At 34.8% G+C, this 72,089-nt stretch overlaps 1 long non-coding RNA gene across 1 annotated transcript; it reads right to left on the bottom strand.

Annotated features, from left to right (window-relative positions):
* Positions 1-14,388: 14,388 nt before the first annotated feature.
* Positions 14,389-48,125, bottom strand: LOC122154975. The gene is made up of 4 exons (XR_006167067.1): positions 47,989-48,125; positions 46,367-46,459; positions 31,639-31,729; positions 14,389-14,550 (listed from the first exon to the last, which is right to left on the bottom strand). It is a non-coding gene; the product is annotated as an uncharacterized LOC122154975 (long non-coding RNA).
* Between the last annotated feature and the right edge of the window lie 23,964 nt (positions 48,126-72,089).

Genomic DNA, 72,089 nt, shown 5'->3' with positions numbered 1-72,089 from the left:
CGTAAAATACTCAGCAGTTTGTTGTATTAGGATCTAGCACTTTCTCTACCAATATCAACAGAGTGATTGTAATAGTTGTTCTTTAGCGTCCACCCAAACGTAACTGTTTGTAATATAAATTTTCCACTGAAATGAAGAGAGGGAGCTTGAAGAAATGATATTACTGACTCACACGTTGATCTCCTAGAAATCAAGAAGGTCAAAGATAGATTAGTATTCGATATTCGAATTAAATGTCATGAGTATAAATATGTAAACACTCAATGTAAGTTTTGCATTTAATTTCTGGTAGTGTAAGTAGTGATAAGTATTCATGTAGTGTAGTGTAAGTATTGATGTAGGTTTAACACAGTTTATAATTATTTTCTAAAATACCACTGAAAATAACACTTCTACTATATGATGGAGAGGGAGGGGAAACAAAACAGATTGGATTTCTCCATCCTTTAATCATACTAGCAATTTTAAAAATCTCAGGCGAGATAAACAAATGGGTACTTTAGACAATGCTGGACTTCTTAAAAAGACCTACTTTTCCACCTTGGAAAAAAAATTGTTTTTTTAAAAAAATTTTAAAAAAAAAAAAAAAAAAAAGATAAATAGACCAGTAGGTGTATATATATTGTACATAATAGTTAAATGAATATCAAGAAGAGATCTTCTTGGCCTAATACCAGTACCAAAGATACAAATTTGCTTAAACAGACATAAAACACAGCTCCACTGATTGAAAATTGTTGGTGAATATTTAAAGGCCTGATTTCATCTATATATTACTTTGTTGCATTGGGAAGACAGACCATTTTTATGATCAGAATAACATATTCACTGTACATACGATCATTTCTGCATGAGTATGTATGGTCAAATTGATCACAATGGGCAGATAAGGTAGGTAAAACCTTTAATCTGTAGGAACAAGCAGAACTGAGAAAAGCTAATGTAACTTATCCAAATGCAGTACACCTAACAAAGTTTTTTACTCTGGATGTAAAACCAATTAAATTTAAGTGATAGTTAAGTGCTAGAATATTTAACGAAAGTCTACTTATGTCTGTGGAAACAAAGAGAAAGAAAAAATACGATTTTCTTCAGCTCAAAACTACTTTGTTATTTTCCTTTTTATGAAAATACTGCCTTAGCATACACAAATATCACAAAATTGTAAAGAGTAACAACATTACAACTGCAAAAAAATACACATTTTCAGTTAGCAATCAGATTAGTAATCAGAACAGTTTGTATGAGTATCCTTAGCTCTGCTAGTCTCAGTAATGTAAACTACTGTTATTTCAGATAAGTAATTCTTCTCTGATACACAGTGAACTGGAGATGGAGGACAGATCCAAAATGCTGTTCTCAGATATGGGGGAAAATATGTTCAGTCATGCTATGCTTGTGTCAAAATCATTATTAGAAATTAAATCTTAACTCCATATCACTTGAACAGGCTGCCATAAATCCTGTGAAACCTTGGTTCATTCAAAATTGCTTTAACTTTCAGAGGTGTTCCAGCATTTACATTACAGACAAAATTATAACATTCTCTGGTAGAATTGGTTTAAGCAGTCAGGAAACACCAGCTGGCAAATGAGAGATTTCAACATCACTTTCATTAAAATTTGTGACTTGTTTATCTGTTTAATATAGCTTTATTCCTTTCCTCCAGAAATATCTCCTGGTAGTGTGGAACAGACAAGCAACAGATACTAAGGCTTGTGTTATACTGACATTTTCAAGTTAGAACAGCAGGCAGTCAAAATCCATCATAACTACCTAGACTTTCCTAGTCATGAAAAAAAAAAAAAAAAAGAAAAAGAAAACAACAACAAAAAATGAAGTGCACAGTGAAGGACACCTGAATTTCTATAGCAATATAACAAGTTGAAATCAATTTTCAAGCCCTCCAGCCTATTGTGTCGTTTTAAATTTTAAAAGGTTTACTCTGTAATTTTACTATGCAATAACTAGCTCAGTTATCTTAATGTTGAACTACTAGGAGAATGATTAAAAGTAAAACGTTATTAGAGCAAAGTTGAGTGACGTAGGTCAATAAAAATATCTTAGCTAGATTTTAGAGATAAATGTTCGTGAAATGACATTTTCTGTATGTTTGAAAGAGGAAAATTCCTTCCGGGGTGTGTTCTGGGGAAATAGGAAATTCTACTTGGTAGTAACTGGTTCCACCCTTCCAATTGATGAGTAATGATACAAAGTGCAATAGAAATAATACTGTAAGCAGAAGGCTTGTTGCTAAAAACTAAGGGGGGCTGATACAAAACCACAGAAAGAAGCAGTTTAGAGGGACACGAGAGGGAAATCTCACTGAGAAACATCCTTATGCAGTAATCAGGGCCCTGGGCTCCAGCAGTAGTCCACCTGAGACAAGAGTATCATGCTAAACCGGAAAAGCACTGAAGCAAGAAAATGCATATAGCATTTATCAGTATGAATTTTGCATGTACCACCTTCCTATATTGTAAGGGAAGCAAGGTAGGAATAATCGAATGGCAACAAACTATTAAGGCTATAAGACCGTTAGTTTTCTTAAAAGGCAGTAGAGATATATTCTATTTGCCTAATATTTCTTTGGTTACAGAGACCAGAGAATCCTGAGGCAAATGCTGACACCTCCCACAAGTCTGATTCAGGAGAATCTGTCTAGTGAATATGCACAGAGGGATCTTCGTCTTAACAAGCGGGCCATTGAAAACACTGTTGTGAATATGCATGGTCTGACATGAATCTTTGGAGATACATGTGATGGCAATTGTATAATCCATGAATATTAAGATGTTATAATTACAAAATAAACAAGAGCATTTGGCAAAGCAGATTATGACAACAAAAAGAGAATAGGTAGAAAACTTACCCCTACCCTGGGCTCACTTACAAAACTCCAGCAGAGCAGATCTCCAAAAGAGATCCTTCCCACTGGTAGCCAGCTCTTAAATAGGTCTAGGAGGCAGCACAGGTGAATTGCCATTGCTTGCCTCAGGTGATCAACCAGAGGTTCAGGCCGTGACTCAGCAATTCCCATACAGCAATCAACTAGAAGTAGCAAATTCCCATTATATTTATATTTCACTGAAAGACTAATATATATACATTTGATATTCAAAACTGAAAACTGCTAAAAACTCTGCTAAAAACAGAGAAAGTTTGAGGAGAAACCGAAAAATGATTCAGAGGCAGGGAAAAGGACGCTACCAGGAGAAGCTGGAGAATGTAATTTCTCATAGTTCTTCAAAAAAGAAGTCAAATGCTAGATTGCATTCTACATGTATCTGGTTTCTGAAGAAACACATCTGCTTGTAATGGCCTTAATTTATATATAGAGAGAAAGTATGCTTTCCTAGGCTACCTAGGAAAGAGTATGAGCATCAGGTATGAAATCAGAATACTTACAAAACCTTAATTGCTAGCGTTTTAGAATGTTTCTATCAGGAAGAAATTTTGGTTGTGGCAACACCAGGAACAAATAAGTGAATGCAACATTAAAAGATGACATTGCAGTTTTATAATTTTTTTTTGAGCCAAGTTTTCTGTATCTGAGAGATCAACCAATTACTGTGAAATGACAAAGTGTTATCATTGGCACAGAAAATTTTCTACCTTTTTATTGGAAGATGGTACAGAAAATTGGATTCAATTTAAATTGAAAAAAAAATATAGCAATTCAATCATTTTACAAATTGATCAACTGCAAGAGAGGCTGTATGTCGTGGCATGTGACAAGAGGGATGCACATGTCAGACTGCATGAATGATATGGAGGCTCCTTCAGGCCAGGGATGGAAGGAAATGTGAATCAGGACACAAAATTAACTTATGTTTTCTCTAGAAACTACATTCTCTCCCAGATGCTACACACTTTTCTCCCTCCATATACCGGCTTTAATTTTTCCATAGATCAATCCGTAATGTCTATAGTGGAAAAGAAACTATAAGTTAACTGGCAAGGTAATAGATGCAAACCCAGAAGCTAGGCTAGTATGAGGGAGACACAGATGTGTGCATTCTGCACAATGCTGACATCTTGACATATCTGAAAAACAGATTTCTCTTTTCTCTTTGTGATGTAATAACAGAACTTCTAAAGGCATCATGAAAAAAGGAAATCTTGTCCTATCTTCTGTTTTCCATATATGTATTAACAAACAGAACTGGTAGTCACACTGTGAATCAGCCAGGTTTGGTGCAGAGAACTACTCCCTTATTTTATTTATGTCATTAGAGAACTAAACTTATATTAGTTTAAGTTAAATTAGCTTTTTCCATCAGGCTTCCTGTGCTGTGGAAGTTCTGTGTGCTTTCACTCACCAAGACTTTAACTTTGTTTGGAGTATTGCATCAGAGAGACCTTGGCCATCCTGCTGGATTTTCCATTTCTATACAAGTGACCAAATGTTATCCTGAGGAATAGCTGGATCATCAAGAAATTTAAACAGAGACCTGGAGAATCAGGCCTTTATTTAAATTTAAAACTAAAGGATAATTGTCAGCACTTTGAGTACAGATTAAAATATATTGTTAGCCTTTACATATACCCAGAACTTTATAGTTCATATCTCCTGGATTTTTGTGACCTTTCTAAAAGCAAAGAGATCTTTTCTTTAATAGTAAGCTTGGAGTTTAAATGAAAAATGCTCATAATAAATTCTTAACAATTCCCACTATCTGTTGGGAAAAAGAAAAGGTATCACATTTCATCAGCAAATGAAACAGAAGATAAAATAGTTTTACATTAGGTTTTTTTCTCCACTTGGAAAAAGTGATTAGTAAAGAAAGTGAATACTGCAGAACTTTTCTTCTGTTTTTATTAAAATGTCTGAATTTTGTCTAGGGGATTTCAAGAAAAAAAAAAATCACACCCAAATCAATTGAAAGATTTTGTAGATATAGCTCAAAAAACTCTCATAATTATGGAAAAAGAGAGATGACTATTGATTATTAGATACTTAAGTTGATGATTCTATCTTCAAAAACACTGAAAAAAATTGATTGAAGGAGCGAGTGGCATTTTGTTTTCAGTTCTATCCATCTAAATTTAAATTTGTTTGTTTGTAGATGCCTATGTTGAGGTAAAAACAATGCAGTTGATGAAATCTAGAAAACAAGACAGCTGAACAAATGTAGAGGACTACTTTAAGATGAGCTGAATATCTTCTCTGGTGCTACTGAGTAACTCTTCAATGACTATCAGGGGTGCTTGATTTCTTACATCTAAATGTGTTACTGCTGGACTAAATTCCCCCTGATGAGTGTACTCATTGTATGTGTCCAGGGACAAATGCAGGCTGATGAAACTTTCTCCAAGTTCCTGCCTGCCACCTGTTTGCAGGCACCATGCCCAGATAAGGGGCAGAAAACACTCAGCCAAACACAATGTCACTGACTTGTGTCCAGTTGCTTTTGAATATGGATGGAAACACGTGTCTGCACCTTACAGAAACATACTTACAGAAAATCAGCAGCTCTAGCCATGCTATCTAGTAATTCAGCATACATACGAGATTTTAGTGCTGGAGATTACATTACAGATTCAATGTTTTTATCTTCCCAAGACCTTTGTCTTTCCAAGAAACCACTATGAGCAATGAGCCCTGCTTTGAGCAATGAGCCTGGAAATGGCTGAGCATCTGCCTACCAGTGGGAAGTAGTGAATTCCTTATTTTCCTTTCCTTCTGTGCACAGCTTTTTTTTCTTACCTGTTAGACAGTCTTTATCCAAATCCATAAGTGTTCTCACTTCAATCTTTCTGATTTTCTGCTCCACCTTTCTGGAATCAATGACAGAGTGGCTGCATGATGTTTAGATGCTAACCAAGGTTAGATCACAACAGAAATTATAAAACATTGTTTTTTACTCATTTCTCACTTAAATTGGGTAATAAAACATACACATACATACACAAAACTGACCAGGTACTTAGTGTTATTGATCACTGTATGAGAAGACAACCTCTGTGCAAACAAATCTGTGATGACAAATGTACAGAAGTTTATAAATATAGTCTTAGAAACTGAATCCATCCATGAAGCATATTGTGGCAAGATACATGGAGTTTAAGTTTTAATGGTGGTGTAAGGAAAATATACTTACAGTTCTGGTGTGGCTGGATATCAAGGCTACAGCTATATACACACATGGCCAGAAAGCTGCTAAAAAAACATCGGAGTTTTAAGGGACTCTCCAGGAGTCTGACAAAATGGTGCCTGATATAGAAGTGCATATAAAGCAGAAAAACTTGCACTCATTAACATTCAGTGTTGCTTGCTGAACATTTATGGAGACCATTTATTTATGGATGTGAGTACAGTAAGGAGTTGGGTGGCTTTCAGCAGTGGCAACAGCAACACCTCCACTGGTGCAGATATTGAAGAACCTGGCACATAGGCTTTTGTTCACTGCTAGTGAAAATGCATTAATTATGGTGGTAATTATGTTGAAAATAATGTTTTGTAGCTGAGAATTTTGACTATCAAATAGTGTTACCATGCTCTTTGTATCTGTTATAAAAAAATAAATAGGAAGCATTGCTTTCAGAGTGACCTATGTACATCAAATACAATACAATCTGTATAACCAAAACCAGAGATTCGCCTGTATAGACATGGTTTTGTGGAAGGCTGACCGTCTTCTTCTCTCATGGAGAATTTGAATCATCCACATGCGTTATGCTGGCTTATTGTGGAAGCCTTAATTTCCTCCTTAAGTAAGTGTCTGCTTTAGAATTTATTTTGACTGAAGTTAACAAAGTCCATTTGTAAACTTACACGTCTTGAAGTGTTTGCGTTGTATCTTCTTAAGTACCTTCCTCAGTGAAATAATTAGGAAGAACAGAGAAAAAATGTGACAGTTCTAGTTCCATTTATAGTTAAAAGGTTCCATTTCTCACTCTGAGATTTGCCATTTGTACATTTTAAAAGTCAATATTTATGTGGAAAAAGAGTAACTTCCGTGTCAATTTTTACTTGAATGAATGAAGATACATGTTCATGAATGTGTCTTTTTATGTGCTACAGTATGTGTCTTGGAAATTTCACAAAAATTATGCCATCTGGTTATCCATTCGCTCATTATCAGCAATACAGCAAGGGGAAAAAATGTAGTTTGTTCGGCCTCACTAGATTCCAACTAAATCAAAAGTGCAATTTGTTTGATCTAGTATGGTACGATAAGTCTGCTGGGATTCATTATAGTAAGAATACCAAGTACCACATTCCTAAAATATATTTCACCATCAAATATGTCTCAGTTAGTTCTTTGAATATAATATGAAGATAACAGATAAAGCCATTGTCACACAAAATCCTTCTGAACAATACATATAAAAACTGAAAGCAGTGAAACAAATGAAAATGCCTGCAAAATAATTGAAATACATAATAAATCCTATACACTGGACTGAATAGCATGCTCGAACAGACTCAGAAATTTTTATTTTAAGTCATTACTGGAAGAGTGTTCATTATACAAAAACATACAGAAAGTTTTCAGCATCATTTTTATGAGTATCACAGAGCATTACACCTCTTACTATCCATGACTGAATGAAAGCATTTACTGGCAAAATGACAGATTAATTACCAAGCAGATATATCTAGCCATATTCACCACTATTTCAAAACAGGAAAACATAGAAAAGTAATTTTATGGTGGTGCCCTTAAAAGAATACGGAAAATATATTAATTATGACAGGCATTAATTACATTTGAAATTACTGAAATCCTGACCTACTACAAATCTTGTTTCACTCTATAAAGGTTCTAGCTTGTTTCTTGCCAATATCTTTTAGCAAATGGTGTGTTTGTACCAACCAGTTATGATTTTATTTACATAAAGTTTTTGTCAATTCCTATTCTCAAACTATTCTTTGCACATCGTGATGCCATGATATTTCACACAGACCACATTCTCTTTAAAGTCATTGGTTCAAGCCTTTCTGTTTTTCCCTCCCACATCTCCAAGTGAAAATAAATTTCCAGTGATACTGATTTGTCTCTATGGCAGCAGCCAAGGAAGAGAACGAAAAATCAACTTGTCTGCCATTTGAATTTATTTAAGACACAGAAAATATATCCTTGCTTTTGAATTACAAACTGAACTCATTCCTTACATGCTTGAAGCAATATATCTCCTTAAGAATAATTCAGCTGAACAGTTTCTCACAAAGAGGTATGCTTCTACATTTTACAGAAGCAGTAATAAAATAATAAACCTTTTGTTTTTCATAGTTTCTCTCAAAATTTGTATGAGTATTTTAATATAAACAAACCAGCTGCAGAACAAACAAGAAAGCAAAATTGTCCACAAGAGAAGCAACTGTTCAAAGTTATTGTAAAATCTGTATTTTGCTTTTACTGTTCTTTATGTAACGTCATTCACAGGATCAGAGCGTTCATTGTGGTTTTTGTGAGGTTGGCTTAGCTATAATATGTCAAACACTCTCTCACAAATACTGCTCAAATACTGTCAGTGTATGTTAAGCTAGTTAATTCTGTTGTCTGAAATTAAATGTATTGCATTTAGTTTTCATCGTGTTGCTCAGATGCTTTGTGAGAGATAGCGTAGAGAGGGACAAAATAAACAGTGATGCTTTATTTTATCTGTGTGCTGTGCTGCGACAACTTTATAATGCTGCACCAGTGTAGGCACATCACGTTCCAAAGCGAAACAGAGCTAAAGACCACCATCCTAAAGACAGTAATTTACCAAATATTGAAGACAGCTGATAAAGGCATCCTGGTGAATGCAGAGCTTACCTGAAAGCTCTTCAGTTATCTATACTATAGTACAGTGGCATTAAATAACCTGAGGAGGTCATTAAGAAGCCAAATCTTCCTTCAGTTTCCTGGAGTTTCTCAGGTTTATGCTCACTCCTGGCAGCTTCATGGGAAGGATTTTCTGAGCTCTCCTCACTCTGGAGGTGCCTCAATGACTCTGATATACTGAAGCACAGAGGGTCTCTTTCCCCTCAGTCACATACTACAAGAAAAAGTTGCAGCCTGCTAAGAGATGCCATGAGTAAGTTACCTTAGTGTAGCTTCAAAGCTTCCAGTGATTGAAGAAAAACTAGTGTCACACGATCCTCCACACCCTGAATTATGAGGCTTTTATCCTCATCAAAGTGTATTCACTGAAACGGTCATTACATCTATTTGAGGTTTATCTTATGTTATTTCTAATTATTATTTTAACAAACAACAAAAACAGATAAACATCTAAAAATACTGCATATTTGATTACTGTTTATGTTTTGCAATGTATGTATAATGTCCCTTAAATCAAATATTTCCTTACTAGCAGCCATGACAGTTATGGTCTGAGGGTGTGGTGGTAAAGTGAAGATAAGTAAACAACAGAGGTTATGCTCTATAGTTCCAAACTTTGGGACATTTTAAAATTGTGACCAGAAGAAATAGTGTCCATATCTGGCTATTTAATTCCTCTTCTGGGTTCTCAAACAGAAAAATTTAGATGAATTATACAACATGGCAGGTATCTTTTCATGCCTTGCCAATAGAAACTACTTGCTGTTTGCCTATGTGGAGTGAAGATTTTGGACATCACAAACCATAATCAACTTGAATTAAGAAAAAGACTGTCAAAGGACATCATAATTTTACAAGCATGTTTTCATGGAACACTTTTTGCTCCTTCTTTCAGCAGTAATTTAGTTCCAGATATTCCTGTGTGCTGCCTTGTGCTCTCTCTAGAAAAACAATATCAACTTCATTATTTTGTTTTTAAAACTCACATTTTTGCTTCCATATGTATAAGCAGTTCTGTCACTGCTCATTACACATTCATATTATGTTTCTGAAGAAATTTGTCAGAATGGCATGGATCACTGAGGTCAGAGGGGATGTTACACTTGATTTGGCACAGTGGAACTTCATACCTAAACTGATGTTCATTTCAATGACAAGAGAGACAGCTGCTAATGGATGAAATCCATGAGGAAACCATTTATACTCACCTACCTCTCAATCCCAATCAAATCTTCTCATGGCTACTATTTGCTTAGATGTTAGTGGTACAGTTCCTTCTTAGGAACTGTTAATAGTTCTCATTTAATACAACAGATCTCCTCCTTAGAAGTTCAAGTGTTAGTCAGGTACAATAGCACCAATAATATAAATGCATTCAGCACTGTGAGCTGGAAAATGTACAGCCCAGAACTTCTCATAAAACCTATTACTAGATAGCTCTACAATAGCAAAATATCTTCCAAATACATAAGCGAGTTTCTTGAAAACATGTATCAAGACAAGTAATTGGCTACTCCAAAGGTAAAATAAAAAATGGAAAACGATGTGAAAGTCAAGTGTTTTAAATGAACACAAGAAAAAAAAAGTGAAACTTGCCAAGGCAAAAGACTGATCTTGACAAAATTTGGACAGTATGATTGTGTAACAGTATAAATTCTAAGCAGTTCTTATGCAGCTTAAAGTAAGAAAAATGCCAATAACAGTAAAAAGCAGACTTCCATGGATATGTAATAGGAAGCGGTCTTTCATTAAGAATTAGAATAAACAGTCACGGCAATGATCCACACTCTAGTCATCATATAAATGTTCATCTCATAACACTCCTCAGTAACAGAGCCTCCTCATCCGCAACTGAAAACTGTTAAGAAAACTCACTAGTCTCGAATGTGCTGCCATTCTTCTATTTTGGTATCTGAATTGATAAAGCAATCTAATAGAGAAAAGCTATCAAAGGAATATTTCTGCTTTTTTACCAGACTGTGCAGATTTTGCTTGTTTAGTGAACTGAATTCTTCTTAGAAAAGAATGTCTTTTTAACTACCTGTAGGCTGCAGAATTCTTAAACATATTTGATTTAATATTAATATAGTATGCTTTCTGAGATGATTTATTTGATGTTATAATTTATTTGATCCAGTATCTCCCACATAATACATGACATACCTGCCATGATAGAAAATATACCTAATTCGCTAAGGCAAAGTTTAATTCTACAGTGTCTTTGCTCTTCTGAAGCTTTTTAATAAAGATGCATTTTATTATATCACTGTATATTAATTTCAATTTAAACTATTTCAAGTCCAGCAATATTCACGTTAAGAAAAAGTAATCCTAGCTCAAGAGTGAAAGAAAAGGTAGAAACATGCATGCATATAAAAATCTTGACTTCAATCTGCTACTCTTGGTAAGTGATATTTGTAACTAGGAATATTTCAACATATGCTAGTATTAATGAAAATATCAGTAATTTTTCAAGTATCACGATTCTGTATTCCACATTTTACCGAGTGACTACTTGTCCTCTCCACAGTAACTGTTCTTTCAGTAAAGATTCATATAAACACATTCAAACATACTTTTTATAAATCTACGGGATCCGTGTAGAAAGATCTACATTTATCATGGAAAGTGGGATACTAATTTGGCTACAGTAGTCTTTCAAGTCTCTTTTGGTCAAAAGGTCTATTGTAAAAAAAGCTATTACTACTTATCATAGAATCATAGAACCACCAAGTTTGGAAAAGACCTCAAAAATCAGCTAGTCCAACTGTCCATCTACCACCCATATTTCTCCACTAGATCATGGCCTTTAGTATAACATAAATATTTCTTGAGCACTTCCAGGGGTGGTGAGTCAATCACCTCCCTGGGCAGTTCTTTCCAGACCCTGACTGCTCTTTTGGAGAAGACAATGTTCCTAATATCCAACTTGAACCTCTCATGACACAATTTGAAGCCATTCTCTCCAGCCCTTTCTGTAGCTAGGAGGGATCTCAAGAGAAACTGATTTTTATTCTACCTGTTTGATACAGCCTGATGATGAAACTAGTTATGTGAGAAGAGCAATGCTTTTTTCTTCTTTAGAAAAAAAGTTAATTTTCAGATTCCTAGACCAGGTATATTCTTACCACCTTCGTGAAAACTAAAGAAACAATTAAGACATGTCTGCTTACATTAGTATTAACCTCATTCAATGCAATATATGTATAAATGCACCTGACATATATTCATCAAGTAGTAAAACGTGACACCAGGTAACAGCTAAGAATCTGAGCTTGTACTCAGGGCCAAGTTGCTGGTATTCTGGGTTAAGGTAAGAGTAAAGCAGAAAAGCTTCAGATCTCATACAAGATCTCCAAATGACACTTGTACAAGATCATGGTTTTTTTTTGTTTTTTTTTGTTTTTTTTTTTTTATAACATTTTTCAAGATTTTAGAAGACTGATTAAAGCCTTTAATGTTTCTGTAATACTTGACTGAGAATTATGTTAATATACTTTCCACTTAGTAAGTGAATAATATTTATATTCACTTATATTACTGGAAAGGAATTAAAATACTTTAATTACTTGGGATGGTAAGAAAACAAATACATCTCACTTCGCTTTGTTCTAAAAATTTGACTAAACATTTTTCTTAGTTTAAACAGAAAATGACTCTCCACATTCAAAAACCTCTTCACTATTTGCAAATTGGATGTTCCTGTGGACTAGTGTCAATGAAATAATCCATTTTACTGTGTAATTGTATTTGATAAGTTATACTTTACACAGATGGATTTTTCTGTCCCTCAAGCTGCAGCTTACACTGTGGAAATGTTTTGCTGAAATCAATGATTGTATTTGTAGCATAAAATAATACTCAGTACCAGTATAGCTTGCAAAAGCTCCTGTATAATGACTAATATATTTGTTTCTATGTCAATGCCCATCTAGAATTCATACATTAAAAATTAAATTATTTTTAATAACACATATTCCAATTTGAAAATGAATGTGTTCTACATGCTTATTGCTACTGAAAAAGATACTCCTCATTTCTGTGCTGCATCTTCTAAATGTGATCTAAGAATTATTTTTTCTCCACTGAGAGAAAGAGACCACAGCTTCTAGCTATATAAACTTTTACATCTGTGATGTTAATATTCTGCTACCAATGCAACTAAGAGAGGATATGCTTTCATTGACATTTTCCTTTGAAGTAAAATCCTAAAGCCTTAATTTTTATTAATGCAAATCCCTGCTAAAAGCTACCTTATCCCTGGTCACATATGAGGCAGTACAAGATCTAAAAGCATCTTTGCTTTCAGACTTCAGTATAAAAAGCTGCCATCTGTAAGCATAAAACCTTAGGCTCTGATAATGTCAGCTTTCATAGCACAGGATAGGCAGGGGCAAGTTTCTGTTTGGGAAGGAGACTTCCAAGAAAAACCCTAAACTTCTGGAAGTTGGTTGAAGGATGACAGCATGCTTCACACAATTTGAACCTGTGAAGTACTTAAAAAACTGGAAAGCCACACCAAAATTCTGTGATGGTTGTAATGTTACAACATTCACCAAAGAATGTAAGGAAAAAAAAGCCCTGTTTCCTCACAAGATGTCTGCACAGGGCTGGTGACAACTCAGTAGCACATGGCAGCCTCTCTGTCAGTCACAACCACGTATCTCATCACTCAGCCTGGAACTAAAGTCTTTCCTAATTATGAAAAATTAGATCTACCAGTACTTGACCTTCCAAATGAGGAGTGATTCCTCTATCACCGCAGGTATCAACAGCTTTTTGGAAGCAGAAAAAAAGGACTTATGCATATTATATCTACAAACCACTAGAAGTTTATACAATGAATAACCTACATACAGGCTCTCTAAGCAGTGCTGAATTTTACACTGGTAGAACAAGTGGATGGCACTGTCGACAGTTGCATGCATGTGTGTGTTCAGTTGAGCTACACAGTTAAAGACACGAAGAAGAGAGCAATAGAGATTTTATTCTCTCAAGTGTACTTAGAAGAATGTTTTCCAGTAACTCATAGCTTTCCCACAGGCATTGTAGTTGTTAAATAATTCCTGTAGGGTGTACTTATATGAATGCTTCATGAATGAGAACCTGATTGTTACAGACTCCGCACGCAATTTTGAGGTACTTGTTTATGGTCTAGTTGGTGGAAACAGTTCAGCATTTGTTTTGTAGGATATACCCTAAAATAATCTGCCAAAGAATTGCAATTGCAAAAACCTTCAAGTAATTTAGCATATACTATTTCATGTATCATTGCTTGTTTTGTATTTTTTCTTTTTATCCTTTTTTTATATATACACATCAAACATGATTTCATAACAGCATCAGCTTAATTTGTTACTTACAATATAAGGAGCTTTTTCTTTGATTTTCATGAGTGTTGGATTCGGAAGGATGGGTCAAATCTTTAAGCTTTCTTTAAATACTGGTTGAGTAAAAAAAAAAAAAAAAAAAAAAGACTAAGGATTTAATTTATCGGCTGACATTAAATTTGTAAAAAGAAAGCAGATATAACAAAGGGAGTTTAGTATCAAGAAGTGAGCATTTTATTGACAAGAGAGACTTCATATGAAAGAAAAATAGAGTACCACCAGCAAAAAGTGCCCAACCATGTCTGCACATGAAGAAATTCAGATCTGTACAAGTGGATATTTCTTCATTTGTGCAGTGACTATCAGACCTCCAAGAGACTGCCCTTCTCCACTGCCAGTGCAGATATAGGTCATCGTGGTCATGCTTCCAAGTGGTTCTGCCTCTAGTAGAAATAGTAAGGATGATTAATACACGCCCATCATAAATTTAAGAAAGGTGTACTTACTGTAATATTAAAAGGTTTAGTCAATCTTGTTCAAAGCACAAATATGAGCGTCACACTTGATTTATACTAAGAACAGTTGAACAGGAAAGACTTTCAGTTCTTGTTTATCAGTTGTTTTATGCTGTAACACCTTGGCACTTCAGTTCCTTTCTTATATATATGCTGTATTAGGGTGATACGATGAAGGGTACATACAACTGACATATGGCCATGCCTTTACAACCTGTATCAGCTCAAACATTTTCAAATACAACTTTAAGAAAGACATTTGACCTTAACACACTTCACCAGTATTGTCTGCAGTGCAGTGCTGAAGCTGAAGACTAAGTAACCTTCCTGTAACACATGCTGTTCTCACTGCTGGCCATTTTTTCTTAAATTTTTACAGCTCTGGCTGGATGGACAGTAAGAGGAAAGTCCTGTTGAAGAGCTGGGTATATTTAGCATGCTTCTGGGAGTTCTGTCCAAATGATGCACTGACTCATTGGAACAAGCTTTGTAGAAGACGATTTAGTAGTAAATACAAGCTAACAGCGCAAATATTCCCAACCAAGTTAGACAACTACTTTATACTTCTTTTTTTCTCCTGAGATACCTTTGCAACACCTGCATATAGTCCTTGGCTGTGAGCAGCTATACATGATATGCAAACATTGTCTACACGTATATATGTCAAAAGGTTTAGCTGGCAAAGTACCTACTGAGTTAGCCATAGTGTCCGCAGTGGATAGCAGTCTGTCTCCAGATAAAAAAACATACCAGTCAAATATACGCAGAAAAAAAATTGAGAGTCCAGGAACAATATTAAATTCAGCTCCATTTCAACCTATACAATTTTGAATCAAGAAAATACTTTTTTATTACTAAACATGTACATTCCAGCTTACTCATTTACATGAAAATCACCTCTGTGGAAACAGTAACTGGCCCAGAAACACATTATTATTTATTTAAATTCCATGCTGAGTATGCAGATCTGAAAAGGATATGGGACAGACATTCAAAGATATTTTGCTAACTATTAATGCAAGTTATATATCAGGTTGGATTTTCAAAATAACTAACCAGTACTCAAGCTTTCAGAAATCCCTTCCAATGGCAGTCTGCTTCACTGGGCAATGTACACATCTTTTATTATTTTTGTATTCTGTAGACATTAGGAAATGGTGCTGTGGGGAAGTGCAATCTATATAGGTGGAAGACAGGACTGAATAACCATATCTAAGACAATTTTAAAATGGCAAAGTCACATATTTAACAACATGATAATATTGAATAGAAAAAGAATTTCTTATTCCCTGTTATATCTTGTAGTACTTTAAACTGAGTTACTATGACATTCATTAATCACCTTCTTTCCAGCTTTAGCTTTGCATTTATGTATACATAAGTACAAACCTTAATTATCCATCAAATTCACACTAGTTGTGACAGCAAAGAGCATTCTGATCACCTATTTTCCTTGCTTAGTACTTGTTCAGAAATCTTTCAAATTTAACATAAAGACAGAAAAAAACCACAATGTTACCTATCTTTTTGTTAGCCTGAGCTACTGCACTGCCATGAAAAAGAATACATACATGTTTTACTTGTGTATGAGCACACAAATGTCACTTGAATAGTTTAAAACCCAAACCCCAAAAAACTGAAATTAACATTTTTACCATCATATTGTTGAGTGTTTTAGGTATTGCAGAAGTTTAAGAAGAGATTTAAAAGTAAAACAACAGAGAACTGGTAAGCCTACATCACTCCTCTGTTAAGTATTAGTTTATCATTACCCTGGTGTATTTTGTCTGTTCTTTATGAATCTGTAAAAAAAAAAAGTTTGGGAATTGTTTTATTTTATCAGAATTAGCCCATTTTCATTCTCAAGACATGATTGTATGTCAGGCATTACTTACAAAGATAAAAATCAGTTCAACTTATGTATTTCATCTTTCCCACTATATTAAAATCCAAACCAAATATTTTTTCAAAAACACCTTCCTAAAGCATACATAAAAGACCTTATTCTAGTACGTAGATATTACAAATAAATTAGAAGTAATATTTTACCTATCTGTACGTCAAATTCTACTTCTAAACTTCAAATCTTTTGTCCGTATCCCTTGACTCATGGTCTTTCAGACCACAAGGTATTCAGAATTGAGCTGATGTACAATTATTAGGAAATGCATGTCCAGGTCCAAATCATAAACTTTTCCTTCCCAAATTGCTGGATTTGCTCAGATTAGAAGAAGACTCCATTTTAAAATCTAAAACTAGTGGGGCATTGAAATTTTTTATGTATGTGTTTTCTTGTTTTCAGTCTCTATCTTTTTAGTTGTTTCCATGCCAAATAATATATCAATATATCAAAATTATAAAAAGTAATCATCAAACACTGCATATGGAAAAACAGCAAAGAATTGACACAAAAAAAAAAAAACCTGAAAGTGAGTAACAAAATGAAGTAGTACATCAAAACATCAAGAATCTCACTGTAGGTGTTCCTTTGCCAAAAGGGTCCAATACTTGATCTATGTTACACTTTTTTTTCTTTTCTAGGCAGTACCAAAGGTGAAATGTCTTGAAATAAGCTCTTAAGTGAGAGAAAATTCATTTTTTCATTTACTGATTCTACTCATTTGAATTAATGTACATAAGTCTTACTCTGTTGAGATTCACAGTAATGTAAAACTATTAAGAGGACATTAAAGAAAGTGATTTGGGTAGTTTAATTCTTACATTAAATTCTTCCTTAGTCTTTAGTCTCACTGTTTTTATGATCACTACTTAATTAGTTAAGAAACAGGGATTATTATTTTTTTTTTTTTTATGAAACACATTATGAAGTTCTATTTTGCTCTAGTCTAGTCTCCTAACTTTTTAAATATCATGACAGACTAAAGGCAGTTGTAAGAAATAAAGGACTGGATATCCATACATTCAAACTTTTTAAAAATATAAGAATCTCTAACACTCCTTATCTTGTTTTGGTACAATTTATTGTCCTCCATTTAATGCCATCAATAGAGCAATGCAACATCCAATCTAAAGGCTTCATTATAACACAGCACAACTCATTAAAGTCTACGTCGTATAAACTGCAGTAATGAACTTTACCATCCCATATTCACTCAAGTGACAATGCTAAAAACTATACTTTCAAAATTAAAATTTTGTGAGGATAAAGAAATAACTTTCCCAGTGTTATTAGAAATAAAATTATTCAGAACATTTTAGCTATAACTACAGCACACAAAACTAAACATTTCATCCAAGCAGATACTTCTCCTGTAGATCAGTCATTGGCTGTGTTACCTACTGTAAGTTTTAAGTCAGAGCATAATCAGGGCTGCATATTATTCAAAGCAGCAGGAGGCTGAGAAAGACAATACTTTGGATGGCAAATCTTCAGTTACAATTTTAATTTCTAGTTGGTTGAGAATTTACGTGTGTCTTTAATCAGGTTATGGAGATCACAAGTTTGTATAATTTGCCATAATTTCATTGACATTAACAGAGTTTACAGACATTGAATATTAACTACAAACCACCCTGTGTGTCTGGTCATACTAACTTTAGAGATGGGCTCAAACCTTTGCATAGCTGGAAACTTTCACTTCCTTTGTAGATTAGTAAAAGTTCTTTAAATGGCCTAGATTAATCAAACAGAAGCCCTATAGATTTTACTGTGTTTCTGTTGTTGTTGTTTTGTTTGTTGTTGTTTTTTGTAATTGTCCATATGCTTGGAGAAGACCTTAAAACTAACGAAATTCTCCTGTAATCACTTACTGCTGGCACCTAAACAAATAACACTTTACAAGGCTTACAATGTAATGCTGACTTCCTTTTAGTGATGTAATGGGAACAAGAATATACTTTTGTGATTTGTCTTGTACTTAAGTTCTATCATAACTAATTACAAAACCACTTTATAACACTTGGTGGATTAAGGGATTTTTAAAATTCAGTCCTTCAGGAATGAAAGTTAATAAAGAAGATCTGGTTGAAAATATATAATAAATAAATGTAGGCAAATCCACTACGTACAGTGTTTTCAAACAATTACTGATGTTATCAATTTGTTTATACTTGGGGATTTGTTCCTTTTGATGGCTTTGACAAATAAAAGTGAACATTAAAACGAAAATGTCTTATTTGAACACATTAGAATTATTCTTAGTTTGCTTATTCAGTGAGCCTCTATACTGATGTATCTTCTAATTAAAATGCAGTAAACAGTTCAATTTGCTTCATTTTAAGTAACTAACAGTGAAAATATTTTATATGTTTTGTTTCTATACAACCTGGAACAATTTTTAAATAATCACATCCCATACCCCTCAAATCCCAAAAGATGCTAAATCTAGTGAATCAGAAAGCCTATTTTTTCTTTTTCTTTTAAATCTGAGTGAATACCGTAGAGCAAGAAGACTTCACACCAGTCACAGAAGTAAAAAACAGTGACTTCAAACAATCAGCAGCTGTTGTCTACAATACAGCTTTAATATTAAGTGAAATCTGTTCATGCCTACTTTTTTTGTTGTTGTCATCTACAGTGGCTCCCTCACACAAGATAAGCTATGCTACAGAAATGCCTCTTCCAAGTATTAGATTCAGTGTTTTGGATCTAGATACTTTTATGTGTTTTTTTTTGTTTTGTTTTGTTTTTTTTTTGATCTCTGACAAAACCAAATGAAGCATTTTAAAAGTTTTCCTTATTGAAACTAGATACTGTAAAGCAAGAGAGCTGTCAAGGTACGAAGGGAATAAAATTGATTCTAGGAAACAAAGAACTGGTTCCTCAAAGCCAGATAAATAGTAATGTTAATATACAGGAAAAAAAAATTCAGTTATTGCACAAATATTTTCAAGTAAGACAAAAATAAATAAGCAAACAAGCAAAAACAAACCCCACAAAATTTGGAAAATTTGCAGAATTTCATCCTTTAAAACAAAAGAGAAATGACTTTTTCAGAGGGACAACTTGAGAATTCTTCACTGACTAATTCTACGTTATAATAATTTCTATAGAAAAACAAGGAGATTGCTATTACCTAAATTACCATTTTGTGTGTATTCAATAGCTACTACAGTCTGGGAAAGTGGGAGAACGTACTCAAGTTTAACACCTTTTAAAAATTAAATTCATTAGCTGTGATAAGAGCAAGACTGGAGATTTATCACAGACCACTGAAGCATTTAACTGATATTCCAGTAACCTTTTTACTCCATATCAACCTGAACAGCCTTCTCACAGCACAATCAATGAAATGAGCCTGTCCATTCCTAATAGGTGCTGCCAGGATACAAAGTTCTAAGTTCTGAAAGATTTAAAAAAAAAAAAAAAAAAAAAAAAAAAAAAAACCAAACAAATTTTGCCAGATATTTTTGAAGAAACTTTTAGAATACCATTCTCTGAGATTAATTTTTCTGCTGCAAGGTATATAATCCATAAATATTAAGATGCTATAATTACAAAGTAAACAAGAGAGTCTGGCAAAACAGATTATGGTAACAAAGAGAAAATAGATAGAAAGCTTACCCCTATCCTGGGCTCATTTACAAAACTCGAGCAGATCTCCAGAAGAGATCCTTCCCCACTGGTAGCCAGCTCTTAAATAGGTCTAGGATGGATGGAGCCTGGCGCCACCCCTTCCGGCAGCACAGCTGAATTGCCTTCACCTGTGCTCCTCTGGCTGACTCATTGCTCGCCTCAGGTGATCAATCAGAGGTTCAGGCTGTGACTCAGCAGTTCCCATACACAAGGTAACAGAAAAGAACGTGCTACATAACTCAATGGAATTAAAAATCAAGCAAATCATTTGATTATGAACTTCAGCACATCAATTCTTCTGGTTCACACACGCAAAAAAAACCTACCAGAGTTAAAGGATTATTAAAAAAAAAAAAATGATGGCAGCTTTTGATTAGGAATTAATTATTAAAAAAAAGTATTGATATAGTGCTGAAAATATTTATAAGAATAACAAAATGCTTATTCACTTTTTGATTGTGTAAATTTAAAAAATATTTTCCATATTTTTAATTATGCTTTTTTTTTTCTATTCAGTTATTCAAAGTATACCCATACAAATATAATCAAGCTTCCTTGAGGTCAATGACAAAATTTTGTAAGGTTTAAAGATAAAGAACTTGGTCCTTCTATGCAGCAAGACATGAATAACATACAAAAATTAATAGTATGTTTTCATGCTGATAAATTACTAGATGTGTATTTGCATATAAAGATAAACCTATCACCATCAACATTTCTGCAGTCAACAGAATCATCTAACACTTATATTGACACTTTTATGTGAATTCTTCCATAGATATAATGTTACAAGTAACATAGGCAATAAGAGCAGTATAAAAGAGTTCATATAAGCTTCATTTTTCAAATAATAACAGCACAAAAATTGAGTTACAACTTTCTAGTTAAAACTTGTTTTTTTTTTCCATGTTCCATTTAAAAACTCTTAAAATTCAACATGATAAGGTTTAAATCTTTAATACAAATACTATTGATATTTTTCAATAAGAACAAAATTACTAGGTGCAATAAAACTCACAAACATTCAAACATCAAGGAAAACAGTAAAACAAAATGGAAAAAAGATATCTGATATTAAGCTATTAGAGAATGCTTGTAAATTTTTTGTAAGTACCTAAATTATTTTCCAAGTTTAATTCAATGACAGTATAACTTTGTCTGCCAATAATTAATCACTTCTAAAAGTGGAATAGAGTTCAGAACAATGAAGAATAAGTGAGTGTGTTCAAGAAATGAATCACAAAATGCCAGTTGACGGTAAGTTGTATCTGAGCCATCATTGTGCCCTGGCAGCCCAAAGGGCCAACCTTACCTGGGGGTGCACCTGGCCCAGGCGAGGGGAGGGGGTGCCCCACTGTGCTCTGTGCTGAACAGCTGCACCTCCTGCAATGGGTTGGGTGCCACTATATAAGGAGGACATGAAGATATCAGAGACTGTCCAAAGGAGGGCTACAAAGATAGGGAAGGGTATGGAGGGCAAGACGGATGAAGAGAAGCTGAGAACCCTGTGTTTGTCCAGCCCAGAGCAGAGGAACTGAGATGTCCATGGCAGCTGCAGCTCCTCACAAAGAGCGGAGGGGCAGCGCTGAGCTCTGCTCTGTGTGACAGCAAATCAATTGTTTCTGAGTAACTGTAGAAAATACTTTGTGAATGTGCATTTTAAGTTTTAAAAGACAGCCTATTTTCTACTTTCCAAAACAATTTTTTTTTTTCTTCTCATTGCTGGAGCTGTCTTACAGATTAGTTCCACAGGATCCAAGCCCAGGTTCAGTTTTGCAGAACCCCAGCAGACAGGAACACAGCTCTAACATAGACTGTCACACAAGAAGTCTGAACATCTAGACTTGCAGTTCACATGCAGAGAACAGCCTATTATAAACTGTGAGACTTAATTTGTCATCCCTGAGCTCTAAGTTGAAGATCTTGGTTGTACTTTTCAGCCCTGCTCCTCCTCTGTTTGCAAAAGCAATAACCTCAGCTGGGATCTGTTAATTCAAAGAAAAACTAATGCCTGTGGAGGTTTGGCATACATAAATCAACGTATCCAAAAGGCAAATATTTCATCCGGTTCCTCACCGCTCTCTCAAGAATTTAACAGCATCTTAAATACCAGAGAGACAAATATTAAAGATAAAAAGTTATCTTCTAGCATTTTGTCTAATTTCGAAGGTAAGGAAAAAAGTTTTGCTCTTTCAAAATAACATAACTCCCTCAGTATAGATCTCCTTAAGCTTTTGCCTGAATGCTTAACCTAAATTTACTTGCGTTCTATCACATTATACTTAACTACAGTCTTTTTCTGTGATCATTAAAGCAAAGCCACTCCTTCATTTCTCATTCACACCTTCTAAATTTTTTCTTTTCCCTTACATCACTCTAATCATTTCTTGGTGTTCTGTGTTTTCCCTGTAGTTGTCAAGAGTACTACTGAATTAAACGTATTTCTCTTTTTGTACTTTGCTGGTCACTCACCTTCATTCCATTATTCTCAAGACAATAACTAAAGTGAAAGGGGAGCTTTGAAAGGCAAAGCAAGGTTTTACTGTTGTAAATATTTTCTCCACAGATATTGTCAGACATCTCACTTTTTCCTACTAAGAAATATTCTTGCACATTTGTATTCTGAAATACCGGGAAATAAAGCTTGCCTGCAACAGTAGGCTTAATTTCCACTGCAGTACTTTTTAAAAAACTTATCTTTAGGACTTGCCTTCACAATGGCATGCACTGATATGCCTGCATAAAGGCAGGGTCAGCAACTAGGTACAGTGCAATAGCTTTGAAATTAAAAAAAAATAATAATTTCACAAGCAACAAATTTACATGTAAGTATGCTTTTTTTCCAAATGAATTGCAGGCTTGTGGTATATTTGTCACATATATTTTATCACAGAATAACCTGCAGTGATTTTTTCCCTAAATAAATATTGAAGTAAAAAACTTCCAAAATTTAGGATAAGGGAAAAAAGAAGAAGGTAAGAAATGTGAAGCCCTCTTTGAGGCAGTGGCTGTTTTATCTGTTTTTGAAAACATAAAAATTACATTGTCCTCTGTCCATGAGTTTGATTTTGATTCAATTTGAAAGACAAAGCTCAGAGCAGCAGATGAAGAGGAGCTGGAAACCAGGGAGGTAAGGCCTCTCTCCACTGAGAGGTGGAGGGCTGAATGCCTGACCTGCGCACAAGCACAAGGCAGATTTATGGTTGAGAGAAATAGGAATTTGCAGCCGTTGTCATAGCAGGGCTGAGAAGCAAGATCCAAAGATGGAGAGCTGTTTTCTCCCGTGAGGAATATTGAGTCCCTATGGAGAGCAAGCATGCAGTGCAGCCAAGAAAAGCATCTGGGCTGTGACACTGAACCATGGTAGTATGGCCTTCCAACATAACCTAGGGCCAGAGGTGTGTTTCCATTGAGGAAATCAAGGGATCAATCCCCACCAGGAACTTTATAACCTTGCTCACGTCTTCCCTTGACCATCTCTTCCATCAGTGACAGCCACCCCACGAAATGACAGTAACCATTACCAAGGTATGTTACAGCTTGGTATGCCACGTAATAATTTTTCACTTCTTTATATTTTAATCACACCTGAAAACATTGCAGGTATCTCATGAGTTCATGTACATGCATGCCAGCTCTCATCAGGGATCCTACCCTGCTTAGTGCATTTGAGCTCTCAGATTCAGTCCTGTAACAGCTTGGATAATCACAGAAAGAGTGACAAGTCAGTAAAAGGTTCTTTAAAAGGTAATGGCTCTTTGTTTTCTGTTTCTCCATTTACAGTGACTTAGGTAGATTTATCTCATCAGTAGTGTTCTGATAAGGAGCAGATTAAATTACTGGCTTTTAAATTCTCTAACATTACAAGTATATATTTGCACATATGAACAGAAGACTATCAAAACTTCTGTCAAGATAACTACCAACCAGCAGAAATGCCTTAAAATTGTAACTGTTTGGTAGTAATTCAATTTTTTTCCATACCAAAGACTAGGTACTTCGAGCTGCAACTAAGAAGCAGTATTTCTTTTGATGATGGTAAAGAGAACAGGGAGTTTGAGAGAATTTACTGCTATTCTGTAGTACTAGAACAGGGTGAAATATTTTTCTCCCTTTAAAACATCAGAAATAACACTAAAAAATATAAGAATTGTTCAGTAAGTTAATTCTCTATGCGGTATAGCTGGAATTGCAAAAGACCACAACTATTTAACCTTTATGCTGTCCAGAACTCTACTGCTCTGCTATTGTAAAGAAACGCTATGATGGTTGTTCTTTTTGTTCTGTAGATTTTTTTTTTTAGTGAAATTTAAGTATACTGCACTAAAATTGCCAAAATGAAAGGCTTACCTCTAACTCAAGCAGAATTTATTCACTCTTTGCTCCTAATCAATACTCAAAGGTTAAAGGCTTTTTTAACACAATGGAAGAAAATTAAAAGCAAACATAAATCTATCATTCCTGCTAAATGTTGCAATTTATAGGGGCTAATGGATTTATTCTTTTTCTTACTGCATACAATGCTTCTTTTCAGATGACAGCTACCATTTCTTAATTAAGGATTCACAAAACTGCCATGTAAATGTACGTAATTTATTCCCATCTTGTTGAAGGTTTGGGAATTTTGCCAGTGGATGAAGGATTGTATTCCATAGGAAAAAAGGGAAACGAATACTTTTGTGTCTGATATGAGAGAATAATTCCTTAAACTGGCATAGTCATAAATCTAAATTAGAGCAAACAGCACGATCAGGGTAATACCTCATCAGTCTTTGAGCTCAAGATTTCAGGGCTTGGAATGGTGATTATTTAATAAGGCAAAGAATATCCAAACCTTTACAGGCAGACATGAATGAACTTTGTCAGCCTACTTTCCTCTTTGTAAAATAGAAGCTGGTGCTGCCAGTAATCTCTGATTCTTTATGTATATCAGAAGGCAAGATTGTGGCTTTGATGACTTAAGTTTTTTTTTTTTTTTTGGTCATGTTAATGTTGGCAAGAGCAAAACCAGTGCTGAGCCAGGGAAGGAGGCAGACGTTGTACCAGATGGAAGAGCAATCATCTCAGGAGGCTTGACTTTACAGAGAAAAGAAAAAAAAGAAAAAAAAAAAAGTACCTCAGTATCTGCAGCTTCTGGCAGTATGACCTGAGCATCGTATGCCTGTCTTTTCATAAAATCCCATCACAGTTTCACCTACACTCCACACTCTAATACTTATAATTCCATGTCACAGACTATTAATTTCTATCCCCAGAATGCACGCCCCTCTTCTATATAGAAATGTGACCGAAAAAGTAGTCAGAGCAGGATCCAGACTGCTGAATTCTCATGTTCATCCCACCTTCTGCTGTATGCCTTCTGTAACAAATTGGCTTTCTGTGCTATACCCCAACTGTCTAATGTTCAGTCTAACTGAAAAAAAAAAAAAAAAAAAAAAAAAAAAAAAAAAAAAAAAAAAAAAACAGGAGTATAAAAAAAAAATGTAGGAGATAATGATGCCACAATCAGAGGCTGATACTTTACAAAAGCCTTAGTACTTGCAACGTCCGTAACCATAAAGAAAATCCTACAGTGACACTAGAATCTAAGTAGTTACTAGTCAGTCTGGAAACTTGGTCTAAATTGGGTCAGGAGTGGTGGAGAGGGGTAGACAAAATAAAACAGAAATCCACTTACATTCTTCCTACTCACTTTAATTTTAAGGAAATTTTCTTTCCCCATCTCTATTACATTCAGAGCTGTACTTCAGCAATAAAGTTGATTTTGCAGGATAAATAAAAGTGTATCTCATTTGACTGAAACATTCAATCAACTCCAAGGATAAAGATGTACCCTTATTTCTACCTTTCAAGGTAAATACATGCATATATAGGGATAGTATTTCCAAGATTTATGAAATATTTCTTAAACAAAAGAAACCACAAATAGGAAGGGGAAAAGGAAATTTTTCTTTCAGATTTTGAAAGTTGAAGCTAGATCTTTCTCTAATCAACTTATATTCAAATTTCAAGTCAATTCTAAACAAATACTTCCTCTTAGGAAGACTGTATTTTGGAGTTTTGAAATTCAGAAAAAGGCAAAACATGAGATAAAATCATATGAAACAGTCATGACAGAATAAATAAGGTATTTCTGATCTGAAAAATGTAAAGTATAAGTTACTGCACTCTGGGAAATTCAAATGAAATATACAGCAAATATACATCAAACATATGTGTAAGAAGGTGACTATCTTAACACTGTCTGAGAAGAGCCATGCAGCAGAGCTTCTTAACTGGTGAGAAACTGCCACCAAATAAGACAGAGCTTTCCCAAGAACCTCAAGTACGCTATGAATGCCAACAGCTCATATCTGAAACTCACTGGGAGCTTACAAGGAAGTTAATTGCCTTGAACCTTTCTTAGTTTTACAGAGGAGTTTTGCTGTGCTATGGAGTCAGTTTTCCTTAAGGGTGAGTGGACAACTCTAAACAGGCAGTAGTTTAAAACACTCATACCTAAAGACTGAGGTTGTTCCTGAAGGAGTCAAGATCCTTTATGAGATCAACACGGAAGCTTCTCCTCAAGATCAGCACTTACCCAATGCAGATCTAAAGTAGAAAGCACTTCCTACAAGAAATGTGATTTTGACAAGCCGACAGTACAACTTGCCTGTATTTAAAAAAAGCAATCGAGTGCAGCAGTGCAACAGTGATTTGGAAAAGCAGGAAAATTCTACAAAATGTAATAAACCTACTGCTCATGGAAATGAAAAAAGCATCACTTTGGCAAATGCTGTCACCCAAACAAAAACAACGTAATGGAATATAATAAAACACACAAATCTTAGTAGTCCTTGTAGTTCAAGAGAATGGTTTTTTTATTCCATATTCACTGAACCTAGTACAATCTTTCTTCTCTCAGTCAAAGAGAGTGAATAAAACAATGAGAACAATGAGTCTGAGCACAAACATATGTTGATATCCAGCTTTTCCTTAATGGCTGACAATTTTGGTCTCACTTTGACATGTTTTTAAATCCCTCTTTTATTAGTGGCCCGAACCTCTGCATTTAAAAACCCATTAGGAAAAGGACAATTCAGTTGCCTGACTTAAAATGAGCAGCTGTTTCAAAAAAATTACAAATTAAAAAATGACAAAAGTAAAAATTAATTTGATTAATCTGATGTCTTAATATGAGACAAAAACAAAAAGAATCACTTAAACATAATTGGTTTCAAAAGATCAAACCCCACAACCAAATCCTCTTCAACTCTGTTTTCAGTGACTCAACAACTAAAATATTTGGGAAGATAAAAAAGAAATTTAGATACCTTACTTATCAAGCAGCTATAACTCTTTATATACTCTCTTCTAACTCTAGATGTACTAGAGTCAGTGCAGTAGGATAAATGCAGATTATTGTCATCTGAGATTTGAAAGTGATAAATTCCAGAGTTGTAAAGATGTCATGATATCTGTATGGTCTGTTTGTGCACTAAGGTTCTGGATGTTACATTACTATGTCTCAGATGTCAAAAATTCAGATATGTAGTACTGTTTGGTGAAAAGCCAGTAGAAAGATTGTTTATGTTTTCCCATTTAATTGCTTGTAAAACTGAATCAATATTAATCATACTAGCTGGCAAATAGGTAAGTGAAATCAAGGAAGCCTACTGTAGAAACAGCAATATAACATTAAATTCATACAGCTGCAAGCTTGACAGCAGTCACTGCATATCTGAAAATTCATTTTGCTTCCTCTCATATGCATATGGTTACAGCTTGCTTTTCAAATAAATCTGATCAACATTTTGCGGTATGTGAACATTTTCCCATCTGGTGGATTGTTCATAAAACTCATTTTCCCTGATTTAGTGAGGCTGGGAACACACCACCATGAATGGTTTAAAATTTGTACTTGGAACTTCTGGGCTTTTGAATCTCTCATATGTCCCATAATATGTTCCTAATTTTACAACAGATTAATTTATGTTCTAAAGCTAATGAGCCATGTGTCACAGTGTTTGGTTATTCTTTGCTGCATTACACTATTTTTATTGTAAAGAGTCATGCTTAGTGAATGTGTGTATATTTTATATCAAAAGATGAAATGGCCTGAAGTTTTCGAGCTATTTTTCCTCCTTACAGTAATGTTCAACCCTCTGAAATGATTCTGAATATCCCCAGAAGTATTTATTAGTCCATAGGCAGTACTTACTTCCATTGCAAAAGTGCTTGCAACCATGGGCGCTAATGGTGGAAAGTAGGTAATATTTTTCAAATTAAATTAAGGCATTACTGTTGACTGCACCAATTTTTACTCCAGCAGGCTTACTGTTTAATGACTCCTAAATATTGGCACAGCTCAGTAATTAAGGCAACTTGGGAATATTTTAGTAAATATCTTAATCTATCCCTAAATCTGTCCACTAGCTTATATAAATAAATAAATAACACAGAAAACCTAATTGTCTTGTAACTGAGAATATTTTCACTTTATAGGCTCCTGCCTCCTATACTTGAATCCAAACCATTTTGTTTAGCCAGTGTCTAGTCCACCTGAGTAGTCAAAACATATCCCGTGATTGCTTTTGTACAAAATCATTGTTCCCCACATTATTTTCCTTCTAGGAGTTTAGTATATTTCTAAGTTTGCTTCTGTCTTGACATTACACAGTGTTGAAAACATTGCCTGAGTTGCCATCTCTTCAATGGCAATGATTTGTTCAGATTCAAATAGATACTGAAATCCCCCATTGGATGGCCTACATGTTATTAAAGCATCAATCATGGTGGAGCCCTTGTGAAGTATAGGGAGCTGCTGAATTAAATGAAGCAAAATGAACCTCACTATCAAGACATCAGAAAACATACCAAGCTTATTTCAGGAATTTTCCTTTGCTTCAATACAATTTAAAAGCAGTTACACTTTGAATGGATTTCATAATGTTCAGCATCTTCCACCATGGAAGCTAGTTTATCAGCAAAGCAAGTTGGAGGTGAAAAGCAGGTTTTTAAGACGTAAAGGGCTTTTGAATGCAAGTCTTCTGCTCACTGGAAAACTGCTGTAATAGCTTAGCAGTAGTTGAAGAAAGTTCTGAGTGATACCACCCAATATTTTTGTTTAAACAAAGGAAATGATGGCAGCTGCATCCTCTATTTATCTGAATTTGTAACAGAAAAAAAAAAAAAAAAGTGTTTGAAATGACGTATAAACATAAAACAGATTGGGCCCACACAGAAAATGTAGCTGGGAGAGACAGATGTAACATGTAGGCAGCAGGCAGACTCCTGTATCAGATTCTGTGGTTTTAGATCAAGCACCGTGGAAGGGTACTCCATACTCCAAGAGTAAATATCTAGGAAATTAAAATGATTAAAGTATTGATGTCTATGAATCCTCAGAAGTCTGTGAGTTTAAGACCCTCATGTGTAACTTGGACACATGCATGTAAGCAACACTAGTCTTTGTATCCAAATTTTCAGAGAATTTAAAATCCTATTCTTTGATGCCATTGCATTTTATTTAATAGCAATTCAGTATTCCATTTGAGCGCCTTTTTATTTTTCAAAACTTTAAAAGGATGGTGATGGTAGGAAGTGTTTAACTGTGGAGCAGTTGAAGGACAGCTACGTTTAGATCTTAAATCTTGCTTATGAGGCAAGCTAAAGCTTTAAAGAGCAGAAATAAATAATAATAAAAAGGGGCAATAAAAGGTAATTTAATTAGGGACCTGGCAACGAAAGTATGGTTTTTATAGCATCATCCAATGATAAGTACTCTTTCACCTTTTTCTGCATGAGAGGTTGCCAGTTTTACATCCAAGAATTTCTTGGCATCACTGAGCAAAAAACCTCACACATTTAACACAGACCAAGGCTAAGGGCAGTTTAGCAGGATTAAGTATTAGCACATTGAAACCACTTGTAGTATATTTCTTCCTTTCATATAGCAAATTAACACAGATAGTTATTAAAAAAAAAACGCAGGTTTATTAAAACAGAATCAAAGCTATGCATCATATATCATTGGAAATCTTGGGGAACATGCCTTTACAATAATATATGGCTTAACCTTCAGCTCCAAATATCTACTAGACATTTCTAGCTGCCATTCATTTCAAATTAGTAAGGTATACAAATTGATTTACTCCTGTGAATTAGCACAGTCTGGATCATCACCAAAAACATATGTCTATCTTATTAAGTATCTAATCCACTTCCCTTTAGTAATGATTCTTTGCACTTAGCATTGCACTTCATCTTTTCAAAGAGATCCATAATGTATTGCTCAGTCCTTCCTCCCCAAATAGAAAAAAAAAAAAAGTACAGTTTTTACTTGGGACAATCTGTATATACAAAGTGGACAGGATAAGCAGCTAAGTTCTAGTGGTGGTAGATAGTTGTTTTTGTGAGATAATTTTTAGAAGTTCTCATAGCTTACAACCTAGAGAACCTAGAGTGGTTGTGTAGATACTGTGAGCTACCATCACCATTCAAAAAAAGGGACAGGCAGATAGCCTGTGGGAAATCAAAGCATTTCCCTCACTCCACTACTGTTTGCCTCACTTGGTCACTTAGGCGGAAACTTTTTTATCTCTTATCTCTTTATTTTGGTGAAGGGTAGCCTCATTCCTCATGGAAATGGCAATATTTAACCTAATTTCTAGGACAGCATTAGAACAGGAAGAAAGACACTTTTCTTTATTCTAATTGCAACCATTGGTTGCTTTGATAAACTCAGTTTTCTGGAGTGACCAATACCGAATTTAACAACATTAATAATTTAATATTAGTAGTTATTACTTGCTTAATTTCTTACTCAAACTTTGCTACAGAGAAATATTACCTACCTCCCACTGAAAACATCAACAAATAATTGCATGAAATAAGGTGATATAATTGTCCAGTCCAACTCTGGCTTAGCTTCCTATTCTGAGTATTTGATACAAATCTCTCGCTGCTTCTGAACCTTAGATTCTTATGGATTTCCATGATTAAAGCTTATATTTACCTACTTTCCCAGTCTCTGGACTTCTTGGCTTCTCTGTCAGATATTAAGCTTCGGTATTTTTTCTCCTGCATTGTGTCTCAAATTAGGTATTCATTACCTTCTATCTTCCATAAGACAAATTTGTGGATACAGCAAATTTACTGGCACTCAGGGGACTTTTGAGAGCTAAAACAATAACATTTAGTTAATCTAAAGAAGCTTAAGTTTCACACATCTTACTTGAATATGTGGCATACATTATGCTTTATATCTCTACAACGTAAAAACAAATAAAGCACACAGACTTGTATCTGTTTTCCCCCATGATCCACAAACTCAGCATTACCAAGGATCTTCAGCTCTTCTACTCAACATCCCTTGTGACCCCATACTCTATCACCTCTGTTTATTACAGCCTCTTGTTTGGCACTTTTCCTTCTTTCATTCATTTGAAAAAAATATACAACTTTAGCAAATCAATGGTGTTTACCTTGGTTGTACTTACTTTGGAATTGGTCAGTGGTTAAGTAGTTGCTCATCTGTTAACAACATCCGAGAAGTGAGAAAAACAATGATAAGCTTCCAAAGCTTCCAATCTGAAAAAGTTGTAATCGTAACAGTTTTAAGACAACACATGAACTTCTGGTGTATAACTCAATTTATGGGAGTCTGAATCTCAATCCAACTGTGATTTAATCACAAAGTATTAAGAACTATTCAGCTTTAAGATACAGAATCATCAGACTACAAAGCATTCAGAATTGTACAGTTTTAAGACACAGAATCAAGCTGACTATATTTTCTGATCCCCAGTTCCAGAAGATGTAAGATCATGCATTATGTCATGAACTTCTCTTGTGCTTTCCTGAGGAAACAGCAATTATCTGTATAGAAACAGAGGAATCTTGAAGCAGCTTTATTGAAAGGGATCAGAGGACATCCTTACCCCATGCTTTCTGGGTTGTGGCCCTGAAAGGGTACTTAAGAATAACACAAGAATACAGTGAGCTTATGCAATATTTCCTAGAATGCTCCCATGCTCCAACATTTTCTAGGGGGTTTCACAAGCCATCTTTGTTATTATACAGGTCTTACTGGATTTCTGTTCTGTAGCTCCTCTAGTCTTCCACTGAATCAACAGAAACTTTCAGTTCATCAGTATCTTTTGACTAGGAGCTCCACAGCACAACTTCTTGTGAAAGTTGTCAGAATGGAGCGAGATCTAATAATTCTGTTAGCACTGACTTTGTCTCCACTATGCAGAGTGCCTGCACCACACTGACTTCTGTAGGTATCCCTGAAACATACTTTCATATGAGTTTACTAATGAAGTTGAAACAATACTGTTCATACGTTCAGCCAGTAGTTCCCACTGCAAATACAGTCAATACTGGATTTGAGACTGCTGTGACTTCAGTGGTGTTAATATGTAGACTAACTGGATTAAATGCAAACTAAACAACTGAATTAAACTCACTGTTGCCTTCTGAATGTTTGCACAAGAATAGCACTCTCAGAAGCAAAATCAAGACGCAAGTGGATGGGAACAAGTTCTGGGAAATAATACAGGGTAATAATAGCAGCTAAAACTCCACTGAGCATGAACTGTCATTTATCTGTACCAACTTTAAAGAATATTATCAAAGCATGGTTAGAATTCAACTTTTATGACATATAAGTAAGTAATCAATTTTCCTACAAAATCAATCAACCATTCAATCAATACATAAGAAAAGTTAATTCTGGGTAAGCAGCAAAATTATGAACCAGTCCAAATAATTTATCTCCTGTGAGCATGAATCCATCACATTTATTCCTCTTTAACATCCAACCCACATGTGGAAACTATTGTAACTTGCTGTAAATATTGAGTTTAGCTTAAGAACTCTTTTTCTTTAAAATATCAAATTAATATTTATTTTACTTAAAGAATACTGAGACAATAATGTCTGTACCTTGTTTCATTTCTAACTTTAGCTCTTGTGTTCTGTAATTCTGTTTCAAGTAATTTGCTTACAATCTGTTTTTGTACTAGCTTTCTACAATTTTTTTCTATCTGAATATAATAGTTGTCACACAGTTAGTATAGGATTAAAAAAAAGACTATTTTCCCAAAGCACAAACTAAATGCCATGTAATCTTCTAATTACACAGCAAAAATATAAAGTACTAATAAAATAAAAATCATTTTAAAAGAAAGTTCTAATGCTGAGTAAAAGTAATTATTATTTCTTCAAGTAATTATTTCTTCAAGTAATTATTAGTATACTGTATCGGTGCAATAATTACAATATAAAGAACAAAACTATCTCAAATTTACAATAAAACAGCAGTAGATCAAGCTAAATTCCGGTTCTAGATAATTACTACCAGATAAATCTCCTTGGCGTAGTTCAGAACACGTGAGTACTTCAGTGGTTACAGCAAAAGTGTTATTGCTCTGTTTATTTGATGAGGGTGACAGCCTTGATCAATAAGGACTGCAAGGCTTATGTAAATACTTGTTAATGAAAATATCCTTCTGGAAGACTGTGTGGAACAAGTACTTCTTGTCTCCATAACATAGGAACAAAAATGTGTATCTTTGGAAAGTGCAGGGTGAAATGGAAAGATGCTATCATAAATTACTTCCGAAAAGCAGAGGAAGTGCTTCAAGGTTGTCTGCTGCCTGCAGGCTTGTTAGTTCCTTCATGGAATATGTCACAAGGGAGAAATTTTTGAAGTATTACCAGCACTCAGAAGAAAAAAAAAAGTATATGCTAATATGATTCACGAGTCTAATCTCTGTTTTGCAGACGTGACTGCCCTGTTTTCTACAGTAAGGAAAAAAGAACATACTCAAACATCTAAAGAACATAAAGCTGGTCAGTTCATAGTTCTAAAGCAATAATATCATACTAAAGCGGAACTACTACATAACTTGGGTAGATAGAATGCTTTGCCTGAAAAAAAAAAAAAAAAAAAAAAGAAAAAAAGAAGGAAAATGATGCAAGTCTGAGAATTAGTGCAGAAAGACAAACCTTTTAATGCTCACTCATGCTCCCCGAACTTGATGTTTCCAGGAAAAAGACAGAACTGCACACAGCTCTGTGTCATATGCGATACTTTAAATAAAAAAAAAAGAATATAATAAATGTGCCTTTCATAAATTTCTAGGAGTAGCCTTAACCTCTGAGGTTATGATCTTAGATTAGGCTCATCAGAAGAAGGCCTGCACTAAAGACATCATGCTTCCAAACCCAGCTTAGTTAAACAAACTGACTGTAGATTATAGAATACTATCTGGCACCCATTCTGACAAAGAAGTTTCATTTCTGAGGGACCTTTCTTCAATAAAAGTAGTGGCATTTCAGGGAACAAAACAGAGACTCAATAACCTGAACTCTTGAACTCTGACCAAATAGCCCTAGATGCATAACTCTTGGACACTCTCCCAGTGTGTGAAGTGAGGCTAGTGCACTCTTAATTAGTCTCACTGTTTGCACAAAGGGTACTCTACCTTTTGTGAAAACTGCATTCAATAGCGGAAAAATAAGAAAAAAAAAAATCACAAAATCATGTGCTACTTGCTTTTCTTTGGATTTGTTTTAGAATGAAAAATATTTAGTCTCTTTTATCAATAATTCCAAAGAAAAGATATCAAAATGTGCATATGTCACCAAGGACATGTGGTTCACTGAGGAGATCCTGCAGTCATGTTTTTTAAAACATCCTGAAGGCCAAAGATTGATCCTACCTATTTATCTGGGCCAAGGACTTCACTGTTAACAAAGAAAATAAAATGCAAAGGGTATAATAAAGACATAAATAGGTGACAAATTGCTGTGATACTTACCTGAAATGGAAAATGACATTCTTATTGATGGAAAAGGCTAACGGAGCTATGTAATATGTGTCATGTATGCAGGCAACATGATGGAAAGCCTATGCCCTCCATTAGAGTGATATTAAACTAAAGGGATATGAAGTAAGAAGAAACAAATAAAATGTTATCTTCAGGCCTTGAGTCACAACTTCATGGATTCTCCCCCTCCCCCCCAGATAGTAATTGAGCTTTTGTAGTGTCTGAAATATATTTGTAGAAATACCAAGTGTAGGCAGTTGCTTATTTTTCATCTTGAATGAATCTTTATCATGGGACAGTCTTTTCAGTTCCTCAGCAAAATGTTAGAAGAGTTACATTGTTACAACAAGCATACCCAGGATGATCACATCCCCATCAGTGGACAATGTTGGAAACTGAGACACCTGTTCTTGTGGAAGTGCCTGTCTTTTGGAAGTGTTGTACATACTTAGGCTCCTGGTTGACTGTTACCCTAGAGGTGATTCACAAAACAAACCACTTCACTGCTGTGACCACACCACGAATAAGAATTAAAAGTAAAGTTAATGCCTGTTGAAAAATGGGGCTTGACATTTCTCTACTGATAAAGAACCATTTATCTCCACTGTTTTTTTTTGTTTTTTTTTTCCCTTATTTTGTACTTTTATTAATTACATTGTATTTTCTTTAAAATACAGGAATACTCTCTGCTCAGTGCAAAGAACGTGCAAATCTTCCTTTTTCTGTCGCAGAAATCCCTTACTAGAGTGAACTTTAACCGCTTAACAAAAGAAGTATAATCTTGGTAATGTAAAATGCACTGTGTGATATCACCAGTACTCCAGTACTTACAGGATGACAGTATTTAGCCCAGTGCTTTTTTTTTTTTTTTTTTTTTTTTTTTTCATATTACCTCCTTGTTTTTGTCTACTTGATTTGCTTTATTTCTGTATTCATCAGTATCAAATAAAGGTAGAAATAGAATTTGATGGATCAAATAACCTTATAAGAAATCAGTGTGTCACTAACAGAGGATGAACGGGGGGGAAGGGAAGACGCTAAGATCTTTAGTCATTAAATAAACCTAGCTACAACAGCATGTGCCTCTCACAATGAAACACATACTACAGCGCCGAAAAATCACAGATGCACACTGCAGGTACAGATAGATCCTGACAATCAACAGCATGAGGGCACTTTTGAATCCTTGACTGCAATACTTCTACCACATTGTATATTTTCTCATTTTGATGTATAATCCCACACTTCAGGGGCAGTGAAAAGTTTATACATGAAGTCAGTTGGCAGAAAACAGAAACTGTTTTGGCCTGCACCTTTGGTGAAATACAAGGTTCCTAAAAGAGCTTGTACAGACAGGAAGATCCTGGTCAAAATCTACACCAAAGTCTGGCTGAAGAAAATTGTACTCTTAATGTAGCTGCCTTACATCTGTGCTTCAAAATTAAGCTAACAGAAAGCCTGATCATCACACCAGCAAGCTTTGAAGCATTTGGACACCCAATCACCTTCAAGAATTTCCATTAAAATGCAGAGCTTCTGTCATAGTGTCAAAAAGGAATTGTGGCTTCAGAGAATCTATTTACAGATCCCAAACGCTGAACAGAGAGGTTAAAAAAAAAAAAAAAAAAAAAAAAAAAAGGAACAGGAGATAGGAAACACTTCAGAATGGTTGTGACCTCAAATAAATAAATCCCATCCTTATGCTAACTAAAGCACTCGAAATGCAGAGAAGGAACTCTTTCTGCTGGCACAGGAAACATCCCAAATGCTCTTGGAAAATTAGACTGTTAGGTCTCTCCTTATACAAGTACATAAAATGCTATTTTTTCCTTTCAAAATATATCTGAGCTAGAATACAGTAAGACCAAGACATGAGATGCTAGAAGTCACAGCTTGCATTTCCTGGAATGTATTTAATTCCCATTTCCTGCATTTCAAGGAAGTTCCCTAACTGACAGAATAAGCTGTGCTTTTTGGGAGAAAAGATAAGAAGTCATTTAACTTTTCCTTTTGAATCTGTTCCACATTCAGTGGAATAATTAGATGCTTGGAGTGAAAAAGAGGGACAGCAAAGCTAGAATAAGAAATAATGTGACTCTTTATACTAATGGACAGACAGCTCTTTTGGGACAGATCTGTAGATCATGGACTCTGCTCTTATATAAACAGTAATTGGAGCACGTCACATTTCAGCCAGTAAAATCACCAAGACAGCAGGACATTTTATTAGAGAGGAGAAAAGAGTTTAATCTGTCGAAGTGGAACATCTGGTCACCTTAGCTTACATTTTCTGATGCTGGATTAATAACACTGCACATTTAATGTGCATGCATTTAAACTGTAATCTAATTAGTTACTGAAAGTATTCTGTTGCCTCTTAGCCTGGATGCCAAAATATTGTTTTTATTTGCAGTCTGAAGCTGGTGCTTTTACTGATACTCTATTGATGTACCAAGTGTCGCTTTGCTAAGGCCCCATCATCCTACAGTAAGCACCAGGGGAGCACTAATCTTCTGCACTAGCACTTCAATTTTCTCATCACAAAAATTGGCTGCATCTTCCTGGCTTAGGCAAACCCTGATCAGTATCATTCAGACCTTGGGGGCCTCTGAATAGGAGCAGCAACAAGCAGAAGGCACGCCAACTGTGACAGCAGATATTTTCACAACAGCTGTCTGGTTTTGTGTGCTCCTCCTGGATTCCACTTTGAAAGCTCCAGCTTAGCTGGCCTTTGGTGTCTGCCCCCACTAGGTACTGCAGAGCCAAGTAAGAGTAAAATGCTCTTTAGAATGAAGCAACAAGAACTGTCATCTTGTAACAGCTCAACAGATAGTTATCATCTTCATATGTTCTCAGAAGCACTGAAAGAGCAATCAGAGAGCAGTGATAAAAGTGTAATGATGTAGGTACATGGTAATAAACCCAAATCATTTTAGAATCATGCTCTGCATTTGCACTTAGGCTTTTACACAACGCATTTTGCTATTTTTAAGTTTCATAACACGGCTGAAAAGTGAGAAACTTTCACTAGCCACATTGTGACAATGAGAAAGCAGAAACAGCAAAATCCATCATATATGCAGTGTCATAGAGCAAGTAAATGGCAAGTGACACAAGGGAAGCAGCAGCCAAGACTTAAGTTTCAGCTTCATGCCCTAACCACTGGTTCATATGAGTGAGTGAATGGGGCATTTGTCTTAAGTATGGTTTCCACTTCAGTACTAACATACCTAGAGAAGGAAATTAAAAGTACAGGAATTCCTGTTAAATTCCTTGGTTTGTACACGTTTAGGACCACCCTAATCCATGAGTAATTAAATGTAATGGTGACACTCTAGGTAACTAGCCAATAGGTTAGATAATTATTTCGCTTGTCATCTTCTGGGCCAGGAAAATAGGACTGTAATTATCATGAATAGTTCATATTTAATGCTTCGGAGTTAAAACTGAAAACCAGGAAAAAATAACTATAATAATTCTGCTGTAATTGTTCTTTTGTTTTTGTTTTCCCCCTCCTGCCTATGCTTTACTGCTCTTTAATCTCTGACCCTATTGAATAACAGCAGAGGAAATTCTTACAGGTTTCACATGGCGCCAACTCCAAATTAATTCATTTTGGTAAGACTTAATCTTGACATTTTAACTTTGCCATTAACTTCTGTTATTTATGTTCTTTGTCAAGTATGTGACCTCAATAAATATAATAATGAACTCAGGATCACTGAATACTGAAGATCAGCTGCACAACAGAGATTCTCCTAAAACTTGCCTTCCCTGGGCTTACTCTTCTGGGAAGATTTTCCTATGGCAAGATCTTGCAGACAAAGGGCACATGCACTATTCATTACTGAATGTGCTAACTGATGCTCCTTTATGCTACCAGGAAACCACTCATCATATTGTCACTGCTTTTATCATGAACTTAGAAGTGTTCTGGCCAAAGTTCTTAGCTGGAATTGTTCCTGACACTTTTAGAAAAATAACTGCAAATAAAAACATTGAAACAGAAAGAGGCGTGACAAGCAATGGCTAGAGCTATGATTTGATGGAAAGCAGGGGACTTAGGTACTTGTAGGACTGTTCTCCTTTATACTCTCAGGCAAGTAATGTTTAATATGACTGTCATACAATGCTCACAGACATGTTTTGTTGTTGTTGTTGTTTTTCAAATGTACAAGTTTATTTTCCCACAACCACTAACCATACACAGAAAAAGTGAGCAATACTTTGAAGACAACACACAGCTCTCTATATTGTGTGTTATTTTTGACCATGAAAGAAAAAAAAAAAAAAAGACAAATATGAATTATCTTTTGATCTCCTGAGATTTAATTTAAATATTTAATGACACTTCTCTGATTAAAATGGGTACTGATAAAAACAGACTGTGAAGAAAGCAAGAGTAGAAGATACACAAGATACACATACTCTCATTTGGGTTAACATAACATACATTTTTGTGAATGTTGTGGATCTAGAAGTCTCTGTACGAAATATGAACAACATCCTCAACCATTTGTTCAAATTAAAAAAAAAAAAATCTCATAGGCATGTTATTTATTATTAACGACTTTTTTAAAATAGGAATTTCAGAACACAAATCAAAGCCCATAGGGAAAATAAATATAAATCTGCACTAAGATTCATGCAGTATACTTTTTGACTAACTGACTAGAATTTTTCTTTTTTATTCTTTCCTGTTTGAGAGAAATCACAAGGGAAAGACTCAGTACTATACTGCCTTGGTGACCAGTCCCAAGTGATTAATTAGGACTTTGAAATCACAATATCAATAAACAGTTCACATACAGCACCTTCACTTGAACATATCAAATGCTCCACAAAGTATGCTGACTAAAAATGAGTGCATTTTAAAAAGTTTGTAAATCCTTAACTAACAAGATCCAGTTCTGCTTATAAATAGTTTTTAATTTCAGAATTCCTTCGCAATGGAAATGCTAGCGTATGTCTCCCTGGCAATAACCAGGAATGTTAGAATCAAATTATTTGATTTTCTTTATCATTAACAGAATTTTCTTATGCTGTCTCAAGTTTATTTGAGAATCTCTTTAAAGTTTAAACCAGTCCAATCTTATCAACATGTGTGAAGTGATACCACTGCAGAGAGACCAAGTAGAAAAAAGTTTCACTGCATAAACACAATTCGAGATACAAGCTTACCCTGTCCAAAATGGTGGAGTTCTTTACAGGTTGTGGGGATCCCAGATCTCAGTAAGATTGTGTCCTTTTCTGGAACCTTGAAGAACAATATTAGCCCTGTACATGAACATCTGCCTCTTGACAACTCCATTATCACCCAAGTAGTACTCAATCTATAACTTTCAAGTAGTTGTAATTGAAGCAGCCACTTTCCAAGTTCAACAGTATTTTCCTTGTATGGAAAAAGCTTTCTACACATCCTACTTTTGCCCTGAAGAATACAAAAATCCATTGCAGTAATTAAATTATTTACATATTTAGAATATAGAGTTAATAATGTGGAAAGAAAAATACATATATCCTTTCCCCCATCATGATCTTCTTTGTTATCTACCAGGATTAAAAGTTATCTGCAGTAAAAACTGTCTAGGTTTTGTTGCTTTCCTTTTCCACTAACATCAAATTTTCATGTGTCGTGACACTGAATTTCTACGACCAGGATTCACAGATACAGTTCCAACACAGTCAATGGCAGTGCTTAAGAGAGCCTTTGTGTCCATAGCATATTTATAACCAGAATCTCACAAATCATGACATCTTCACATATCCTCATGGATCAAACCATATCCTTATATCTCTTCCCTGAAATGCCAATGTTAATGACACAAATATGAGAAATGCACTGGCTATCTTAGTGAAATGAAAATATCAAGTAAAACTTAGATGATAGCCCAAACTCAGAATAGTTGCCCAGGGTTAGAAATTGGCTGCTAAAAGGAACTGACACGGCTCTCAGCTCTGAACAAATTATAACATATTTGAGAAAAGAATATCAGAATCACTGGTATAAACATTGATTTCTGTGCAGCAACTGATCTTAGAAATAAGAAAAGGCAAGGGAAAAAAAAAAATTACTGGGAGAGTTCTCTTATTGTTCTCTATTCCAAATGAGAAAGAGGAGACAGTTTCACTACTTTGGCTTCTGTGTACGTTTATTTAAAGAAACAGAACACTATTTAATTATGTATGTGAATACTTGAAACAAATAATTACTACCCAACAGGCAAACTCTGTTTAGGTCTGTTGGAATGCCAATGGGCTTTTATTAGTTCAGCCCATCATTCTGTTCTGAAATGGAAATGAAAAGTAGAAAATATGTTTTCCTTCTCTAGGGATCACTTCAGCTCCTTTTGCTCTTTATTTTAGCAGACTTCTCATTGCTGTGAGGGTCTTGAAGGCCTATTATTAAAACACCCTGCAGTCCTAAGGGAAGAAAAGCAAGCTGGTGCTGCAGATGGGAGCAGTGTGAATAGAATGAACTATAAGCACGAAAGAACTCCAACAAATGCAGTAAAAGCTATGCATTATTCTATTTCCCTTCCAAAGTTCAGTTGAAGTTTCTTGCTTTACTTGTCATTATTCATGAATACCAGCTAACTCATAGTACTATCCCAATATAGAGAACAACAGTAAAGTAAGTTGTTGGCTCTTATTAAATGTGCTTTTGCATAATGCAAGTTAAATCCAATGAGAACAAACCCAAACATGGCAGACATGAATACACAAAGGAAACAACAGCAAAAATATAAAAAACAAAAATAATTTAAAAAAATGCCTACCTCTGACAGACCTCAGATAAACAGAGATCTCCCATAAGACACCCTTGCCTTTACTGCCAACCCTTAAATGAGGTCTGGGAAGGGGTGAATCCTGGTTCCACCCCTTCTGGTCACTAAGGCACAGTGCTTGCACCTGAGCTCCGCTGGGTTGGCCCTGCTTTCCCACCAGGTGCTCAATCACTGGTTCAAGCTGTGACTTAGCATTTCTGCCGCACTCATTTTATTATTTTTATTTCATGTAAAGATCTTGCCTAATAGTTTTAGTCAAATTGGACTCTGTCTCTGAAACACATTCACAACCATCATCTGAAGTGTGTTGGGCCCTGGTAATGGAGATGCAAACATTTTGTAGGAGTTTCTAGAGCAATGATACATCAGCATACACATGTATAAAGCTAAGCATAGCATTTTTGAGGTACTGTATAATGCATCAGCAGAGCGGTACTGCTCCTAAAGCTGTTCTTATGAAAAATTTTCTGCCTCCCTCCATAAAACATATTGGCACCTGTTCACACAAACATACTGGTAAACTGAATACCTGTAAAACATTGAAACAATGGATACCAGGAAAGAAAGGAGAGAACATTATAAGGGACTTTGGGCCAAATAAAGTGTGTACTTATGCACTTCTATAGAACACAAAATCTTTTTTTTTTTCTCTTATTTGTTTTTAGTGTCTCCATTGATCCCACTTTTGAGAGTGTTCCATTTGATAGGTACAGTAAATAAAGCTTTGCAGCTCTACTTCCCTTTAAAATATTTTTAGTATGAACAACTATCAGAGCTATGTGACTGCATCTAAAGTATTTTTTGTCTTACCAGAATAAACAGTTTGTCAGGGTCTCTTTCTAATTTTGGTTTCTGAGAGAAAAGCAGACATGGCTAAAGTGATACCACATTGGTTATACAGTCACTTAGCCACAGCTCCACTCCAGCTGAGGCTAAATATACCACAGCACTAGGTACAATGCTTCCTATCCTACCAATTGCACGTACGTATACATTTAATTCATAATTTCCTGATATGGAACTAAAAGATCTGATGCACACTTACAAACTGTTGCATACTGTCCTGAACCACAAAGATCTAAATTTTTACATAACAGTTTTTGGTTTTGATTTAATTGAAGTACATTCATAGCTGCAAAATGCTGCAATCAGCATCTTGCTCAGCTCCATCCCATAGGTAGTGTCCAGGTCTGGGGCCTTTGGTGGAGGAAAGTTATTTCCTGGCTGACTGACAAGCACTTGACGCAAAATTGTTTTGTAAGAATCATAAATGCAGTAATGTTGCCCAAGAATCATATAAATAATGCTCACAGTAACACACCTGTCATTCTGTGGCACTAAATGCATCAGAATGAGTTTCATTAACATTCCCAGATCTAGATGGGAATGGATAAAATACTCTGAAGTCGATATAATTGACGAAATATTCTTGAAAGTTTATATTTTATCATACTTTCACAGTATAGATGTGTAAGAATCAGTAGTTTACCATTAATTTGCAGCAGAACCAGATTCACTCTTTCTTTAATCTTATTCTGACATATATTAAGGGACAATCTGAATGACAAGCTGACATTATATTCTAAAAACATTGTGGGTTTTTTTTTTTTTTGTTTTTGTTTTTTTGTTTTTTTTTTGTTTTTTTTTAAACAAAGGAAGACATTAGAATCTTATAGAATATAGAATCATAGAATAGCTTGGGTTGGAAGGGACCTTCAAGATAATCTAGTTCTCAGCCTGCCATTTTGTCACAAGTATCATTGATAGTTTCAATATCAGCAATTCTTCTCAGTGAGAACACTGTATATGAACTATATATGAACTAGTATATCAACACATACTTATCAAACAGTGTTAAAATTTCCTTGAACTGTTTAACTGGGTTTAATATTACTAAAAGATGTAAGAAACAAGAATTTTCAGTCAAAAGGGAATTCCACCATCTCAAAAGCTGTTTCCCTTATGATCTCAAAGCAGAATTTGAAATTTTATACAATTGCCTTGATGTTATATCAAGATGTATAAATCAATGATTTGGAGAAACTGCAATTCCATTCAATTTTGTTTATGCTAGAAGACTATAGAATTTAAAAAAGAATAAAAAGCAGTAATGCAAAATAAAAGTATTTTAATTAAAATTGAATATTTCAGCAATATCAAAACAAGAGAGAATTTATTTTGGCATTCAAATTGAAATTTTTATAATAATTGATATTTTTATGTGAAATATTTTGATGCAGGAAAAAAGCAGCTTCATCATTTTGAAGCTCAAAATCATAAATCACACATTACAATTGATATGTGAGCAACATCCCAATTCAGAATATACAGTCGGTGTTTAACATGAAATACAAAGTGAGGAGAGTGTGAAGGAGACTTACTAGGGGGCTGTGTATTACAATTAGGCACCCACAATTTTCAATTTTTTTCACCAATGATATTTTAAAAAGCCTTTTTCATACAATTTTATGTTATCTTTGCACCTTTCTTTCTGAATATAGGTAAGATAATGATGAATGTTCCAGGGAGAGGGTAATTGCTTTGCTAAGTAGATTCGGTGACATCACAGGAAATATGTGCATGAGAAGTCAAAAGGATGAACATAATCTGTAGATCAGACGTTTTGAAAAAAAGTCAGAAAGAAAAGCAAGGGACACATGAACCAACAGATTAAAAAACAAAGATAAGAAATTCGCTGTCATGTTGTACAACTGATGATCAAACAAAGTGAACAAAATGATAATATTATCAAAGGTCCCTACATCTCCATTTATTAGAAAATGTATTAAACTATTTTACACAGCTCTGATTATCCTGCAGTATTTCTGGGCTTCATTTCAAATGAATTCAATGCTACAGTTCTGTGTTTTTTTGTTTTTTTTTTTTTTTTAATATGTAATGCGAACAGTGGGGGCTGTTTAGTGTGCCCTTATGCCAGTAAAGAAGCCTTTCATTATTCTGCATTTCTCCTGCCTAGCACAATAATACAGTTTAATCTTTAGGAGCTTTTTTTTTTTTTTTTTTTTTTTTTCCTCCTTTGGCTAATGAGGGGAATAAAGTCTTTAGTCTCTTTAATACTCAGCTACTACTTAGTACTCAGCTACTACTTAAATTCTGCTACTGTGCTTCAGAAATGCTGTTGTCTCTTTGCCTCGCTGTCTGAATCAGGTTAGGTGTGTGAAACTTTGAAGAACTGCACAGAGATCCTTGTAGGGAAATACAGTTCTTTGTGCTAAAACATTTGAAATGAATACTTAAAATGTTTCAGGCTGTTAGTCTTCTTTATCAAAGCTGTAAGTATCAATTAGAATGGATTCTTGTCTATTATTTGAATCCCTTTCATTCGCAGTAGTGCTGTATTTATAAGTTAGTGGCTCTGCATTATAACCACTATCTAATAATAATGGCAGTCCCTAAGACAGATCGGAGAAAGAAAAAAACAGTATTTTCCAATTTTTCATTATTTGTTTACCCACTTTTGATTAGGAAAAGGAGGAAAGTAACCTGCACATTTTTTCCCCATTTTTTCCTTTTTTTTTTTTTTTTTTCATTTCAGTGCTTTACTGTGACAGCTGTTGGTGTGACATAAACATTGGAATGTGTATCTATACTTTGTTTCTTTCAGTTTTGCTATAACTAAATTTCATTGACACTTTAGGAAATGCGAACATTTTCCTTCCATCTGCTAGATGGCTTTTAAAACCCATTTAGTTTGATTTAGCAAATCTGGAAACAGCTGGCAAAAATGTATTTTTATTAAGTTCAGATTCATATTTGCAAGAAATGTGACTTTCATAGTCTTTCTTAAGGTCTGTAATTGGTTTCTATTTCTCAATTGTACAATTTCTTTCTAAATGCTAATCAACCAGGTGGTCTGATGTTTAGTTATCATTTTGCACATTAACCAGTTTAACGCGTCTCCGTTTAAATGTCTATAGCTGATGATTCAAATGATGTGCTCAAAAACTGTAGGAATGGTTACTTAGTTTTCAGCCATTACCTCCTTTTTCTTTTTAATTCTGAAGTTGATCGTGCTGATTAAGTAAGCTAAAAAAGAACATGAAATATAGGTTACATGCACTGGACGCTTGTATGCATAAACCTCAACATTTTGAAGGCTCTGATCTACAATCAGAGAAAAGATGCTTTATGCCCTAACTCTTTCTATTTGGTTTTGGATGTGAGAGCCTATGCCTCCTACTCTCATTCCACCTTCGCTGGCTCCATTTTCCCAGTGGGAGATATTCTGCAGCTAGCAAAAAACAGTGGATCTTTTTCATAGTGACAAGTCTGGGATTCTGATCTTTCAGAGCTGCAGAAAAACATGTCCATGCGTGTGAATCCATTGACACAGAAAAGCAATGCTTTGAGCCACATTCTTTGATCTGCTACATCTGCTTAGAGCTGCACCCTGCCAGCAGACTTTAACTCTCCAAGCTGGGCTAACCTGGCCAGGGCAAAATGTGATATTATGGAATATTTCTGATAGAATAAAGCTTAAAAAAAAAAAACTCAAAGAGCTTTTTATATCATTTTCCCCAACACGCTGGATACAGCTGTAGTAAAAGAGCATCACAGAAACAATTTGTGTGAAACCATACCTGACAGGAAGCTTCAGGTCTGTGAAGACATTTCAAGCTGTTATTTTGAGGACGGGCAATGAGGAACAGATGTCCACAGAATGCTGCCAGGATCTGAGATACCAATAAGGATTGAGTCATCATTACTAAACAAATTTCATCTGTGCTTTAGATCATTCATATTTTTAAATACAAAATATTTAAATGTGAAATATGAAATATTTTTAAATATGGGTTCTATGTTTTATTTTTATTTTTTTCCATAGCATTACTCATAACATACATTTTTGTTACCTCATTCACCATCACAATTTGTGATCAGAATTTCAAGAGATAATTTATTTCGAAGAAAAAAATAATGCTATAAGTATTGTCATTTGAAATATTGTCCATAAATCAGAAATTTGTGATAATATCATGGCAGTGCTATATTCATCATCTTCATGCTCAGTCTATTCCCATAGATTCTGTTATTAGCTCCAGCAGATGCCATTGGCATGAGCAGAGTCAAACACTTCCAATACTTTTGGGAATCCAGACAGTATAGATAAATCTTCACTGACTTTCTATTGATGAGGTTAGTTTCTTTCAAATGAAGTAAATATCTGTGTTCCAAAATTGCCTGTGAAAAATGCCACTAGACACTTGGGTGCAGAAGGCTGACAAATTTGAATGATGTCTCTCAATAAAAGATCAAAAAACTGAGCAATATCAGGCTTGTCTGACATTTTGTAGTACTTCTCAATAGCATAGCAATAAACAAATGCAACCATAGGCATTGGAAAGTTCCATGTAGACTTAGACTCTAAAAACTCCCTTTCCCTCACTGCACTTGCTCCCTCAGGTTTGAATAGAGTTTTTAGATAATAAAAGTAAATACTGTTGAGAGAGTATTTGGGGTTTGCATAACCTACATTGCAGTGTTTTACCACTTATGTATTCAATTATGCAAATATGTTTTACATGCTGCATGTATCCCAGACAAACAAAGGCCTTAAGTCATTAAACAATAAGATTCAGAAATTCAACGCAAATTGCTAAACATTCACGGACACGTCTGCCAAGTCATATCTTTATCTTTTTGTGTAAGTAGTTCCGATATTCTGAGATGTAGTAATTAAAATTTCATACATGCAAAGCTGTATGATATGCATTTTTAATAGGGTAAGTTATAAATACTATGGCTTTTATTGATACAATGTACAAGAAACACTTTTGTTTTGAAAAGCTTCATGTAATAATTTGGCCATATTTACCCAAATCATTTAGTTGTTGATGTGGAAAAATGCTATCTGTGTTTCATCATTTCGCTGTCAATGCAATGTATAGCTTACACTTATGGACTACAAAAGAAGCCACAGTGACAAGGAATTTAAAATTGTCTCAGCTAAAACTAGTTTTAAATCCTAGTTTTATATCTTTATATTTCGGTACATGTAATCTAGACAACATGGGCTATCTCTGCTAGTAGCACTGAATCATAGGAATAGGATGAGTATGTGAGGAGGTGTGCTTTCAGAACACTTTAGAAGTAGCACCTGATAACACAGTCAATACATGCTGTCAACTCTTAGGTTTACGCTAACTTTATGTACATGCCAAATCCCAGCCATGGACAGCATAGGAAACAAACATTAACTTACTTTGTAAATCAGAAAATCTTTCCTGTTCAGGCTTCTGAATGCAGGCACCAACAAGAGCAGAAAGAGGGCAATAACCAGAGGCAGCCACACACCTCATGGCGTCCACTTCAATCTCTCTTCTCCTCCATAGGCTGCTCTCACCACCTGGAAGAGCAGCAAGAGAAGATGTGACCACTCAGCCTACACTCAAGTCAGAGCAGTCCCAAGCATCTTCACTCAGTTGCTCAGAAACTGTGTGCACCCGTTCTTCATGTGTTTGAGACTCAAGAAGCTTGATAATATAATTATATAATTATATAATAATCAGAAACTTGATTTTGTGTTGCTGCACACACCTTAGCCAAAATCTTTTGCCATTTTGCATTCTTTTATTAAGATCCCTGATTTGTTCCAAGTTCTTCTCCTTGACTGCCCCATTGCATTATTCAGGTGAAAGCTGGACCTAAAGATGGGTCAAGACAATATGGAATGGCAGACACAGGGAAAATCATACCGTTTGTGGCTGGTATGATAACACAAGTATCTTGTATAAGATACTGAAGCTTACTTTTAGGCTTCTCTCCAGACACATAACATATCTCTTAGATGTGCCGAATAGCAGATTACCAGAAAGCAAAGAACAAGGCTGATGTGGTGCTGTAACATTTGCCAAAATTCACAGCTCAAAGACAAACTTATTTGGGAAGGAACTCATTGCTGGCATTGTCATTCTTTGCTATTGTTACAAGGCAATTAATATACAAAAATAAGGCAGGAAGGAAGGGAGGAAGGAAAGAAGGTAAAAGAAACACCATTAACATTAAGAAGTTATTGATAGAGCTGTACTCTTTTGCGAGGTTAACATCTATCTCAGGACAGAAGAGAAAGTTGCGGTAGTGTTGCTAAACTCAGTCACTATTTTAGTGGTGGATTTGGTGTAAGAACATTTCTGTGTGTTTCTCTCGGTTTGTTGCAAACAGCTTGTATGTTTATGAACGTCCCCAGGCAAGTAGTACGCTGCCTTTGATAGGAAAAATGGTGAGCACCTTTAAAATACCATTGTCTGTTTTGCACACACACAAAAAAAACCACAAATAAATAGATATTGTATAGCATAAAATAAATTCCAGTTCCTCCATTTCAGTCTGACACACTAATTATGCAATATAGTAGTAAGAGAGAAAGCTTAGTGAAGCACACATCCATAATGACCTTCCTGATATGCTCTAATCTCCTAATGGAACAATACAGTGCACTTGGCAGGTGTTTAGGGATCCAATCTGTCAGGATCAGGAAGAACAGATGATGCTTCCTGACAGCATATTTATGAAAGCATGCCATGTCAAATTTAGATTTTTTTTGAATGCCCTCTATTTTGAGTCCCTGACTTGAGACACCACTAAGGTGACCCAGCAAACATGGTGACCAAAGATATTCACTTAGGTGGGAGACTCCAGCCATCCCTGATAAGCACAACCAAAACCTCCTTGATTAAGTGTCCTTGGCAGGACAAAAAAGACATAACAATGAACTGACCTTCCAGGAAATCAGTAGTCAGCAACAACTGTTTTCAGAATGGTTTGTCTTATGCACGTTGTTATGTACACCAGAAAGTTATGAAGAGTCATAAAACGGCCTGGGTTGAAAAGGACCACAATGATAATCTAGTTGCAACCCCCCTGCTATGTGCAGGATTGCCAACAATCAGACCGGGCTGCCCAGAGCCACATCCAGCCTGGCCTTGAATGCTTCCAGGGATGGGGCATCCACAACCTCCTTGGGCAACCTGTTCCAGTGCCTCACCACCCTCTGTGTGAAAAACTTCCTCCTAATATCCAACCTAAACCTCCCCTGTCTCACTTTAAAACCACTCCCCCTTGTCCTATCACTATCCACCCTCATAAACAGTTGTTCCACCTCCTGTTTATATGCTCCCTTCAAGTGCTGGAAGGCCACAATGAGGTCTTCCTGGAGCCTTCTCTTTTCCAAGCTAAACAAGCCCAGTTCCTTCAACCTTTCCTCATAGGTGAGGTGCTCCAGCCACTCATCATCCTAATGTTCCTCCTCTGAACCCATCCCAAGAGCTCCACATCCTTCCTGTGCTAAGAGCCTCAGGCCTGGACACAGTACTCCAGATGGAACCTCGCAAGAGCTGAGTAGAGAAGGACCATCACCTCCCTCTCTCTGCTGGCCACTCCTTTTTTAATGGGTGTCACTCGCTATCCCCTCTGCATAAGTCACCCACTCACACCAGATCCTCAAAAAGAACATGTAGTTCATTCCAGACTTGGTGACATGCAGTTTCACCAAGTATATAAAGTATAATAGATGTGTTCATGGAAATAGGAGAATTCAGTCCATATTGTGCATCTGATGAAGTAAATTTACAAATAGAAATTAGAATTTTAGATTAGAAAACAAAAACAAAAACAAAAACAAACAAACAAAACAAAACAAAACAAAACAAAAACCAAAAAAAACCCCACTTCTAATAGATTCTAGTTTAAGAAAATATTCTGGTGATAAAAATGTCTGTCCCATTGTGTCTTTGCTCCCTTCTCCATATTGCATCTAATGGCTACATAAAAACAGTTTTAGGCAAAACTGAATAAACTCATCTTTTTTCCTAAAATAGCAAAGGCATGTGTTAGCAGTGGAGCTGACAATATCAAATATTTTATTTCTTGACAATGCTTAGATTTCCTTGGTTTGGTGAGAATGGATGTACTCCCTATTCAGCTGTTAATAAACAACTTATGCTGAAGTCTTATTTTACTTTTCCTTTCCCCCTTTGCTCAATAGCAGAAAAAAGCACTTAAATTGCATAGTTTGAATACCTTTGTAAAACTAACTGTGGTACTCATTTTGCCCTGAATGCTACAATGCAAAAGTTGCTTAATTTACCAAATCACTTGTAATATGAATGGCTATGATCAAGCAAAAGAATTTTCCCTCAGCCTTTTAAAATATATTTTACCTGAAGGGCAGTATATTTTTTCTCACTTTAATGTACCACACGTTATTATATCCTTGGTATTATGTTGGTGTATTCTTAGGACATCTTTGCAAGGCTGATTGACATTGCAATGCTCTGTCAATTGCTACATGCTCTTTAAAGTAGCATAGAAGGAGTCCTATTATGATCAAGATCACACTAACTTAAGAATTGTACAAATAATCTTTAAGATATAAGTCTGTACTATAAGAAGATAAACAAAGATAAGGAACACAGTGAGACTAAACAATCTGTAGCCAATCTACAGAGCAGACTACTGGCAGACACATGGGTAGAACTCAATCAGTTCCATTTTGCTGCCAGACCTGCTGGGACATGCTAACTAAACTTCTACTGAACAAAATATTGCCATTATACAGCACTTCATTGAAAAACACATGACTAAGCATCAATATAATTATCCTTTTGTTCAGCTGACAGCGGTGCTCTAGAAAAGTGTCTGCATTTGGAACCATCTTGTTGGCAGCTTCATCATGCATACCAAATATGAAGTGCGTGATACTTTGGTGCAACTGATTTGTCAGACTTTCTGTAGCCCACTGAGTTAGAGTGATTTTTTTTCCTGATAAATGATAAATGATGCCAGTCTTTGACAGAACTGAGATACAGTGGATTGAATTTCCAAACTAGCATTTCTTCCTGCTGTCTGACCTGAGGCAAAACCTATATTTTTCAGATCTGGGGATATCCACACAGGAGAGTAAGATACTGCTTCTTATCGAAAGCAAGACAAGAAAGATTATGTTAAATGTATCCCTATGGCAAATTACTGACCTCAGCCTAGAAGCACTGGATTTGCAACAACCAGTACGGCTGCATATATAGAATATCCCCAGTAAATCACAGAAACTGACCATGAGAATCCTTTTTGATCAACTGCAAATTCAAAGTTAAATTTTCTTAAATTGTCTATTTTGGTGGCATTTGCATTATCACCTAGCTGGTCATCACATTCCACATGAGACTAATGAAGTAGCAAGGCTGACATTTTAAATTAAATGCAGCTCACAACCAAATGTATTCACATTCTTAAGCAAACCAAAGTAATGTACTGAGGCATTTCTCCTGTCATTATTACAGCATATATCCAAAAAAAAAAGAGACTTCATACTTAGTAAGCTAGGTAGTGTGCAACTCTTTTCAAATGAGAAACAAGAAACGCAAACATTCTAACTTAAATGACTGTAATAAACTACTCACACAATGATACTGTGCACAGTAGTACTGCAATTTGCAAAAGTTAATTAAAATTCTCCTTATAGAAAGGAATGAAAGTGTTATAAATTGTTTCAGTGAAAAGTTTGACCACTTCTATTTCCATCTAATGATCAATAAAGAATAATTATTTTACATGTGAAATCTTTACTCAAATACATGTCCAAACACAACGCAGATGTCTTTACACAATACTGAGTGCACATGTTGAGTAGCTTGTTTGTTCCTTTTGTTTGCTTACTAAATAATGAGAAATGCCGCTGTTCTTAAACTTTTCATTTGGCAATGAGCACCCAGTATGCCGTCCAACAGTTGATACACTTGTTACTAACTTCTGCAGTACCTCTTGGAGAGGACTCATTTTTACTGTCTGACATTAGTGTCAGTGGGTTACCTCAGACTCTAGATTTTAGTAGTTTTATCTGCAGCAGATAATACATTGTGCTCTGCTTCTATTCTCCTTATTTAAAAAAAAAAAAAAAAAATCAACACTGCTACAGTCAGCAACACTAGTGACATTTAATGGATTGTTCTATTATTTCATTATTTTTCTATAATGTACCATTCAGTTGTATACACAAATTGTGCTTGCCAATAGTTCTGTTACCTTGCCTCTTTATAAATTGTTTCCATCTGTGCAAAAACAATGTAAAAAAAAGTGAAAAAGATTGTTGTAAAGCGCGTAGTTTTGCTCATGTTGAAATAAAAATAAAAGCAGAACAAATATTCTATTGAAAAGTTGCTCCTTTCAAGAAAGGGGTTGTCATGATTTTATGATTTTTGGTTGTTGCTCTTCCACATCATAATATCTCTGATATTTCCAGCTAGCTGGACAGGGCAATGTTTATAACAGTCAACAGTGAGGCAGGGCTCACACAGCAACTTATATCAGCTATTGATGCTGATGGTAGAGTAACATTGGTACAGCATCAGGGAAAAACAGGACGTAACTTAAAAGACAGAAGAAATTCAGTGTGTATGTGATGCAGAAGCTGAGTTTAAATGTCACTGAGATACAAAGTACTCCTGACCTGGTTCTCATGAATGAATTTTTCTTTACTCCTTTCAAGTAAAACAGAAGTCAATTACCCAAATAATTCTTGCTATTCTGTTTCTCACTCAAGCTTTAACCATTTTTAACCACTGAATTCTTATTCCTTCTTTTAAAACCAGCTTCTCCAAAAATTCTGGCAAGTTACAATATGTTATTTCAATGTGTCATCAAAGTCTTTCAGTTCGATATTTTAAACAACAAATATTTTTTGCAGCTTTCCCATTCCTTTTTATTATTATTATTTATTTTTAATACTACTGCTGCAAAACTAATTTTCAAGTTATCCTATTAAACACCGTAAACACATTTTTGCATAACTGTGTCAATAGCTGAAAAAAATCTCTCCAACTCCAAAGAGTGCTGAAAGTATAAAGTATCATATTTTTGTGTGGATGCTTCTATTTCCTTTATTTGTTTTTTTCCTTTTTTTTTTTTTTTTTTTTTTCTCTTTTTTTTTTTCACATTTGAATTTAACAGAGCTGTGAAGCAGTGGTTCTGAAGCTATGTGGTATCTGGTTGCTACTTGCTACAACTCACTGCTTTGTGACTCTTACCAGGGAATGGACAATGTAGGGTTATGTTTGTATGATTTATATAGGCATAGATCATCACAAAAGACAACTGCTGAAAGAGGCGTGTTGTACCTGAAGTACCTACAATTTAGAACAAATCAGAAAAATATTTACCTTGGCAAAGGCAGCCTCAAGCTCTCACAAACTCAAACCTATAATTACGAAAATAACCTCATCTGTGCCAAACTTCTCTGATGATAATATGTACCAAGACATCACAAGACTTTTTTCCCATATCAAAAAGCAGTAGAGACTTCTAACTTCCTAACTCACATATTCAGCCTCAACAGCATCCTTAGAACTGTCAGTAAAGAATAAACTCTCAACTGCCTGGACGTATGATGGTCAGGGGTGTTGATCTGTTGATGTAAATGTATGAGATGAGCATTAACACTTTGTAAAAGTGTTGAGTCTCTATTTGAAAATCAATTTCAGTGCTGTTACTGCTAAGTTACTTATGGCTGAAAGCAAAAGATGATTGGAAAATAAAAATCTCCATAGAAATTGATGATGGACAAGACCTAAGAGAGACCAAAAAGAGATTCTCAACTCAATCTCTTACATGAAGATAAATTTAAAAATTCCCATTTGACAGAAGAAGAAAAAAAAAGCCCTAAGCTCTAATAGTGTTCATAGTATTACTAGTAGTTTCAAAACTAAAAATAAAGGAGGATTTTCCTAAAAGTCTAAAAAAAAAAAAAAAAAAAGAAACATATTAATCTGACAAGTAAAGTAAAACACATTAATCTGGAGACAAGGATGATAAATTTGCATCCTAGATGGATAAGTGAAACAGATGGGAAATTCTAGGTTAAGGATCTGGTAAAAAATAAAAAATAATAATAATAATTGAAAAATCCTTCCCCTCTTTTTTTTTTTTTTTTTTTTTTCACAAACTGTATTATTCCTTATATCCATGTAAAAATACAAATAAAGAAAGTGGTCATTTACCAGCATTACTCCTGACTTGTCTTATGATTGTGTCATACGTTGCTGCTATGTCTGAAATCTAAACAGTATCTCCTTTTTCAGAATCTCTATAGAATCCTGCGTCCACCAAAGAAATCTCCACACACTTCCTTGTTGCTGCACAATTAGATCACAGTGCCATGATTATTGCTGATAGATCTTCAGTACAAAATTAATGCTGATAATTTACTGGCATTTGTGCCAATTGCTTTGGAATAGCCTTAAGATGGAACAGAGCTAGCTTCAGGACATCCTTCTGCTGCTACAAAAGGACTAAAAGTACCAGAAAAAGCTTCTCAGCACTAAAGAAACCCATCAAGACTTCTGAACATACTTAAAATAAGCAGACCAATTCGTATGGAATCAGCATTCAGTGCACGTGGCCTCACATTTTTTTAACCCAGAACATAGATGCTCGAAGGTAGATGCAATATTGTATTGAATAACAATTGTTCTTGTAGTACTTTGTTCTTTTGGTTTTTTTGTTTTTGTTTTTGTTTTTGTTTTTGTTTTCCATGAGGGGCTAACAGACCACTCAAGTGAAGACTGAAAAAGACACTGAGTCACAGCACTGTCTGCACTTGCTGTACCTAAACCATGCCAGCCAACAACAGGCTCAGCATCTAATCACTGATGTAACAATGAAAGCTCTTCTTGTTGCCAGTGATTTTCTTTGTGATTCTAAATGTCAACCAAACTTTGGCTTTCCAGGTAGCAAATCGACACTCCCAGGCAAAGTTCTGAATTCCTCATTTGTAATTACTCCCAGGTTGGACTTAATGTAAATTGCCCTCCAAACTGGGCAGTGATATCCATTTCTCCCTAGCATCTGCTGATGGGGTTTGTCACTCCCCATCAGGAGTTTCAGGATCTAAAGGAAATGTTTCTTTTATCCTTATAAATCCAATGCAATTTGGATTCACTTTCAGACTGAACATTTATGTGAATAAAATACCTAATTATATTACTAAATAGATATTTTCTCATCAATAAAATGTGCAGTGACCTTGTCAAAATTGAACTTTTTGGTGCCAACCTTTTGACATATTTCAATTGATTCTTTTATTACCATTCCTATGTTGTGAATATTTTAATTATTTGGCTTTATTCTGTACAAAAGGAAACTTGCAAACCCTGAACTTGTCGAGTGAGTTATGTATTACAGAACATCTATCATCTTTCCAAAAATACATAGATCAGAGTTAAAGGAAAGAAAATACAAAAAGCATTGTCAGAGCACAGAAAGTATCCAGAAAATGACTATCTGAAAACAGGAAAAACAACAAAAAAAGTCCATGTACCCAGGCTGATTATTGCATTGCAAAATGATAAAGGAGGTAAAGGTACAGACCCAGACAAAGTTCCTTTCAGCAGGGCAGTACAATTTCTGAATTACAAGAGAATATCTTTCATAACTATGGTAAACTATTTTAGTCACTCATTTTAGAATTTTCTTCATGCTGCAAAAAACTTTACAGAAAATAGAGAAGGGAGCACAAATACAAGCACACAAATACAATTTGTGAAGAAAAAAATCTCTTTTGAAATACACTATACTTGCTTGACTTTATGTCTGGATTTTTTTTTTTTTTTTGGAAATATGTATTAAACAGTACACCAATGGTATTTTCCATGACAATGTACCCTCTGAATTACCTCAAAATTTTCTCTTTTACAACCTCCCATATGTCCTCAGTCAAGTTAGCTAATGCAAACTATAACACGAGGTGTGTTCTTCTTTAATACTCTGCTGAAATAACAGTTCTAACTTAAAAAAAGTAAAAAATAAAAAACAGGAAATGCATTCACATCAGGTATTTTACATCATAAAGTTTATATCATTTAAGTATTGTTATTTTCTTCAAATGCTTTAAATTCCACCTTCCTAAAATTCTGCTGTAATTACTTTTTCTCACCTGTAGCATTCCTTTTCAGCTGTTTCACACTGATTCCGAGTTTCAGTATTGTTTTGCAGTATCAGTTTCTCACACTACAGTCATTCTTTTCCACAAGGAGTTAGAAACAAATCTGCAAAAATGGTAGTAGCATTTCTTATGAGAAAGGTCGTTGTTTTCCATGCATTCATTGCCACAAGCCTACACATAGCCTTTAACACAGCTCTTATTTTCCCATTTCTTTCTCAAAATTCCTTTATCCTTTGACAGGAGTGTGTTATAGGAATCTGTAAAAATCATTTTTTTTTCTGGTTGCACTTATAAACTGATACCCTTTTCATTTTTTACTGGTATGCTTAGCTCCTAAGTATAGAAGATTACATTTCCTTTACATGATTCAGATGAGATGTCTCTTTAACTTGTACTGTTATGACACAAGCATAACTAGATTTTACTGAATGAAGTGGAAAATACTGCTTACTTATTTTTTGCTCTCACCCCAGTGTTCTTGCTTTGTAAAAATTGTAGATCAAAGCAGAAACCAGTCTTAATGCACTAGATTTCTTATGCTGTCATAAATGTAAGAAACGTTCTACAATATTCATATGTTTTATATTCAAGTTGTGAGCTAGGATTGAATCAATTAGAGTGATTTTCCTAATCAACATGTGACAACTCCAATCTCTGTTTAATGACATAAATAGCTTACTTTTAGTTCTTGTGAAAATCTTGCAGAAGGTGTTCCTGTATGCAAATGCTCTATTTTGACTGAACTTTCCACACAGCCATGAGATACATTTCCATTACTGCTAACAAGGCTTTGAATCACAGACCCTTTTGTATTCAACACTCTATGTACCCAGACCGAAAAAAAGATTCATGTCCCAAATGATTTGTCTTTCAAACATAAGACAAGAGACAACTGAAGCATGTGAACTGCCAGCAAGAGACAATATACCTAAACAATACAGTAATAATTTCTTACTAGACAAAGTTTGGTCATTTTTACTATCAGTCCAAGTCACTTTACAGGTTTATCCAGATATTAGAAAATTTTGAGAAGATGAACTAGTCTACTATGGCAGACCAAGAATGAAGGACATTTTTAAAAGAGTAAGAGGATCCTTATACTAATATTCTAGCCAGCTGAACTCTAATCCTCTTCCATCATCTTGGCAGCTAAATTGAATTTGTCAACATCTTTACTGTTTGCGCTTTGCAAACTTAAGTTTGGGGTGGCAGATGCTGGTTAGCAGAAAGATAAATAAAAGTGTTCTTGTTCCTGTAAAGGAGGACACTGGCATTTGTTTCTCTTGAAAAGTAACTTAACCTTTTTTACAACCCTAAGGGTACAGGTCTTTCACACATGCTGCTTTAGATGAAGAACTGTAAGCACTGAAGTTCAGCACTTTAAAGACCCACAGTTTTTGCGTAGATTATCCCAAGACACAAACAAAACAATTAATATAAGCAGCTACTGGTATCCTGCATTTAGCAAAGGTAGTTATAGACTTAACCTGTAATGCTAGGTGATCGATTTTGCCCAGCTAATTGTACATTTCAGGTTGAATATTATGAGAAATTTCTTCTCAGAAAGAGTGATGAGGCACTCAAACAGGCTGCTCAGGGAGGTGGTGGAGTCACCACCCATGGAGAAATTTGAGAAACACGCAGATGTGGTACTTACAGACATGATTATTGGGCATGGTGGCAATAAATTGTCAATTGGATCAGATGATCTCGTGGCCTTTTCCAACCTTAATGATTCTGTGATTCTGCGTTGCCTTCTGAGCACAGCCTGGCGGTAGTACCTGAACTACCACTGACTGAGAGGAACAGAAAGAAGAGGCCCCTCCCTGCTGTCAAATGGCCCCAGCGCCTCAAGGTTAGGCATAGCACTCAAGTCTGAACTATGGCTTTGCAAAAATTGGACCTCCCAAATCTACCTAGATCTCCTCAGGTTTTATTGATTTTATTGGTTTTAAGGATTCCTGAAGCTGTTTTATCATCCAGACTTTTGTACTGCAGCTTCATAGTTGGAAATGGCAGGGAGGAAATGTGCCTGTTGTGAGAAAGCAGAATATTTCTGAGCTTTATTATGTTCTTGTCTTGACTTCATTTTGCTTTTTGTGAGCTGCTCATGGATTCTAAATTAAGGAAAATGGTCTAAAAATCTAGCAACTTGCAATTTACAAGGAATCCTCTTTTACCATAATTTGCCCTGAAAAAGGTATACTCAGAGATACTAGGTAGAATGTTCACCCTGTTGTTCACCTCAATAAATGCATAATGAGAATCACAATTTTTCTTGTGAATAAAAGGCATCTCCCACAAGCAGGAAAATCTCAAAGACCCTGAAAATTGTATTTATTATTTATCTGCATTTTCCATTTGTGTCAGTGAAATAGAACAGTATTTCTCTCCCTCTCTCTTTTTCACCTGCTCCTTAAAATCATCTGGTTTTCATCATAGTTAAATTGTCTTATGAACAGTTTGGAAAAGGAAGCAGTCAAATCTAAGCATATACTGAAGCCTTGGCAACCTACAGTGATTGAGGATTGTATTTTCAAGATTAACTGCAAATGCCTTTTAAACAAAAAGGCAGTTTTAAACCAAAGGACTGTTTCAGGAGGAAGAAAGACTTCCAAAATAAAAGTACAACTAATTTTATAGCCCTTCAGACATTGCTACCTCTATTTCTAGCTTTTTCAGTTTTCATGATAAGGATTTTAAAATACATACTTAAACACTTTCCTAATTTTCTGCTTTTTTTTTTTTTCCAATTTAATTTTCTAAAGCTAAACCTGGTTTTGATCATACCCATCAGGCTAATCTCATTATAGCTGACTGATTGGAATTACCTTCCCTATGGCTTTGCTCAGTCCATGTACTTGCCTCTGGGAATCTGCAATCTAGTCTCCTCACCTTCCATCTTTCTCTTTTTTTCTTTTTTTTTAAATTTTTTCAAATTTGTTTGTAAAGCAGATTTAGGAATGATATTTTCTTATCATCTGAGATCTGAAATTAGCTTTATCTCACCTCTCACTGAGTTTGCACAAAAATGGCATCTTTACAGCATGCAAATGTAATGTGAATGTAAGCACACAAATCTCTTGCATACTAAAGAATACTGTGGTTTTGTTTGCTTTTCAGTGATTGAAACATCTATTTTAAAAAATGACAGCAAATATGTAGAGTAGATTTAATTAATTGCGGCTTGAATGTCAGACAATAATGTAATCTATATTGTTTAAATAAGATTAGCATTAATGCCAATGCATTCATCACATAGTTACCGTAGGAATTTGTTCCAGACTTACTTAATTCAAGGGAAATAAATTCACTGACATCAAAGACCTTTGAATCAGGCTCAGACCGTGTACTTGTTTTGTCTGGTCTGGTAGTTAAGAAAGTACTTTTTCTAGTTCACAACAAGATCCTTCCTTCATTAGGCCCCACTTCTGCAATTGTCAGCATAAAGAATAAGCAGACAACAGAGTTTCTGAAACCATGATATTATACTAATTTTTGATGCAACTGAAAGTTGATTGCATCAACAAAAGGATTTGTGCTGCAGATCACCGATTTGTTTTGTAAAGACAAGAACTGTTTTTCATCAACCAACCAGTGTGTTAAATGACAGCTGTTCTGCAGCAGTTGTATATCATATGAAAGTGCCCCATATTATCATAAATAGAAAATCTGAGTGAAATGCTTGCAATACAGGTCAAGTAATTTGTCTCTTGGTTATGCTAAGCACCCATTTTCTAAAAATCATAGTATTATTAATATGACTTACAATTTCACTTCCAGAACAAACATCAGTAAAATCCTAGATCTTACTGACAAGTTACTATATATTTCTCCAAGAGATTTTATGCATGTTACAAAAAAATTAACTGCTCTTCACCTTCTATCTGTTTCCAGAAATGATGAAGAAATGCCCATTAGATTAATATAAAGGACACAAATGGATACTGCCATTAAAAATAGAAAACAAATGTACAGTCTTGGAGACATAACTCTTTTTTTATGGAGCATATCATTGTATTTGGTAGTTTGTGAGACAGAATGGCATGACAAATGAGGTGTGACACAGCTAGTCAACTTCAAAATAAACCAAAACTCTTCTATTTTTGGATCTGCTGCTTTGGATTATGTCTAAACAAAGCATATCCATAGGAATGGAACGATAAAATATTCAATGCATTTGAAATGTCAAGGGCTGTGGCAGTTCAGCTAGACTCTAAGTGACATGAAGGGAAGTTCAGCTTGCAAGTTTAAGAATAGATTTTAGCTCGTTCCTTATGCCTAATCACAGGTTAGAAAGCCTTCATGAAGTTGAAAATAATCACAACAGCTTATGAAAACAGATTTTAAGTCATTTCATTCACTGATTTCTCAATACTGAAGGTTTGGAATCTTCCTTAAGAATATTCACTTTTAGAATCTGTTTATATATCACCAACATATGGTAATATTATGCTGAGATGTACTTGGTTCTTAACTAGTTCTGAGGTATTATATGAGTGATAAAATAAGTATTTTTAAAAGAACTTTTTGGGCATGTTTTAAATGATCTGATAATAATTAGTAACAAACCAAAAGGATATTCAGTGGGTCACTGGTATTCCCATGAGTCAAGACTGATCATACTGAGAAACTTGAAATTCATCTTATTTAGCAGATAAGTATCCTGGCCTTTGGGGAAGATGGGAAGAGGAACACCTGTGCACAAGTTCTATGTGCTCTACAAGCAGTCTTATAGTGAGATACCAGCCAAATGTCAAAATTTGTGTCAATTCTATTTTGAAAAGAAAGAGAAGAAAATCTTATCATTGTACTTCCAAAATATGAAAAGCAGAAACAGAGAAAACACAGTTCTCTCTTCATAACCCTGTAAGAGTGGCAGGATAAGACATGAAGAGCGTAAGTTGATTCAGGAGAAATTCTGTTGCATATAAAATGCAGAAAAAACTTGATAATGATTAAACATCAGGAAAGATCACCCAGAGAAGTGATGCTCTCTCTGTTGCTGCAGATTTTCAAGATCAGTTTGACAAGTCCCTGGATAACCCAATCTAACAACCTACTTTTGAACAGAAAGTTGCAAGATGATCTCCAGCAGTCCATTCATTCTAGCCTAAGCCTTCCTGTGATGTCGACGGAGGTAACATTTGCTATCATCCAAACTAACAAAGCTCTTTATGGCAATGTTTTTTGTTGTGGTGTATCAACAATGACTAAACCACAATAGTTTAGTTTCAAGTGTAATCCAGATCACAACTTTGTTTCAAAGCAACATCCTTTGGACATCTTGTTATACTGACAATCAAAAGCACTCTGAGAAACAATAGTGGACCAATGCCTTATAATTACTACTAAAAGGAAGCTGCCACATTTAAAGCTCTTTCACAGAAGTTTAAGCTATAATTTGTTTGCACAACAATTGTTGCACGATAATTGTTTTGTAACAATTATTTTTTTCTTAGTCAGTTTTGAGTGCATTTTATAATATCCTCCCTCTGCCTCTTCTTCAAGCTAAGAAACCCTTTTGTTCTATCTTTCCAGATGGTTTCTGGACATCAATTTATAAAAAACAAAAAATTGTAATTCTCTGTATGAAAATAGGTATCATAAAAGACATGGTGCTGAGTGATTTTATCCCATTCACCCCCTCACTGAAATCATTGGGAACTGAGAACGTAAGTACTGCTGTAAAAGTCTGTCCTAAATTTTAGTAATAAAACAGCAATTGAATTTCTTTGTTAACTCACTTTTGTTAGCTCTATCTTGTCTTGACTGCATATAACAGAGAAAGTAAAAGCTTTTTTGTGAATGTTCTAAGTTCTTAAATAAGTAAGCTTTTTTTTTTTTTTTTTTGAATGAAACTTTCATAAAAGGTAACCTGGACTTTATTTCAAAGTTGTGGCCTTTTAAGTAAAAAAGGCATTAAATTTTCTTCTTTTCTTTCATTTTACTTCTCAGGGTCAGGAAAAAGTGAAAAACAAACAAATTAACTAAAAAAAAACAAAAACCACTCATGATCAAACATATGATAAAATACTCTCTCAAGTCAGATTGGCAAACCCAGGATAGAAATACTGCATTAATGCAGTAAGGGTTGCAAATGAGATGATTTGCTGTAGAACTGAGCTAGAAATCACAGTCCAAATGTATTTCCTTGCAGGATGTTCACAGTTTTAAGTTCATTTACTATTAAAATTATTTCTAGGTATTTTAGCCTGTCTCTAATTCTAACTTTGTCTGAATTTTACTATGTAGAAAGGTGCAGAAAGTATGACCTAGATTACACCGTACAGAGAGAAAGAACACACAAGAGACACACTGGTGTTAGCAACGTAATGAGAAAACGAAATAGTTAATCAGAGAGGTAATATATTTTCCTTCCATAATACAGAAATTGTTCTAAGCACAAATATTAATGTCCTCTGCCACTGCCTCTTCCCTAGAGGAAAAATACTGGCTCATAGAGTCCAAAAATGTTGAAGTTTTTCCTTATTAAAAAGCAATACAGGACCATATCTATTAATTTTATTACAGATCAGAAATGGATGCCACACAAAGGAAACATTTAGATAAGATCAATACTTATCAAAGTTAAACAGACTAGAGACAAGAAAAACACTTAAAAATGACACAGAACAGTCCTATATATATCTGTATAAAAATATTAAAAATAAACCTACATAGCAATTCCTGATTTCCTGCTTTTGTCATTTAACAAAGACTTATTGCATTATTTAAACTATATATAAGGGATTTTTATAAAGGATTACAAAAAAACCTTTAAAAAGTGGTGAGTAAAAAATGAAATCCCTGTTTCTTAGAGTGTAGGCAGCCACTCTGTATTATTTGTGGTATGCTTATTAAACTGATAGCCCATATGTTTGGCACCTATTCGGAGAATGTTTATAACTCATTTCACAAAGATACAGCAGTCTGTGTTAGCTGGAAAAATGCACACAGTTATAAATAATGAACACAAGGTTACATGACTGGAGTTACCTAGAAATCAAAAATTGCCTGTATTTTCCATAATGTTTGTGCAGTTATTTCCAGGAAAGACATTTTTTTACAGCTTATCTTTACAAAACTTATCAAATAAATCTCTGTCTCAGCACATAACTTTTCCTATGGTGACTCAGCTATTTTCAGGGCCCATTTCTACAAAAAGATAATTATGTGATGAAAGTTGAGTGTAAACTTGATAATGTTTGCAGGTACCAGAAATATTTTCCTCTTAATAACACATTCACAATAGGTGGGAGAATAACTCCCTACTGCCAGTTTTGACACAGCAGAACATACAAGTACTATGTTATTAATAATGAAGCCTGTAGTCTATACAAAAGAGAAGATTAATTCAGAGCCATATCTGCATATCAGATCAGGATAATCAGTCCCAGTTGCTTTTCTTCTCTTCTGAGATCACTGCAGTAGGTCAAAATCCTAAAGCAATTAGAGTAAAATAAGCAAAATCCCAGCCATGCAGCAAAAGATCTTTTAAAGTGAGTAGGATAAGGGATAATAATTTAAAGAAAAACGTAGGAAAAAAAAAAAAAAAAAAAACACCAAAATGATCTCTATTGAGTTACTGCAAATGCTCAAAGCTGTAGCTTGTCAGTGCTTCTATTCTACAGTGAGCTATGCACTACTAATGCTACTACTTTAAAGCCTGTTCCGAGTGGGCTTTTTCAAAAAAGCAGATGAGTATTAAATAATGCTTTTTCAGCTCCAGTAAGTGACTTAACTCTTAGTTCAAGCAGTAAATGTATGCCACCACTCCCCCTCACTGTTCTAAACTAGCTGTTTCTCAGGTCAAGATTTTAAGTCATTCTTTCCCTTTAAAACAGCACACACAAGATTAAAAAAAAAAAAACAAAAAAAACAAAAAAAAAACCAAAAAAACTACACCTAAAAGCCATACTGTTATATTCTTGAAACCCTCATCTTAATACATTAGGAAAGACTAAAGCAATTTTTCTGAATTGGATGTATTGGTAAGTGGTATCTTACATGATGTTTTTGCTATGAGATGGCAGGGAGAATGCTTGAAGGCATACCTTTTCTTATTCCCTTGACAGCAGGTCATTATTCACAAAGTTTGGTTAAAAAGCATGGTTTCGATGACAATCACGGTTCAGCATTATTTTATCTTCTAAAGCTTATTATATTTCAAAGTGATGAAATTGTATGCTTTAAGTTAAGAACCTTAGACAATTAGGTCTAATTTTAAATTCAGAGTATTAATTTTTAGTTACTTTGAACAAATTCCATCCATCCAAGGAGACTGCATTACATCTTCTAAGCTATTTCTTTAAAAACAGGATAGCCATCTGCAGGTTCGGTACCTTCCAGAGGTGAAAACAGAAAATTGGAGACAAAGAAATATCTCCAAAGATGTAATTCAGTGCAGTAAGGAATATTTTAATTATGAAATATCTTGATATACTTTCGAATTTATTCAAACATCATGCCTCTATCAGTCATATACAATGTCTTACTGGACCTTCCTTGGGAAATAAAAGCACTATGGCATAAGAGCAAATGTAACACAGGAGAATATTCAGAGACAGAAACTGTTTCTTGAGCTAGAAAACAATCAGCAATGAAACTGTATAAGAAATGTCACTAGTTACTGTTTGAGTCTTGAAGTCAGAAATCCCTCCAATCATTAAAAACATATAATCCACATGCATTCAGCTTAAATATTCCAGCAAAGAGTAGTGGCAGGAAGAAAGCTCCAAAACTCCTTTAATAAGCCAGAGACGTTACAGGGATTTGCAGTACAATAAATAAATAAATAGATAGATAGATAGATAGATAGATAGATAGATAGATACACAGATATTAAATTTGAACTTGTTTTCATGATCAGAAGTTTAAAAGTGCAAAGGAAGAAATAAACAGGAACAATTAAGTGCAGCAGAGCATGATACCATGACTTACTGGTCCAGCAATTGACTTCCAGTGAAAAATTGGACTGTTACTAGATCCCCATAAAAAAAAAAAAATGACATATCCAGCAAAAAGCAAACAAACAAACAAAAAGGAACCCCACACACATATTTAATAACCATCAACACATTTTCACAATCTCAAGTATACCAACTAAATCAATGACTGATTCTCCCTTCCCCAAGTTGGATATACTCTGCAAGAATAAATAGTCTTGCTGCTTCGCTTCTGCTTTCATAGTGTGCACCAAGGAAACACAGCTTATCTCTAGATCTAAGTATTCTGAGGTTCCCCAGAATCTGTGGCTTGGAGGTGTTGTGTCAGTGAGTTGCATGGAAAGTGCTTTTTAACCTCTTTCATATGTTCAGTAGCCTTCGAAAGACAAAGATAACCATGAGAATAAAAAGGAATTTATCACGTTCCAGATGACAATCACAAAAAGAACAATCTCAAAACCATCACATCTTTTAAGAGGATTAGAGACAGTAAATAAAATAAATATAAGGGACATGCGAACAGGGATAATCATGGTCTCTTTCTTGAAAATAGAAAAAAAAAAAGCGGCACTATTTTTATGTCCTCTACTTCTAGTTTATGAGTCACGATTTTTGATCAAAAAAGAGAATGATTATGTATCAAGCAGTGTGAAACAGTTGCTCACAGTACTAGTGGGTAAAGATTACATAAACACCCTCATTTTGAATTGTTTTTCTAGTCAACAGAATTTAGGGACATCTGTAGGTTGTTTTTAAATCCACTGTTGTACTCTTGAGCTGCATTTCCTAGTTCTTAACTCTAATCATACAATGTTTATTAGTATGGTATGCCATTGGTATGTAAGTCTATTATATATCCAGTATCAATATTACATGTATATTACTCTAGTATGTACAGTGTTCCTCTGTGTCATTTCTTTTAATCAGAGTATGTTATGGTTACACTCATTCCCTCATCTCTGTTATTGTCAAAGTAAACTGTAAGAATTATTTAAATTTCTACTTCAGGGTTAGTACTTACACATTACTTGGTAGTTAAATGAATTACTTTAAAAAAAAATCTCTAATGAAATTAAGAAACAGTAGAATGAATATTACCTCTGTTCACACAAGCAACTTCATTTGACATTGCTGGAATTTGTCAAAGAGTATCTGAAGGTATTCCAGCATTTAAAGGCACTTAAGTGGGTGTCAATCTAATCATCCATCATCTTTCCTCCTATTACTCCAGACATATTAAAATTTGTGAAAATCTTCCTACTGTTTCATCGAGGTTCAGACTATGAACTATAGTACCAACAATGTTACCTGGTTCTATGTTACCTGGTTACCTGATTAACACAGCTCCATTAAAATTCCTGACTACTTCCTGAAAACTGATCAGACATCTTAAGCATAACAAATTATTTGAATTATCAATTAATCAGCACTGCATACTTCTAGCATAGACACTGGATTCATCACACGATTTTAAAGGAAAAAGTGGTTGCATTTCTGACCAAGACAGTCTTGGTATGGAACAACCAAACATAATTCCAGACAAGAGGTTTCAAAGAAGGAATTGCAAGAACTACTACTACAGGTTGTACATACATAATGCTTCCAGGAAAAAAAAAAAAAAAAAATCTTTCCATTAACAAAATTAATTAGATCATATTTTATCTAAAATAACTGTTCAGATTTATCTCACTTTTTATCATGATATGTATTTTGCATCATGAAAGCCAGTTTTCCTCACCTCTGTAATTTCTTCTAAAGTCTCAAAACAGTCTTGCTCCCTTTCATTATTTTTTTTTTTCTTTCTTGCCCTGATTGGTATTATCATTGTACACTAAACTACACGTATTTTTCACACAGAGGGTGGTGATACACTGAAACAGGATGCCCAAGGAGGTTGTGGATGCCTCATCCTTGGAGGCATTCAAGGTCAGGCTGGATGTGGCTCTGGGCAGCCTGGTCTTGTGGTTGGTGACCCTACACATAGCAGGGGGGTTGAAACTGGATGATCATTGTGGTCCTTTTTCAACCCAGGCCATTCTATGATGCTATGATTACTAATAAACAGGCAACAATCCGGAACAAAAGAAATCTGAAACATTCAACACAACAGAAGGATGTGATCAAGTTCATTCATTAAGCCTTGCCAAAAAGGGCCATATACAGAGTCACTAGTCTTCTCGTTTTCCTGAAAATCCTAATGTCAAATGATGATCTTGAGAACCTGTGAGGCAGCTCATCTCAATCAGTCTTTAAGGGGAAGTAAATTGCAAATGCATAATCCCGAGTTCCTGCTCAGCTGTATTTCCTGGTTGCACATAGCATATGGCCTGGTGTTTGAAAGTCATTTCTGGTGTATGGCACTCATTTCAGGCATCAAACACAATGTTTTAGAGAAAGGGTTTCAGGCCATTAGGTACCAACATTTTAAAGTTTTTTTTCTTGAGTTCATCCATTGCCATAATTTTTGTTTTTCCCATCTACTACTCTAAACCAAAATAATCTCCATCCCATTTTCCTTTTCCTTTTTCAGAAATTTATCATACTCACAGCATACAGATTAGATAAGAAAACACAATGCAAAATATCAATAATTACCTTACCTTTCAGTGAATGTTGAAATTGAGCTTTCAGTACTTTTAACTTCATCAACAACACAACTAATTACTATTTACTTATTTTGGAAGTTTCAATTTTTTCTTTAAGAACACGAACAGGGCAACATTTTGACTGAATTACATTCAAACAGCAGCACTGAGCACAGAAAATATTATCTTACACTAACGAAATCTTCCCCTTCCCCACCCCCCTTGCTCCTTCCTTTTGCTTAGCAGAATCAATCACTGATTTATTTTGATCACTTTCTTTACAAAACACATGCAGCTATTGACCCCAGACAGCTAAAAATCCATCTATTCATGAGAAACAATGCAAATTACCCTATAATTTAAAAGTCTTTAACAAGATCCAGAGAAAACACGCTTAATAACTAAGGTGGTGAATCACTAGAGGAATGGGTAACTGAATGGTTTCTAACCTTTCATTTAACATCAATGAAGCTAGATGCAACACTGAAACATTAACAATTCCAACTAACATAATGAGGAACAAGGGTTGTCTCATGTTATATTCATGTTACTCTATCAAAAGAAATCATACATTAGGAAGGTATCTGCAAACAGATACCACTCTCTCATTTTATGTTTCTTGAGTAGCCTGTAGGTAAAGACACAATACCCATCTCACTACTACCTAAAATAAAGCATCCTTTTTCATATATTATTTTTTAAAATGCTTGTCTGTACGTGTAGCATACACTGAAAAGATCACAAAGTAAAAAAAATAAAAAATAATAATAATAAAAAAAACCACCATAAAATTCAATGGTTCATAAGCCACAAATGGTTTAAAAAATAAGAGGAAATGTCTGGACATTTTTCTAAAATAAATATCTTAACTCTAGTTTCTATCAGCCATTTGCTGTTTCACATAATATTAAATACCTGGACCTAAAGCTACTTTACAAGTATAATTTAAGGAATTTGTTACACTAAAGTTTTTACCAATAAAAAGAATAAGGTTTAGTTAGAAGTATATCAAATGTGTTAGATATCCCTTAAGTAGTCTGTCCTCCTTCCGTGCTACTCTCTGTTCACAGAGTAGCGCTCATTCGATATACACTGTGCTTTAAGAAAAATAGAATACATACCCTTGTTAACAAAGTAAGCAAGCAAATTTTCTTTTAATAAAGACTCTAATGTGTGATTTTTCAGCACCTCTTCTGATGCTGACAGTCTTTATGTTCCCTGCAAAACTAAATCATTTTGTAGATTTATTGCTCTTCTGAAGGGCCTTACACTCATGAAAATTAAAGGTAATTTTTCCCCTTGTAGTAAAATTTCAAGGTAAGAGACAACATCTTGGCAACGAGTTATGTACAGTTTCCTGCCCGTCTTTTTTTTTTGTAGATATTAATTCTGTGAAGTACTGTGCAGGATCTAACAAAAATGCTATTAAGATGACTTTCATGGCAAATTTAATGAGATTTTAATTTTTAAAATAACAACAAAACGCACCACCACAAAAAAAAAAAAGGTAACCTCAGTTAATTTAACAGCATGCATTTTACAACTAATTGACAGTTATAGTTAAATCTTTGTATTTTTCACTGTACTGTCTTGCCTTGTTTGCTAGATATGCTTATTACCTCTGTACTGATGAATTTTGTCTTTTAAAGAATATAAAGAATAAATTGGATCTAGTCACAATATTATTTCTTCCAAGTTGCAGACCTGAAAATACGATATTCAGGTTTTTAAATTATTCCTTCTTGCTTTCTGCTTTTCTTGCTCATTAAATTAAGCAATATCTCTTCAATCTGTCCGTTTCCTTGACTGGTGGGTAACAATAGAATCAAACACTCCGTACTTCCACCTGGATATTTTTTCACATCTTTCCCACTATAACCATGCAACTGAAAGAGCACTGAGTGGGACGCAATTAAAGATTTCAACATGTAACACCAAAGCAAAGATTGAAGAAAAACTGATGATATGGTTTTAAAAATGTGTACTGAAGATTAATAGAGATTAGTACAACTTTATCTTCACTGTAGCTTTACTGACTTCACTGAATTTACATCATAGACTCAGCTATGGGACTTATATTCATTGGGTTATTATTTCATTCTTTTTAAGGATGTCATTATTTTTTTGCATACTGTGACTGTCAGCCTATGATGCTATGCTTAAGTAATCAAACAAGTGAAGCAACTTATCTTTTCAGAACTTTATGAAAATCTGTTTTGTCTTTTTCTGTTAAAAAAATAATACTGATAATGAGATTGCTGAAATCCAGTACAATACTCCAAATAGAGCTGAAAATGACCCATGTAAATGAAACATAACTACCAAACTTTCTGTTCTCTATTTCCACCTTCTCTTTAGGCAGAAAATTTAAGGAGGCTTTCAGCCAGTGAAAACACAGGATTTTTATAAAGCCTCCAATAACAAAGGAAAAGAAATAACTATTCTATCACTTCTGGAAGTGAACATGATGGAAAGGGTCATAAGACGTGACTGCAAGACCAGTCTCCATTGTGTGAATGACCATACATACACCCTGAACAGTGCTGTTTCAAAGCCACTTGAACAGATAAACAATGATAATAACGTTCAAGAAATACAAGAATTGAAATTGTCTCTACCTTTCTTCTCCTCTTCTACTACAAAGAACGTCTTGATTTCAAAACCAAAGAAATTTTCTAAACATGCCATGATAAATAATAATAACAATAAAATGTAGGACATGCTGTCTATTTAGGTGCTGGATCTGCCCAAATTGTAATTTTGTTCTTTGCACTAGTTTGCAGAGAAGACTTTCCATATATAAATATATCCAAAATGAAATTACATTACAAGAATCTCAAGCTCATTTGAATTCAGAACCACATCCTAACACTTCAAGCCCACAGATGTTTAGCTTTGAAACGAAGCCATTTGCCCATACAGTGTGATCAGTTTACATATGCTGTTATAGTTTAGTCATTGTTCGAGCTGATGTCTAACATAAATGTTTTCTTTTAACTTCTAACAATTCACTTCAATATTCATATGATAATACTTCCTTGACAGTTCACAATTCTCATGCAATCCTTCCCTTCCCTTTCCTTCCCTTTCCTTTCATGGTACTTTGAGAAGCATTAACATCACTTGTATTTTTCTCTTTTTATGTGAAGATTGAATATCCAACTGTTACTTTAATTAAGTCTGCCACAGGCTAGGATCTGGCTTTACGTACCTGCAGAGAGAACTTTCATGGTGTTTTAATAACTAGCTATAGATTGAGTAAAGTGACTCAAGAGCTAATGCTAGCAAAAGCTTGTCTCAAATGAGTGACGGAGCTGTCAGTTTCCAATTAGGAGACTTGTTTGTCTCTCTTGACAGTGAACCATCACAAATTACATGCTTTAGCACTGTTGGTTAAGCTTTTGCCACCTGACAGATGGAAGTAAATCAGCTGACTTATGTTAATCTTTTCCAGGAAGTAGAGAATTATATAAATCCTGTCATAGTTCTGCATCTGTGAGGACAGTGTTAGGCAATACCACAACAGTAACCCATCATTTGCACACGAGGTGTCGTATGAAGTGTATTTGATGGGGTGGAAAGAGTGGCATGGAACATGGAACATTGGGATCATGAAATACATCAACCCTTTCTGCAATGCTCTCCCAGCTGATGAGAAGGCTTTTGATTGATCGTGTCTTGCACATTTTGTATCTTCATAAAATTTAATACAAATTTAAACACAATCCAATTGTTAGTGTATATATAGAAGAAATGCATCCAGGTCCTTTGAAAAGATGTTGGCCAATATATACCTAGCAAAAGAATCAGTAATTTTTTTTCCCTATGCTATCATAAA

The sequence above is a fragment of the Centrocercus urophasianus genome, unplaced genomic scaffold, assembly GCF_019232065.1.
Source record: "Centrocercus urophasianus isolate 14NV4802_14NV808 unplaced genomic scaffold, USGS_Curo_1.0 seq_11, whole genome shotgun sequence".
Lineage (NCBI taxonomy): Eukaryota > Metazoa > Chordata > Aves > Galliformes > Phasianidae > Centrocercus > Centrocercus urophasianus.
This window is presented reverse-complemented; position numbering and strand designations above follow the sequence as displayed.